The following is a 72,089-nucleotide window of genomic DNA, read 5'->3' on the forward strand; positions in this document are numbered from 1 at the left end:
TAGGGTGGTCAGTAGCAAAGCATTTCCAGTCAATATTGAAGTCACCAAGGTTTATAGTTTCTTGTGGGAAGGTTGATGCTGCCCAATTAAGTATGTCTTCAAGTGTAGATATATTGCTCCCAGGAGGTAGGTAGATGCAAAAGATGTACATGGATTTACTGGAATTAAGTTGTACTTTAGAAATAAGAACTTCTGCATTACTGTCTTTAGGTGTGTTATAAGGTAATGAGGTGACTTGTAATCCATCCTTGAAAATAATTGCTACTCCTCCTCCCTTTCTCTTTAAATGGTCTAGTCGCAGTATATTGTAGCCTAATGGGAGGATTTCATTATCCTGGGTTGCTGGTTTTAGCCATGTCTCTGTCAAACTTAGAATGTCAAAAGAGTGTACATCCAAGACAGCATGTAGATGTGGAACTTTGTTATTAACACTCTGAATGTTGAGATGTGCTATCAGGAGTGCATTATGGTGTTTGTTTGGGGTATGTACTAAATACTCTTGTAGTTGCCACCAGCCCATTTCACACATTCAGGCCACTATTGGGTATAAGGGTCTGCTCCCCGTCCTTAGACAGGGACATCAAGAATGTCTGTACATCTGTAAGCTTCTTCTGTGTTTATGGTTTATGTCTTGTTGTGGACATGTCCTTGGCAATACCCTATGGCTTGTTCTTGGCATGTGTTATCATATTGCTTACCTTTTCCAGGACTTGATGTAGACTCCTATAAAGGCCCCACAACATGGATGTCTTATACCACATCCTGCTATTCCTGCTCCCAAAAAGGATTGCCTGTATTACCTTTGGCCAGGATATGTGTTTTCATATGTATGGTGGGTGGGGCCACCAGTAACATGTCAGTCTCCTGAGTAGTGAACTTTTCTGCTCATTGCCTCTCTCACTGGTCCCTGACAAGATGTGTATGTCTCTAAGTTACATATATTGGGCAGTACATGTTCATGGCTGAGTGGATGTCCATAATGAATGTTTGCTCTTCCCAACCCTATAAGGTTCTCACCTACCTGTGCCTGTTAGGCTGTGGCATACGCACACTGCAGGTTTGAGTCTGATATCATGACACCACTTCCTACATCAGGATATTGAAGCCATTTAATAAATGGCGCATCGCATAGCATGTCCTGCTCTCTGTGAACATTGCTACTTGTGTGCCACTAATTCACAGCCTGACATGACAGTGTCATGACATTGTCATGTGTTCTCAAACCCATATGCAACCATTTCTCTAAGCTCCACTTGCTGCTGCTGTATACCATGTATGTTCAGTACAGCACAGGGTTACATTACCGGGGTCTTGTATTCTATCAGTATGATTATGCCACTTATGTCAAAGTTCAATGCCGTAATGCAGTAAACTCCCGATTCCACAGTTGCTGATATTAGCACAGTCTCATAATATTGTAAACCTACTTTTTATTGAGCAAATTCAGTCCACACAGCACAACAGTTACATTAATGAAGGAAACTATCACCACTGTCTGTGAATTGCTTTCTTACTGTATTGAGTTTTATCATCATAAGCAGCACTGTCCTGCTGGGCTTTGTCCATCATGATTTTGCGTGTTACATGCTCATGCATGCCATCTGTGAAGCTAGCTCATAACATGACATAGTCTTACTGCTCAGTCACAGTCCATGTCACTTGATATCTGAACAGGTGTCTGTGTGAACAGGACTACCATTTTGTTCCTTGAGCAGACCTGCATGAGTGACTGTGACTGAATGAAGCAGGTACCTGAAGGACACCATTTTATTTTTCTTCCTTCACAGGGACTTTCAGTACTTTATACAAGGTTGCACAAGCTTGTTAGGGCAGTGAGTAATGCTACTGCCACATCACTTATTTGGGTGAGCTGTGCAGGAACTGCTATAGTGAATGGCAGTGCTGTCAACATCCCTTCCTTAGGCAGCGGCAGTTAGAGGATAGCGACAGTCACTCAGACTTTTACTGTAAGCATCTTTTTTTCTCTTGACCTTTAAATGTCCACCATTTTACCACTAGCTTCTTTCTATTTTGTTTTACTGTAGATGAGGAGAAAAATGAGAACACAGAAGGTTGCCACAGGAGATAAGAGCACCACTCCCAGATGGAAGCATATCATACCTCTCAACTGTCCAGATTTTCATAGAATGTCCAGATTTTTGGCTCATATTTTTGGTCTGTTAATCATAAAATTTGTGGTTTTCTGGAAAAATCACCGGGATGATCTTAGGACTGAAGTCACTAAATAATGACATGCATTTGAGTTTCAGACTTCAAATCCTTAAGAAAATGTATGCTAAAACAAACCCTGTTACTATAACAACTTTCAAAGTTTATAAAAGCAATATTTAAAATATGTAATAACAAAAGTCCAAGCTGGGAGTAAACAAACACAGCTTTCTCGATATTAAATAAAATATAAAAATTTTATTCAGGTACAAACTAGTGAGTGCTTTCATGCCTCCTGACACTTCTTCAGACAATACAAACACTACAAAAATCTCAATAAAAAGGGGTTGCCTCACCCACATTATTTCACAGTAACCAATCATACATCCTTAGCAAATAAAATTCACCTGCTGGCAATAATCAACAAATGTAATGTGAAGTCAAAGACTTCACATATCAACTAGCTTAGGAAATCCTTACATACAAAATAGACTGTTTGAAATTACACATAAAAAAATAAAATAAAATAAAATAAAAACATTCTCACTTTCACTACTATATAACCATGCAGAGAAGTGACGGCAGTAAACACCAGTCATAAAATGTTTTACTTTCTCACATAGAAAACTACTGACATCAACCTTCTCACAGTTGTAGTACTAGAGTATACCAGAAGATGGCAGTCATATACTCCATACAACAGTGTATTCCAAAATTCCTAAGACAGACACCTAACACTCACATATCAGGCTAAAATTCAAAGAACAGCAAGCATTACATTGCCTATCCTTTAAAACAACTAGGGATACATCTATCAGTAGATAATGTTGGCAATACATCACAAAGAAACTAAAATACTATAAGAGAAAGAGTTGGATACACACTAGTAATAGCATTCTTAATGTTACAATGGCCTCTCAGCTAAGTAAGGTTTCAGGGACACTAATTCATTCAGGCCATATCCTCTATCTGCCTGCAATCTAATTATCCATCTAACGTCACATTTCTCAGTGTAGTTCTTATAATTTCCTAAACTAGCCTCTCTAGTGGTCATTTCAACAGCTATAAACCTAAACTTATGTCTGGTGCCATATTCACATGTATGCCTAGCTAGGGCATTCCCCTCATCTTCTTTATTGATCGCATAAATATGCTCTCTAACCCTTTCTCTGAGTGTCCTATTGGTTTTGCCAATATAAAAACATGGGCACTCTATACATCTGGCTAAGTAGACTAGGTCCCTAGATCTACAATCTGCATAGTGATTAAACAAAAACACCCTCCCAGTTGTTGGATGCATAAACTTATTGTCATTCAACATATGAACAGAAGTCACATCTTTTACATCCAGAAGTACCCTTCCTTAATGATTCTATTCCTTTCTTCTTGTTATTTTCATAACAGAGTAATCTCTTAAGAGATTTGTTATTTTTATAAGAATAACTCGGTTTAGTACCCACTATCTTCTCTATCTTCTCATCAACTAATAGAATATCACAGTTCCTTTTAATAATCTCACCGACTGCTCTATTGTCTGTGGAATGGGGTATAACAACTCAACAGGTATTATCTGCCCTTTTAGAAATATGATCATTATCCTGTCTTCTTTCAATATAGGGTCTACCTTTCTGTTTCCTATCCATAAACATAGCATCATTCAGTTTTACATATTCATTCTTCTTATAACCCCTTTGACATAAATCTCCTTTTAGAGTGCTAAGCGCTTTCTCACAATTAGTGTCCATACTAGTTAATCTAGATACTCGCAACCCCTGTCCTTGTATAATGTTGTTGTAAATATGAGGGGGGTGCATACTAGTGTGGTGTAGAAGATTATTTCTTCTGCGTTCTTTCCTAAAAATGTCAGAATGTAGCCTATTAACTGCCTTGAACACTGTTACATCAAGGAAATCAATCTTATCTCTACTCCATTTACCCACAAACTTAAGAAAGTCAGTGTAATGGTTGGAATATTCTATGAATTTGATCAAACTCTGTTCAGTTCATGTGCATACAAAAAAGACATCATCTACCAATCTTTTGTAAAAGGGAATGGATCGCCTCCTACTTTCTATGTCCAAGATGTAAGTCTTTTCCCACTGCGCCATCACGATGTTAGCGTAAGAGCTGGTGCAGGGGGTACCCATTGCCACTCCCTTTTTTTGTAAACATATCATCAAAGCCCTTCCACTCTCTATTCTTGCTTCATTAAGAAATGACCTCACATATTCAACTCCTTCTCTACTGGGTATAGACGTGAATAGTGAAGCCACATCTTAAGTGACCAGAAAATATTCCTGACCATAACCACCTGATGCAGTAAATTCAGCTAATGTCACCAAAAACTCTTTGGTATCTCTTACTACAGTTGATGTGACATCCACTAGAGGTCTTAAGGCTTCAGGTGGTCAGGGATATTTTCTGGTCACTTTAGATGTGGCTTCACTATTCATGTCCATACCCAATGGAGAAGGTGTTGAATATGTGAGCTTTGATGATATGTTTTTTATTAGAGTTAGTCCTGAACAATAATGTTTTTCTATTTGAATAAAGATATTACCTACAATAAAAGGGAGTGGCAATGGGTACCCCCTGTGCCAACTCTTATGCTAACATCGTGATGGCGCAGTGGGAAAAGACTTACATCTTGGACATAGAAAGTAGGAGGCGATCCATTCCCTTTTACAAAAGATTCATAGATGATGTCTTTTTTGTATGGACAGGAACTGAACAGAGTTTGATCGAATTCATAGAGTATGCCAACCATTCCACTGACTTTCTTAAGTTTATGGGCAAATGGAGTAGAGATAAGATTGATTTCCTTGATGTAACAGTGTTCAAGGCAGGTAACAGGCTACATTCTGACATTTTTAGGAAAGAATGCAGAAGAAATAATTTTCTACACCACACTAGTATGCACCCCCCTGATATTTACAACAACATTATACAAGGACAGGGGTTGCGAGTATCTAGATTAACTAGTATGGACACTAATTGTGAGAAAGCACTTAGCACTCTAAAAGGAGATTTATGTCAAAGGGGTTATAAGAAGAATGAATATATAAAACTGAATGATGCTATGTTTATAGATAGGAAACAGAAAGGTAGACCCTATATTGAAAGAAGACAGGATAATGATCATATTTCTAAAAGGGCAGATAATACCTGTTGAGTTGTTATACCCTATTCCACAGACAATAGAGCAGTCGGTGAGATTATTAAAAGGAACTGTGATATTCTATTAGTTGATGAGAAGATAGAGAAGATAGTGGGTACTAAACCGAGTTATTCTTATAAAAATAACAAATCTCTTAAGAGATTACTCTGTTATAAAAATAACAAGCAGAAAGGAATAGAATCATTAAGGAAGGGTACTTTTGGATGTAAAAGCTGTGACTTCTGTTCATATGTTGAATGACAATAAGTTTATGCATCCAACAACTGGGAGGGTGTTTTTGTTTAATCACTATGCAGATTGTAGATCTAGGGACCTAGTCTACTTAGCCAGATGTATAGAGTGCCCATGTTTTTATATTGGCAAAACCAATAGGACACTCAGAGAAAGGGTTAGAGAGCATATTTATGCGATCAATAAAGAAGATGAAGGGAATGCCCTAGCTAGACATACACGTGAATATGGCACCAGACATAAGTTTAGGTTTATAGCTGTTGAAATGACCACTAGAGTGGCTAGTTTAGGAAATTATAAGAACTACACTGAGAAATGTGACATTAGTTGGATAATTAGATTGCAGGCAGATAGAGGATATGGCCTGAATGAATTAATGTCCCTGAAACCTTACTTAGCTAAGAGGCCAATGAAACATTAAGAATGCTATTTCTAGTGTGTATCCAGCTATTTCTCTTATAGTATTTTAGCTTCTTTGTGATGTATTGCCAATATTATCTACTGATAGATGTATCCCTAGTTGTTTTAAAGAATAGGAAATGTAATGCTTGCTGTTCTTTGAATTTTAGCCTGATGTGTGAGTGTTAGGTGTTTGTCTTAGGAATTTTGGAATACACTGTTGTATGGAGTATATGACTGTCATCTTTTGGTATACTCTAGTACTACAACTGTGAGAAGGTTGATGTCAGTAGTTTTATATGTGAGAAAGTAAAAAGATTTATGACTGGTGTTTACTGCCGTCACTTCTCTGTATGGTTATATAGTTGCTGATAGTAGTGAAAGTGAGACTCAATATTTTTATTTTATTTTATTTTATTTTTTTATGTGTAATTTCAGACCTTCTATTTTGTATGTAACTTTTCCGTTAAAAGGGCAACACTTTCAACTTCAACGTAAACACTCACCGAATTGTAAGAAGAGTATTGCTTCATTTGCTCTGTTAAGCCATAGCACACAAAATATTGTTTGAGGATTGGTCTAAGTAAGCCATCAGCAGACTTATACTTTACTGCCATCACTTTTATTAGCAAAAGTGTTCCTCCTAGTTGTTGTCAGAAAGATGGATGGATGTAACTGCAGTCCCGGACATTTTATTAAACACGTTTGTGGTGTGTGTCATCGTGTTTGTGTGTGTATAAATATAGACTTTAAAAAGTGTCATTGCATTTTATTTAATATTTCAACTTTAATAACTGCATTGTTTACCTCAGAAGAAGTAGGCGGTTGCTACATGTTTCACTGTAGAGTTGAAAGACAGGCAGACATCATGTTTACGTGGGCATTTTAAAAGTCTACGGCCTCAGGATCTGGCTTGTCATTGCTGTTTGACCTGTCGTAAGGGTATTCGTTGTGTAATGGTGCATTTTTTTTTTTTTTTATAACTTCCTAAGTTAGGCTGACAGCTTGGAAACAAACACAAAGCATCATCTGTCAAGCAAGATAGCTGAAACTATGCAGACATTAAAGGTGTTCAGTCTCCTTGACGGCAGGGATTCCCCGCTGTCATTGTTACAGGAACAGATCACTTGATGTTGGCAGTGATCACAGAAAAGTTGCTCTGACATAATGTAAAGAAAATAGGGGTATCAGTACTAATTTCTGTTTTCTAGCCAAACAAAAAAATTGTTGTTTTCCGATGCTGGGCTGATTACAGAAACCACAAAACCGCTCGTTAACAGTGTTGTCCTGATAACGGAAAAGTACCGGATTTCCTAAGCTAGTTGATATTGTGAAGTCTTTGACTTCACATTACGTTTGTTGATTATTGCCAGCAGGTGAATTTTATTTGCTGAGGATGTATGATTGGTTGCTGTGAAATAATGTGGGTGAGGCAACCCCTTTTTATTGAGATTTTTGTAGTGTTTGTATTGTCTGAAGAAGTGCTAGGAGGCACAAAAGCGCTCACTAGTTTGTACCCGAATAAAAGTTTTATCTTTTATTTAATATCGAGAGAGCCATGTTTGTTTACTCCCAGCTTGGACTTTTGTTATTGCATTTTGCTTTTTTGGGAGAGCTTCATCCCCAGCTGCTTTTGGATTTGTGTTTTGTATTTAAAATATGTCCCTATGTTTGGGCCTGTGTCCCACCATTTTGTCTGGCTTTGTCCAGATTTCTTGCTCTAAGTGCTTGAGAGGGATGAAGCTAGGGTTGCCACCTTCCTTCACAGCTAAAACCGGAGTAAGGCCACGCCCCTCATGTCATCAGTAACCCTGCCCACCCCAACCCCCACTCCCGTCTACATACCGCCCATTTTGTGATGTCACGATGGCATCACTCGGCAGGAACACCCTTTTTTTCATTCCCGCCACCTTCTTTTGGTTGATTTACTATGCTTTTCTGTAAAAAAACATAGTAAATCAGCCGATTTACAAACTCCAATAGTCTGTTTCCTTTTTGAAACAGAATACCGGAGTTTGTACAGTGTTTTCTGAACTACCGGAGAATCAGTTTAATTTCCGGATAGTCCGGAAAAAAACGGAGGGGTGGCAAGCCTATTAATACTATGTATAATATGTGTGTGCACTTATAAATTCACTTTTTGTTTTGTCTTCTTTCTGCAATTCTGAGATTACCATACCTTGGAGAAAAGAGAATATTTCAAGAAATGGGATCCCAGACTTGGTATATATAATTCCGATCTTTCAACCATTCAGTCTCCATATTTCAGGACTCACTCTAGCTGGCCTCAACATTTCAAATGGTTACCTTTTACCTACACTGAGGCTGCAGATACAGCAAACCTACTGACTGATACATTTAACTCTAACTTTACCCATCTCTCCTATATCTGAAAATCTGAAACTGGCTCATCTCTTGCTATCATGTAAGACCAAGTCTTAAAAGTGCTATAAAAAGCAAAAAATACTGCATTGATGGGTCCTGACAATATCTTTGAATACATCTTAAATAAGATGAAGCATGATATTGCCATAACCAAATGACAGTGTTCAACCTTAGCCTTCATACAGGTTTTGTACCTAGAGAATGGTAAACAGCTACAGTCATTCCTCAGCATTCGGAACAACCTTTAACAGACCCAGGCAATTATAGTCGCACATGTCTGACCAGCCTCATATGGAAAGCTATGGAAAGACTTATCATGAAACTAAACAGCAAGGACATAGGGAACCTCCAAATGCAGGACCTGTCTCACTTTGGATTTGTCAGGGGCAGATCATGCTTACTCAACCCAGTGGACTTTTCTGAAAGGGGCACCAAAGCAGTGGATGAAGGCAAAAGAGTACACACCTCATACCTCAACCTGGCCAAAGCTTTTGACACAATCCCTCACTCAGACATAATAGAAATGCTAAATAAACTGGGAATAAACCCTTATGCCACCTGCTGAATTGCCAGCTGGCTCGCAGATAAGATGCAGGATATCAAAATAGGGTGAGTTACCTCCACAAAGAGACCAGTCACCAGTGAAGTCCCGCAGCGTTCTGTATTATGACTTCTCACAGTTGGCATTTATTTCTCTGAAGTAAAAGCCAATACAAAGGGCTCTTGCTGACCAAGTTTCCAGATGACTGCAAGCTAGGAGCAGCCATTGAATCCCCAAATGATTTAGCCTTCCTGCAGGAAGGTTTGTCCCAAATGAATAACTGGTGTCAAAAATCATGGACTGAAAATAATGCCAGATAATGCATTACTGTATCCTTTGGGATGTCATCTACCCAGGGAAACTACCACTTTGACAATATATCTCTAAGATCTGATCCAGTTATACAGGATTTGGAAACTTACTTGGACAATGACCTAACTTTTGACCAACACGTGTCTTCTGTTGTAAGAAAGTCCTTCTCTGTTGCACAGCTTTTAAACAAAGGGATTGTGTCAAGATCTAGGGATGTTATTGTCCCCTTTACTCAGCCTTCATTAGGCCACTCATTGAATATAATGCCCCTTTGGAATGTATCTGTCCAGTCACATGCAACAACTGGAATGCCCACAGAGATACCTTATCAAAAGAATAAAAGACCTAAACAACATGTCCTACATGGACCGATTCAGAGCCCAGTCACTATCATCGGTATCCTACAGATTGCTAAGAGATGATCTGTGTCTGGCATACAAGGGAACCTCTCACCTAGTACTGAAGGATTTACTGCATATCAACAAGTCAAATGTCATCAGAACTACTCAATCTAGGGATCTAAACCTTTTCTGCAACATCAGTAGAAGGGTTTGGAGGGACAGGTATATCTCACAGAGGATACTGGTGCTGTGGAACAGACTCCACATTCACATAAAGCAAAGTTCATCCTCATTTATTTTCAAATGCAACTTAGTTCTATGGATGTGAATCAGAAAATTTACCTCAGGACTGCTCTGAACTATTAATGGGCAGAGGCAGCTCATAAATGCTTTATCCCATCCATGCATTCCCTCAAATTATTTATGGTATGATCCAAGTTATTCTCATTAGGGATAATATATAATTATCAACCATGGGATGGGTAAGGCCAATCTATAACAAAATGGGATAGGTTATTTCAAGCACAAAAAAGAAAACTGGCTAGGCTTAAAATGTCCCATAAGAACGGCTAACCTAGCATTTACCTATGAACCTATGAGAATAGAAGAAAGGCTGATGACAGTTCAGATGATTATATTGCAGAAACAAGCACTTATTTTCATAGGTGGGTGAGATGTTGCATCACTACATTTGAAATATTTGGACATGTTGGTGAGATAGCAAGCAGTCAATACTCTGCCTTTGGACATGGGAATCTAGTTGTCAGGCCAGGGTTGTAACACTGCTGAACAGATGGGGAGGATGAGACTGTTGACTAGGTCGTTGGCTGCAACTGCACAAGAAAGGGGTGCTCATCACTACACATGGGTCTAACAGAACCCATGGGGCAACATAAGATATTACAGAGGGCTGTAAAAAGCGAAACAGGAAGACACCAGTTCTAGGACATGCACAGGTCTTAGAGTGACTTTTTTTCAGTGTAACTAAATGGAGCATGAATTGTACAAATGTCCACTTTAAGAATGTGTAGAAGAAATGTCATGGGAAGCAGTAAGCTAAGGTAGTACTATAACAGTGGCTGCTTCTCTAGAGATGACTGCTGTTGCAAACTGCCACAAGAGACTGTGCCCTGTCCTGGTATAAGGGAAAGACACACTTGCCAAGAGAGGCTACAGCATAAGACATAACTCTTTTTAAGCCTGCACTGGTTAGAAAGGAAAACTATTTGCCTGGTCAGCCCACTCCATTAAGGGTATTGAGAGGGAATCTTTATCAGGTATCACAGACCAGAGTTTACTTGGATTGGAGTGAGGGCAAAGAAACAAGCAAGTTACAGTGTTTGATGATATCCCAGAAGTTGTTTTAACAGGGAATTATTTTGACAATGCAATAGCGTGTATGTATGTGGTTATACACAGTTTTGTAGAGGTAAACAAGTGGGGAAATCAGTGAGGGACACACAGCCAGTGGCAAAAGCTTAAACCATTGCTGGTGATTTGGCTGTTTCAGGGATGAACTAGTTAGCAGAAATCACCCTGAACCTGAGCAACAGCTGTTGAACTGTACTGGGGTTCCTGAGAAGGGGCTACTCCAAGGGGAGAGTTATGTGGTAGTAGCAAGTCTGAATTTGAGGCACCACTGTTCAAAGATACCAGATTTCCTTTTGGTGGGGAATCAGAGAGGTTCTCAGGGAGGTCCTCAAAGAATGAATTGAGACAGGCTCAGTTTTGGACCTTACTGTACTATCTTACAGTATCTGAGGGTAGTAGCCCAAGAGGCGTCTGAGCCTCAAGGGTAACTGGAGTCTGTATACTTGGGCAAAAGGTAATTACACAGACAATAGACTCCTGAAGTAGAGCTAGAGTGAGGAGTGATACAGCAGACGGTATTATATAGGGCCTACCCATTCCCACTTCTGGCCATAATTTAAGATATTCCTTTCCTGGTCATGTGGTCATAACAACTACAAAAAGATGAATTACTTTTTTTTACTGGCCAGGTATTGCAGAAGATAAGGTGAGACACTGTAATACATGCGGGCAGTAGCAAAATCTTGGCAAGGAAGGAGGCACAGTTAAAGCTGCTTTGATGCCTGTCGCTCTCCTACTTTGGACACAATAGAAGAGTCTTTGTGGGTTCTGTTAAGCAGCTTTATTCTATACAAACACATTACTTTAGAGGTTTACTGACTTTAACGTAAGTAACTTATATACAAACTAACAACCGCGCTCATGCATTCTCTTACTGTGGCTGCTCTTACAAAATGCCACTATGGAGTTCACGTGTTTGGAATTTATATGTGCACGTAAGGCCTTGACATGCTTCTTAAAGATACAGCCATACCTCTCAACTGTACTGAATTCCTTGGCAAATACCGTTTTTGAGGGCAAAATATTGGGATGTTACGGATTCCTGAGTGGCCCCTTTAATTTCCAAATTCCTGTTTTTTTTTTTTACTCCTGACATCATCATGTGCAAGGTGTACATGATGACATCAGCTTCACCAGATGGACAGCCTGTCAGAATGCCCAGTCAATTTATTGCAGATTGGTGTGCGTTCAGGCAGTGCACAGCACATCTTTTTTTCCCTGGTTTCTCCCCAGGTAAAAAAATGCAAACTTATGTGCTGGCATCAGTGTACTGTGTTTTAGAGAAATGGCATGGCTCCTATATGCTTACCTTGCAGTTTACTTGTGTGTGCAGTTTACTTTTACTTAAAGGCTTTAAGGGCTGCAGGAGAAACAGTTTACTTTTACTTAATGGCTGCAGAAGAAAGTTTGTGTGTGTGTGTGTGTGTGTGTGTGTGTGTGTGTGTGTGTGTGTGTGTGTGTGTGTGTGTGTGTGTGCAGTTTACTTTTACTTAATGGCTGCAGGAGAAATGTGTGTGTGAAAAGTAGGTATAACTACTGGTTAGAGTTACCTTAGCTACAAGGAGTAAAAAGCCTAAATTCTCTACTCATTCCACCACCACTTATGATTTAGAGAGTTAACCATAGTTCTCAACTGCCCAAAGTTTTACAAAATGTCTGGAATGTTTGGCTCATACTTTTGGTCTGTTCCTCTTAAAAGTTGTGGTTTTCTGGCAAATCAGTGAGAATTGAATTCTCTAAATAATGATAGGCATTTAACTTTCAGTCTTCCTATCTTTCAGGAAATGCATGGTAACACAAAACATTTTATTCTAGCAGCTTTTCTAAGATTATACAAGCAATGTTTAAAATGTGTCCCTGATTTTGGGCATTTGTCCTCCCTCCCAATACATTTTGGCTTTTTCCAGATTTCTTGTGCTGCATAGATCTTCAGGGGGAGAGAAATGTATTGCTGCTTATGCCAATTTTTTGTGTTGTTAGTAGCACAACAGGTACAGTACTTACTTTTGATGCAGAAGGCTGTGGGTTCTACTCCCACAGTATGTAAATGGATCGTTGATACTGTACTATGTTGTACTTTTAAAGGGGTGGATGCTGCAGTCCTTAGAATGTCCTCTTTGGCAGATATACCTAGTAACTATGAACCTGTTATCAGTTTGCCATCCATTCCCTATTGCAATATTACTAGCTTTTTTAATGTAACATAGGCAACTTATTCCTCAAGGTGAACAGGCACTTTATTTGTATATGAAACAATAAAATAAAAAGTTGTTTGCTAGCAGCAACCTCTTCATTAGTTATAGATCTATTTAATGTGGAATTATTTAGATGACTTTTACTTCTGCAGAGATTGTACATATTTACTGATACTGGTGGACTGTAGAAGTTTGAGAAGACTTTTATGATGTAAATGTTCTGAATTGGGCATAGGGTTGCCACCTTTCATTGTGACTAAAACCGGAGTAAGGCCACACCCCTCACATCACCAGTAACCCTGCCCACCCCGCCTCTATCGCGTCCATGCGCCACCTATTTATTGACATCACCGTGACATCGCCTGATGGGAACTCCCTCTTTTTTTCCGTTCCTGATGCCTGATTTTGGCTGATTTACTATGCTTTTCCGTAAAAAAGCTGATCTACAAACTCTGATAGTCTGTTTCCTTTTTTGAAACAGAATACTGGAGTTTGTACAGTGTTTTCCAGACTACTGGAGAATCAATTTTATTTCTAGATAATCTGGAAAAACAACAGAGGGGTGGCAACCCTAACTGGGCAGTCTTGTCATTATTTGTTCATACATTTTGTTTAATTGCTTATGGGAAAAATGTTCAAAACAATAAATTTAAAATGCACTCTAACAAGTGTGCTGTATTATACAAAGAATGTAATTTAATACAATCAGGAAGGTATGTCAAAGAACGCATGTATGTTTCATGTGCAAGTGGCCTATGATTTGAAAACAGCCCAAAGGTAATCTTTATCCGCCACTGGCCAGATGCATTTCTTTGAATGTGGGTTTCAATGTTGTTTCAATGAATGTGAGTTTCAATGGCAGAGAAGTTTTAATGCTAAGTCTATTTTCATTGCGAGACTGTATTGCTTTGTTTAACAGATGTCTATTAGTGTTTGTGCTATAAAATGTAAAATAAAAGTTTTAAATGAAACCTAAATAATCATTGTGGAAGTAAAGTAGTATGCACATTACAGTGTTTATGGTAAATAGGGCGAACTAGCCAAGTAATGGGACATTGGAATGGGTGCAGGGGGAGGGCTGTGTATGGGGGCCCCATTTGACCATGACTTTGTGAGGGGGGAAGACTCAAAGACAGCCCCGGGTGGCACTAACTCAAACTACACCACTGATCAGTAGGCCATGGAGAATGACTTTTGGAGGTTCTAGCAAATTATAATATTCTTTTGCTAAGATTAGAATATTGCCTGCCATTAAATGCACCACTTTTACCACAAAACCCACATACTGCAAGTCACCAAAAACAAAATCCTAAGGTTCATCATCTTCTTCCTTCCCAGTGAACATCATTGCTACACATTTCAAAAACGAAATGCTTACCATTTATTACAGGGTTTGAGCTGGGCCATATTTTGGTTGTCTGTTCTCAAGTTTGTGTTTGAAAGTTGGTATCCCACAATTCAATTGGAATGGGTGGGGTTACATGATTATGTATGGAAATTTTATGTTAATCAGCGTACAGATTTGTACCCATTTTTCATGGGCCTCTGTCTAGATTTTTGATGTTTCCAGTTTGAGAGGTATGGATACAGCACACTTCACTTGCAATATGATCTACATCCTCCCTCTTTTAGAATTACATCTTATGACACTATGAGTCTATTTAGCATGCAGAAATCACAGGTAATTCTTTGTCATGCATTGCACAATACTAAATACACACACACACACACACACACATATATATATATATATATATATATATATATATATATATATATATATATATATATATATATTCAATCAAGTCCACATTGCTCCGTATTTCACACTTGGGTTTGATACTCGCCCATATTGTGTGACATAAAACTGGCAATTAGAATTAGCAACTGGAACTGTCTCTGCAAAATGTTTGATCTGTGGAATGTCTGGAGCATTTTGTGGAATGGAATCAGAATTTTGAACATGTTCTGGTATGAAAACAGTGTCTGATTCACTCTTAGATTTGAAGTTTGCATCACAGATACAGTGTTGTGATGGTGATGATGATTCTGATACAGGAAGAAGATGTTTATGGTTCCTCCTATATTCTACACCTTCAGAATCTACCAAGTAGGATCTTGGCACTGCAGAGAAGCCTGTAATCTGTCCACTTTGATCAAAACTTTTTGTTGTCTGGATTCGTACTGTCTCTCTTTTCCTCAATGGACGAAGTAATCTGCTCAATCTGTTGTAACCAGAATTTTGGATATTATGCTTCTTAACCAATTGAGCCTTGATGGTTTTATTATTCTTAGGTTTAGGCTTCAATAAACAGGAAGTAATGGGTAGCATAATTCTAGTTTGCCTGGAATGTTGTCTTTGAGCAAGTGAGCCAAGTATATCATCACGAGGTATGTTTCTGAGATTAAGGAAATTCAAGAACACATCAGTATTGTCACACTTTGACCTTTCAAGTAACTGCTTTGCTCTCTGTACTGCAAGTTCAGCTAGACCATTTGACTAAGGATATTCAGGACTACTGGTGATATGTACAAAGTCCCAGTCTTTTGCAAATTTCTGAAACAACTGGCTAGTAAATTGAGTACCATTGTCAGAAAGAAGTTTGTGTGGACTGCCATGAACTGAGAAATGACGTTTCAGCTTAGTAATAACAGCAGTGGATGTTAGGTTAGGTAGTAGATCAATCTCAGACCAATTCAGATAAGAGTCTACCAAAACTAAGTAGTGTTGATTATTCCACTCAACGATATCAGCTCCAACTGTTGACCACAGTAGTTCAGGAACTGGACTTAGCTGAAGTGGTTCTCTTTGTAAATGTGGTCTAGTACTATTGCATACTGAGCAAGATGAAAGTACTTTTATCAATGTCTTTTGGTAATGAAGGCCGAAATACTAATTCTCTCATTCTTCTCTTAGTGGATGTGGAACCTGGGTGACCATGATGCAAAATCTGGATATATTCTTGTTGTAAGGAAGCAGGAACAACAATTTTAGGATCTTTGAAAATAATGTCATCTTCCATCAACAATTCATCTCTGTAAGGAAAATAGGTTTGCACTTCAGGCGGTACACTAGATTGCTTTGACGGCCATCCAACATTAATGTAGTGAGTGAGCTTCTGCAAAATTGGATCAGTCTGACTGTGTTCTCTCAACTCATCAAGTTGAGTGGTAGAAAAACTATGCACTGACATGACATCAAAGTCAAAATTCTCTCTGTCAAGCTGTTCTGTCATATTTCTGGGTGATCTGGATAAGGTATCAGCCAGACAGAGCAATTTGCCTTTTGTGTAGACCATTTTGAAATTGTATTTTTGCAATTTAAGCATCATTCTTTGCAATCTCACTGGAGCGGAATATATAGGCTTCTTTAGAATAGTAAGTAGAGGTTGATGGTCAGTCTCAATCTGAATAGCTTGACCATAAATATAATCATGAAACTTAGAACATGCAAATACTATTGCCAAAAGCTCCTTCTCAATCTGAGTATACTGCATTTTGGTTTGGGTTAGTGTTCTAGATGCATAGGCTACTTGTCTGCCCTCATGAAGTATAACTGCACCAAGACCAAATTTTGAAGCATCACAGGAAAGAGGAACTGGTTTGTTTACATCATAGTATCTTAATGTAGGCGGGGTGGCAATTTTCTGCTTAAGGTGTTCAAATGCCTTCTGGTGCTGTTCCAACCATGACCATACAACATTTTTGCACATTAGCTCTCTTAAAGCTGCTGTCAACTCACTGAAGTCTGGTATAAACTTGCCTAAATAGTTGACCATGCCTAGGAAATGTTGTAGAGCTTGTACATTATCAGGTGCTGACATCTCAAGAATAGCTCTTTGCTTGGTTAGGTTTGGTCTCAAGCCTGTACTCATGAACAAATGGCCTATGTAGGTTACCTCTGGAAGCCAGAATTTACACTTCAGAGGATTCATCTTCAAGTTTACTTCACATGCTCTATCTAGAACTTTCTTGAGGTTTCTATCATGCTCTGCTTCACCATTGCCTCCAACCAAAACATCTACTATTATGGCACAAGGATAACCAAAAAAATTTTGCTCCATTGCATGCTGAAAGACTTCACTTGCAGAATTTATTCCAAATGACATCCTTAGGAATCTGTATCTGCTAAACGGAGTACCAAAAGTAGTTCGAAATGAAGATTTGCGATCAAGCATCACTTGCTAAAATGAACTCTTTGCATCCAAGACAAAGAAAACAGTGGCATTCGGTATTAAAGCTGCAACCTCTTCAACTGTGCACATTGGATGATACAGTCTCTTTAATGTTTTGTTCAGATCTCTTGGGTCAGTACATATTCTGATTTCGTCTGAGCCTTTTTTGTGAGCTGCTACCATAGACAATACCCATTCAGTCGGTTTTATGACTGAACAAATCACACCTTGTTGCACCTTTTTATCCAACTGAGTTTTAACTTTATCCTGCATAGCTATCAGAACTTTTCATGTTGGTCTGACTATGGGAGTGACTTTTGGGTCTAATTTCATGGAATACACAACTGGAAGTTTGCCTGACTTGTCGAAAACATCAGCATACTCTAAGAAAATGACTTCAGAAAAATTAGGACTCGGAAATGCACTTACAGTACATGATGGACTTCTTTAGCAAAAGAAAGCAGATTCATTCGCAAACTATCTTTGAGACCCAATAAAGATTACACTGGTCTTTGGACTACATAGAATAACAAGTTGTAACAGTTCTCGGCCAAATAACATGAAAGCATCAATGAACCTTCGGTTTGAACTTCTTCATCTCCATAAGCTAGTGGTTACATTGAGTTGTTCGTTAGTTCTCATTTTAGCAAATGTCTCTGATATAACATTACACTTTGAACCAGTGTCTACTTTAAGCTCTGTGGATTTTCCATTAATCCGGACAGTACGAAACACCTCGCTTTCTGTTACTAAATTCACTGCACCACCTCTTTCATCAAGCACTGATACACCATCTACATAGAAAACTGTCTGTTTTGGCTCTACTTGATCAACTTGCTTCTTTTTGTGACTTTTCTTTACTTCTGTGTGAGGCTTACTTGATTTGCAAAACTTTTGAAAATGCTTCTTTTTTACACTTGTAACATTGCTGACCATATTCTAAGCACTTCTCTCTACTAGACTCATGATTTGCATCACAATTGCGACAGTTAACAATAAAGTTGGACTTGGGTTTTGCTGATTCATGCTTGTACTGCATTGAGCTAGAGCATGCTTCTTTCTTAGAACTTGCTGGAAAGCTACGTCTTCTCTGGAAATCTCGTAGCTGCCACGTGCTTTGGCCTGCTTTTGTTTGCCATGTGTTGCATACTATCTGCATTTGCTCTGGAGCTAACTAAACTCATACTCTTGTCAGTTGCAAGCATACTTGTGTTTTTCTATCACCTCATGGATTTGACAAATCTCAATAGCTTTACTCAACTTTAAATCACTGTCATGAAGTAAAATCTTTTTCACAGCAGCACTGTCAATGCCACATACAAGCCTGACCTTTATCAGCTCATCTTTTAAGTCACCAAACCGACACATTTTTTTACTCTGTTTCTCGGGTCAGTTATATAAGCTGCAAATGTTTCCCCTGGTTTTTGATCTCTTGTGTAAAACAAATGCCTCTCAATGTAATATTTGTCTGACGGTTACACATTTCTCTGAATTTGCACTTCAAACACTCGGGGTCTTCCCTTGATTCAGCATGTACAACAATATGACGATTTTCACCTTCTCCTTCATATACTGCAAGTGCATACACAAATGAATACTGTCTTTCTATGGCCTCTGACCCAGCCAGGTTTAGTAAAATGAATGCTCTGGTGCATGCATCTCTATCTGCATAAACTGCTTGTATAAAAATATCATACTCTTGCTCAAATATTCTTCAATTCTCTGCAATATTCTGATCAAACACAAGTGGGAGGTGTTTTTGAAATCCGTTTGCCATATTAACACATACCAGTAATGGATTTTGCAAATAATCATAAACATACACTCATGCACATATGACAGAAACTTATGCCAGTGTTTGTTTCTGAATTTATTTCTTTTGAGCTTTTCAAAATAATGCTAATGAACGAACTCGTAGTACTTCTGAATAAAAGGATTTTGTGAAATAAACTTCACGGGCGGTTTAATACTCTTTTATTATCGTTTGAAAGATTAAATGCTAAAGTCATGTATCACCATTTTGCCAAAGTCATGTATCATCATTTTAAGAAACATCTAAAACAGCTTTACGATGTAAGTGAAATAAACACTCGGGCACTGTAATATTCTTGTAATATTGTTTTGCAAGAAATCACCTCTTATCAGTGTAAGAAACATATCAAATAACTGCACGATGTGAATAAACCAAAACTCAATAACATTTCAAAGTAGTTGCACTTTGCGAATAACTGCATACAGCACACTGAAATGTCCCCAAAATGGCAGTACCTTGCTAGGCAACTCTTTACAGTGCAAGACACACTCTGTAATGGCGGCAGTTTGCTGATAGACACATCCAGCACAAGAAACTTTTCGAAATGGACATACTTTGACTGTATTTCATGAAATAGTTGCATTTCACACAAAATGAACTCTTTGAAACACATGCACAGTAATAAGCACACACTATAAGCAGTTTTACACACTTTGAGATACTTTGAATACCTTTAGTTACGCCCTTGATACAATATGAAGTCATAGTTATGCCAAAACATAGCACTTTGCCAAAACACATGCAGTCCCCCTGTTTTATTTTTGCTTAATGTGCCCTTTTTTGTTTTGCCTTATTATATTTGTTTTGCTCGTTTAAGCCCCTTTCATGCCCAATGTACTTTTCTTGTGCTTGTTTTACTCTAAACATTCTAAGTTTTGCTTTAAACACACTCATTTTGCTTTAAACATGCTTGTTTTGCTTTAAACATGCTTGTTTTGCTTTAAACATACTCGCTTTGCTTTATTGTGAATTATTTCATCAAATGCCTTTATTTTAAACATTATTTTTAACCAACAAACTTTTCGTGTCTTCCGCTTGCTCAATAATGTGGTTTGTGCCCTTGTAATGCCCCATTTTATCTCTTTTATCAAATAAATAGTTTGTGCTACTTCTCAGTACCTTTTCTGGCTCTTTTTGTGCTCGTTTCTCTGGGTTTTACCTTCACTGTCGTCTCTGCACATCATGGCTCTGGATTTCATTGTCTTCAATCCCATTTCTGGCACCATGTCGCTCTCCTACTTTGGATACAATAGAAGAGTCTTTGTGGATTCTGCTCAAGCAGCTTTATTCTATACAAACACATTGCTATAGAGGTTTGCTGACTTTAACTTAAGTAACTTATATACAAACTAACAACTCCGATCATGCATGCTCACACTGTGGCTGCTCTTACAAAATGGTACTAGGGAATGCATGGGTCTGGAATTTATATGTGCATGTACAGCCTTGACATGCTTCTTAAAGATACAGCACACCACTTGCAATCTGATCTACAATGCCTTTGACTATTACTGAAGAACCATTTCAGAGTTAGCTTTGAACATTTTGGGGCCTCATATTATCCCAAGCTCCACAGGTAAGAAGCATATCTTGGTGATGGTGGATTATGCTTCCAGATACCCTATGGCAGTGATTCTGGCCTCTATTGAAAAAGGAAGGTGGCAAATGCTATCTTACGACTTTTCATCACGATAGGATTCCCCATGACAAATACTGACTGATAAATAAATCAAAAAAGAAAAAGCCAGCACTCAGAGGCAATTAAAGTTTTATTCCTTTCCCTTTAGACACCGGTCAGGTTTGTTACCAAAACCGGTCTGAAGGGAAAGGAATAAAACTCTAATTGCCTCTGAGTGCTGGCTTTTTCTTTTTTGATTTATTTAATAGTTTGATTATGCCGTGCACCAGTCATACTTGCTAGGTTTTTTGGAAGAGAAATACTGACTGATAGACATATGACCTTCTGACTTAATTGTGGAAGCACTGAGGGATAAAACATTTCAGTTGACCACCTACCACCAAAACACCAATGGCTTGGTGGAGAGGTATAATGCTATCTTGAAGTGACCATGTTGAGACCATCCATTGTTCAATTCAAGCAGGAGTGACACAAGCACCTGCCCTACCGGCTCTTAGCAGGTGAGAGGTGTCCCAAGAAGCCAAAGACTTTTCACACTTTGAGCTGCTGTATGGTCACATAGTGATGGAGCCACTGAACATAATTTGTGATGACTGAGAGGGTGACTGTGATTCCCACAAGGAATCTGCTATGGAATATGTCCTGATCTTCAACATTAGGCTTATGGTGCTCATGGGGATGGCACAGCAGTACATAACACAAGCACAACAGGTGCAGGAAAAAGCTCTGGAATGACCAGACTACTATGGCCAGGGAATTATCTGTTGGGCAGAAAGCAATGGAATTTTCTTTTTCAACACAGTAAAATGCAGGCAGCATGAGGGGGTATATTTTCATTACTGTGAGAAAGGTGAGTTATGTTAACTACAAGGTAGAGATGTCAGGGAGAAGGCAGAAATACAAACATTACAATATTAGCATAATGAAACCATATCATGATAAAAAAACACTGGTACTCTGTATCTGCAGTGTGTTATTGGAGGACTTGGAGGGGGATCTTGAGGCAGACCATCTCAGTGTGGCTTAGTTCAACACCTCAGTGGATGTGGTAGCCCTTTTGCAGTTGCTATCTCCTACCCTGGTTCAGGAGATCTGGTCAGTGCTGTAAGACTGTGGGAACATGTACACTTGTAAGTCAGGATGTGACCAGCTGGTGGAACAGCGTGTTGACACAGGGACTAAGCAGTCCATTCAATAGGCCCCTAATTCTTAGAGGAATGGCAAGAATTTTTTATCTAGAAGTCCTAAAATCCTTTGGACATTACCACTGGTACCAGTTCTGGTGTGTAATGATGTGAGTACCATTATCTGTGTAGCCCGTAGGAAAAATGAATAGTCACATAAAACCAGATGCAGTAGGGTGGAACTAATCATCTATTATTGACACGAGCAAGAGTTTGGGAAGGTACCTTTGACTCCTACAGCAAGGGAGAGGCCAGAATTTTAGCCAATTTTGGGCTATTTGAGTTCACCAAAATGTCCTTTGAATGAAGAATGCCCCACCTATCCAGAGGAAGGGAGAGCAATTTCTTTCAAAGATGCTTACTTGGATGATGTACTCTACAATGGATCCTGGCAAGGACTTGTTCATCATATTAGGAAAACAGTGGCAGATTAAAAAGGGACAGGGATAAGTATTAAAACCAACAAATGTCTAGTAAGAATTGCAGAAGAATCTTTTCTAGGTCATAACATAAATGGCGGACAGGTGGAGACTAATCATGAGAGGCATAACCCTTTTACCAGGGATGCAAATACAGAAAGCTTTTTAAGACAAGTAACTGGATTGTATACTAAAAGGGTGCCACTCAATTGAAGCTTCATTTTACATGGATTTCTCAGGAAAACTTACTTGAGGTCTAGATGTGGAGAGGTGTAATGTTTGTGAGACTGCAATAATTCATTGACCTACATATAAACATTGTAAAATCTGTAATTGTTTTTCTCATGGGTTAGACAGTTAGGTTGTACAATGCAAACTGTGCATATCTGATTGCAAATATGAATGTATTGTTCTTGTTATTCTGTACAATGCATAGCAAACATAGACACACACACACACACACACATATATATATATATATATATATATATATATATATATATATATATATATATATATATATATATATATATATATATAAGGCTTACAGATGTGTTTTGGGAAGTACAGCAATTATATATAAACTATAAAATAAATACCAGACATAAAAAAATCATTAGGAAAAAAAAGTTATTTTACCCCCCCCATAACTGTAGGGAGTAAGTTAAGAGATTTGTTTCTTTTTTGTGAAAGGACAGCTATGCTGAGTAGGTAGTTGTTTTCTCTGAATTTGTAATTAAACTATTCTTTTTTCAAGTTTCATTTCTCCAAGTATTTTAGGTTTTTAATGCCATGATGTGAATGGACCCCATTCTTAAGTCAAAGTATGATTACAGTTTGTAAAATTAGTCTTCTTTTAGTCTTTGATGTTAGCTAGAACTGCTCTTTGCAGCATCTGCAGTATGTCTGGAATTGACGTCGACTCCTGCAATTCATATGGAAGTACATGTATCAGTAGCATATCTAAGTTGTTGTGTCTTTTGGCTTTTCCCGGTTAGGGGTCGCCACAGTGGAACTCCGGTCCGCTAATGATTGGTAGTTGATTTTTACGTGCCGAGTTACCAGCCCTGATGCACAACCTTCAACGAAGGTACGCCCATTCACACATGTCTCCACACAGAAGACACTCTAGCTGAGACTCGAATCGGACAGCATCTTACTGTGAAGTATGACTGTAAATTATTTTTTAGGAGACCCATTGCTCCTGCTACTGTTGGAAGTGTCTGGGTATTCTTCTTCCACATTTCCCTCATTTCTGCCTGCAAATCCTAGTATTTTATGACTTTGTGTCTCTCTGTACAGAAGACACTTTAATCACTCAGTGTAGCAATTTCACTAATCAATGCAATTTTTGCCTTCTTTTCATGAACTTCTATATCTTGTTTTCTTCCATCTGTTTTTTGAACTGTTGGTAATCCCATGTGATATAAATTTCATAATTCTCTATAATGCTTTGTGACTCATGTTTCCAACACTTCTCAGCTACTTTGGTGTTGCAATATTTGCACAATCCCCCAGTGCAATAGTTTTGCCACATTATTATACCTTTCACTATACAGACACTCTGCTATGAGTTTATCACACCCAGCAACAATATATGCAACTGTTTCCAGTTGTTTTACAGAACTTGCATTTGTCTGTTTCTCGCACATGCTCAATGGACTTTGTAAACCAACATATGTAGTCCACTATCCTGGGCCGCTAATATTAACCTTTCATCTTTAGGTTTAAATTCACTTATCCCTAAGCCATTTCTGTGTCAGATCCTCATCGACATGAGGTTGTACCAGAAGTTTTCTGTACTTGCAACTATATTGATGCCTTTTTTACATTTCTTGCCTTCTCATCTGATTCTTCTTCTTATATTCTTTCTTTTGATTTTTGGCACATTCAGTTGCTGCCTGATTTTTGTCTACTACTAGTTTGCTTTCCATTCCCACATGACACCAATATGCTTCTGCTAAACTAAGCAGGGAAATCATCTTAGACTTATTTTCCTCATGTTCTAAAACTTTCACTATCTGATTATGTCAGCAGATATGCATGCAGTCCTACAACTGCAGAGCTATACATGTAATCCTTTTTCAGGAGGTCCATACCTACTTCAGAATGAGGAATATATACTCTTGGTATACACTAATATTTATATATCATTTCATAAGTGTGAAGCATTTTTCTTGTTTTCCTCTCCAACTAATCCAGTACCTTTTGGGGTCAGTCAGTTACCCCAAAACTGTAAGTTAGAACATGAAGAGCAAATTGGTTTATAGCTTGGACTTTGTTCCTAGATGTCAGGGCTGTTTTCAGTATTAATTTTAGTCTTCTGAAATATTCCTGACAGAGTTGTGTTCACATTTGTTCATGTTTTATTGTCGATCCTTCATCAATTCCCAAATATGTATACATTCCCTCCTGCTCAAGTTCCTTTATATCACAAAGGTTTATAGGTAAGTACTAGGTTAGCTACCCTTGTGGGACATTTTGAATCTAGTCAAGTTCCCTTTCAAGGTGAGAATCAAACCCTGTCCATTGTGACTGAGACATAAGTACATTTACCATTATACCATCACCCAACACCAAAACCTTTTTTGTCCCAGACTGATATTTTCTTTGTGCTGCAACTTTCCTGCTACAACTTAATGGGTTAAGGGCAAGGCAAAAGAGCAACAATGCCAAAGAGTCTCCCTGGTGTATCCCTCTTTGAATTTTTATCCCTGAGATAATAATTTGTCCTCTACCATGGCTTAGCTGCAAAGTGGTTTGCCACTGTTTAATGGTCACTGTAATGTAATTGATAAATGTGGTGTTTCTTATACATCTGTAAGCACTCTATCCATTGGTGTGGAATGCTGTCAAATGCTTTTCTGTAATCTATCCATGCCATACTTAGAGGCTTCCCCTTTTTACAATTCTCCAGCATGATTTTTGTTAACAACAAATGTTCTTTTTTTTCCACATGACATTATTTTGTTACCCTTTTGTTCTATTGCCATGAATGAGTTTTCTTCTAAACAACTATAAACTCTGTCAGCATCACTTCTAGTGTATAGTTTATACATCTTTGGAAGGCAAGATATTGGTCTATACTTAATAGGATAGATTGCAGGTTCACTCTTATGAAAGAGTATAATTTTTCCTGTTGTTAACCAGGTTGGTGTCTGTTCGAGGTGCACATATAAGCAGTTCTTATTCAGGGCTAAATCTTCATGTAAAGATGTTAATACTTTAGCCAGAAGTTAGATACTGCATCTGGGTCTGGGGTTTTCCAGTTAGGAGCCTTTCTTAATTTCTCTGGCCGTTACTTTATTCCATTTTTTATCCTGCACATTTTTAGTGTTTATTCAACTTCTATTCATTTAGCATCTTGTTTCTGTTCCACTTGGTCTTCATTGATATTTCTCCAAAATGTGTCTATTTCTTCTTTTGTTGGTGGTGTTTCTTTTCCTTTGCTTTGTTTCCCATTTCTCTATAAAACTTTATTTGGGTCAACAATGAATTGCTTATTCCGTACCTTTTCTTTATATTTATCTGCATATCTTATAAAGTTGTTTCTGCCTGTGCTGATATCTTTAGTTTATTATTTGTAATAGTGTGTAATAGATCTTGGTCTGTTCTAATACTGCACATTGCTTTTATCACGTCCATCTTTCTAAGTATTTTTGTTGATCTGTTCCCTCTTCTACAGTCTTTTAACAGTGACACTTCTTGTCTTAATTGCTTCATAGTTTTCTCTATCCAATACTTCCATGATGGCATTTGATTTTTTCCCTTCATTTCCCTTATTGCTCTGTATTTTTGTGGTAATACTTTATCTGTTATTAATTTAGCTGCAGAGTAATATATCTAATTTACTTCTGCTATGTAACATGAATTTATGTTAATAGTCTTGAGTACTGTGTTCATTTGTTTTATCAGATTTCTAACATTTTTGGTCTTTTTGACTTTCTGTAATCTATTTTTTCATCAGTTTTAATGTCTATCCATCTCTATTAAATCAAGCAACTCTTCGCTTAGATCATTTTCTTCTAAACTGAGGGCACAGTCTTTATTCCCCGTTTCCTGAGAGCATTCTACAGAAAATTTCAGAACATCTTCCTTTGACATATTTTCTTCAGTTGCATCCTGCATCATCCATTGTTCATTCATATGGGAACTCACTGGCCTATCACTCCACAGCACTGACAGCATCAGAGTTGCCACTGTTTCCTGTTCCTTCCCTTACTGTGCAATTCCAACTGAACTTTTATACTGATTTCTTACTGAAGGCCCAGAGTATCTTTATTTGGCATAGGGTTGCCATCTTTCATTGTGGCTAAAACCAAAGTAAGGCCACACCCCTCACATCACCCATAACCCCACCAATTCCCACCCCTTTCCGTCCACACTTCATCCATTTTGTGATGTCACTATGACGCCATCTGATGGGAATGTCCACTTTTTCCATTCCCTGATGCCTGCTTTCAGCTGATTTACTATGCTGTTCCATAAAAAAGCATAGTAAATCAGCCAATTTAACAAACTCCGATAGTCTGTTTCCTTTTTTGAAACAGAATACCGGAGTTTGTACAGTGTTTTCCAGACTGCTGGAGAATCGATTTGATTTCTGGATAGTCCAGAAAAAAACAGATATGTGGCAACCCTAATTTGGCAACTGATCAGATGCTTCCCATTCCAGCTGTTTCTCCTTAATTTGGGGACTCATTGGTTTATCATGCTGTAAGGTTACCAGAGTTGGATTTTCTACACTAAATCCTTCACTTTGCAGATAATCCATAACTTCACTTTCTTTTTCTTTAACTTTACAGTTACTAATCCTCTTCTACTTTTCCACTTTATTTTCTTATTTTTGTATTGTAAAATTTTCCATGCCTTTACTGTATTTCTCTTCAAATGTCTTTGGGTCTATATTAGGTGATCAAAACTTTAGGTAATTGAATACCTAAAGGTCGACACCTAAACAGCAAAAGATGTAAACATCGAACAGCCACTTCCTCGATTTCTTTCATAGGAAAAACATTTGCTTGGCTGTTATCGGGAGTCTGCCCTTTTCTCCACTGTAGAGCGATCTTGGAGTTGGTATATTTAGTTGGGGTGGGGGGTGGGAGACACATTAGGGTTTGAAAATTTTTTTTTTCTTTGGCCAAGCGAATTCTTTCCCTATGAAAGAATTCGAGGAAGTGGCCATTTGATGTTTACAGCTTTCGCTGTTTTGGTGTCGAGCTTTAGGTATTCGATTACCTAAAGTTTTGACTATATAATATAGACCCAAATAATTTTGCTTTCCCTTTTGCATAAATTTTGCACCATATTAAATTTCTCATGTATATATTTCTCCTTCAGATGTCTCCTGCTCTACCTGTTTCTCCTTACTTTGTGGACTAATTGTTCCATCATGCTATGATATAACCTGCATTAGACTTTCCACACTAAATCCTTCACTTCACAGGTTTTCTGTAACTTTGGCTTTTTTTTCCTGTATGGGGTTTGTTATCCAGAAGGAGAAACAAAAACCATTCACTAAAACAGGATACATTTGGTTTCTCCAAGCCATTATTTCATGGAACATTTCCAGAAATATGTCCCTCTCTCTCTCCAAAGACTGTTGAACTGGCAGCCATCATTTTACTTGTTTCAGGAAGAGTGGTGCCTGTGACTCAATATGGACTTGCTTGCTATCTATACCAGTTTGTTTATTTCTGTGTTTGTGTGTCTACCTGTTATGTCTTAAAAATTCAAATAGTGAAGATAAGGCTAGTAATTCTTCCAGTCAGATATAGCTAGGATAGAATTAGCTGGTTAGCCAGATTCTTCTTTTATGTATCCTATCTTCTCAAATTTGTTATTTATCTGTTTTTCCCTGTGCAATTATATACATCTCTGAATATTTAACTTTTCACTGTACTAGCTAACTTCCCGTTAAGTAAAATGGTTTATTTGTTCACTTGTAAAGATTTAAATTTAAAACCAGGAAAAGTAGGAGACCAAACAACAATCCAAGACACTTGCGGAAGAAGGTAAGTTCACTCCAAGTACTGTAGTTCCTTTTCTTTAATATAGCATGAGCAAAAATAACTGACTTCTTCAGGTAAAGGCATTCACTCTTAAAGGAAGTAATTACTTATTGAATGGGCCCTCATAGCATCATCAGTGTGTTGGGAATAGCCCGCACCCATTGGCTGACTAACAACATGCTTGCACCATGGACTGTATTTAAATACACTGGTTTTAGTGAATGCCTTTACCTGAAGAAGTCTCACCACCAGGTGGGACGAAAAGCGCTTTGTGTTCACAGTTGTTTTATTATTTACTTCAATATATACTCTGTATTTTTTATTATTTTTGCTTGTGCTATATTAAAGAAAAGGAACTACAGTACTTGGAGTGGACTTACCTTCTTCCGCAAGTGTCTAAGATTTAAATTTATTTTAATTACTTAATAATTGCTGAAAGAATGCTTATTGTAAATGGTCACCAGCTGCTGGTACCTACTTCTGATTAGTCAGATTGCTCTACTACACAGTATCATTCTTGTTTATAGTTTCTTGGCTTGTTTCTCAAGAATGGAATAATAACTGTAGTTCTTCAGTCATTTGGGAGTGGTTGCGAAGATGTGGTTTGGACCAGGACAAAATTGTGAAGTATTACCAGCCGTGTGTGTGTGTGTGTGTGTGTGTGCGTGTGTGCGTGTGTGTGTGTGTGTGTGTGTGTGTGTGTGTGTGTGTGTGTGTGTGTGTGTGTGTGTGTGCATCTGTGTCATTTGTGTGTACATGTAAGGTGGGTACATGTTTATTAGTGAGAATGTTATAGTTTATTCAAAGCACTGCTACTGTGGAAAAAGGGACACTAGAAGTTACTGAATGAAGAGAGAAATGGGAAAAGTGACTGAGAAGCTAGACATGCAACCCTTCAACAGTCGGTGTTTAGTGAGAAGCCTAGTCATGTGTATGGTGTAGTGCCAGAGACTAGGTCAGCAGTTCTTATTTCCTGCGCACTCTTGAGACCAAGCTTAACTTAGTGAGCAGCTTAGTGACTCATTTGTGTTTACATTTTATATTTTAATCTGCTTAGTGCCAGTGATGTGAATCAGGAGATCATTCTCCTTGAGGCCATCAGATTATTGTGGACAATAATGCAAAACCAAGGTTTGCAGCCCCTGTCCTTGGACACAAAGAAGATATACAAGTTTATTAATCTGACCTTACTCGGTATAGTCATCAGTATTTATTACAGTATCCTTTCATTGACAGAAGTTTTGTCCATTCTTTTTTCATATTTTCAAGTTGAGTGAGACAATAGAATTGTAACCATGGATGGCTGAAAATATCCAATGTGGCCTGCCAATCAAGATTTAGGTCACCCATAGTAATGAACTGTTAATTGTATTTGATGTGAGCCATTGAAGGAACTCCTTTGCAACTGATTCACATGCTTCTGGAAGAATATATACACAAGCTCCTGAGAGGATCTGTAGACTATTAATCTTAATTTGAACAGTAAAGGTTTCTCTTTGTGGGTTATGTGGGATCTGTTTTTTTTTTTTTTTTTTTTTGTCTGGTAATAAACAGACGAGGCTGACATGATACAGTATATGATAATGTGAGGTATTGCCAGCTATGCCAGGAGAAGTAGGGAAGTAGATGTGTAACATATGCCAGCATAGCTAACTGGAGTTTGTAAAGAATTATATGTCATTTGTATATCAAACTGATTTGTACAGACGCTTGTGTTGAAAAATGTATTTGTATTTGTAAAGCTGCTTGTGTTAAAAATGTACCAACAGTGTGTCCTGCTGGACAGAAAAGAAATATACATGTATGTCAGACTGTTCTGTTGTAACTGATTAAATGTATATATTGTAACAGAGGATACTGGAAGAGAAGAGGTTAAGCTCAGCCCCAGCTAACTTTTAGAAAAATATCCTGAAATTAAATTACCTGGTTTAGGCCATAAAGATTGTATCTTACAGTTCTGACTGTAGCCAGAGACAAAATGTCTGTGAAAACAAGGACTAGGAATCCTGCTGTATTGTCCTTAGCAGTGAACTAATTGGTAACCTGGAAGGGTAGAAGTGTTAAATGGTTTTATGGCTTCCAGATGCTATAACACATCTTAGCAAAGCTTTGTCTGTGTGTATGGTAACACATATGTGCAAGATTCTGGTTCAGTTTCTAGTAAGGGGGGGGGGTAGTATGGAAATATAATCAGATAACCAGATGTATGTGATGTTATTCTGTAATCCAGCACTAAAATTATGTTTTAATACTAGTTTTACATATCGATTATTCATAATTAATGATTTCACGTAGCATCATAGCATGCGTTGCTTTGAAACTAAAATTTCTAGTATGTAGTACATCCCCTCCCCCAACTTTACCTTGGCTAAGGTGGCTAGCTGCTGTCATCCATTTTGTAAGTACAGATATCTTCTGGAAATCATCAAAATATATTACCAAAATGTGCATACATATCATTATGACTAAACGGAAAAGTCTGGAAAGTTTTTTTAGCATACACACTAGACTAATGCATTTAAGGTAATGCTGTGAAACTTTGGCAGGTATGCCTTTTACTTACCATTAACAGTAGAAAGCACTGTATTCATAAAATAAAGGTACACACACAATTATATGGCAAAAACCATGCACATTAAGAAAACCTTGACAGAAAATATACTACATTTTTACATAAATATGTATATGCATGCATGTGTATATGTATATGCATATATGGTTACCCTTCACAATCCAGAATTACTGAATGCTCGAAATTCAGTAACTCAAGACTGTAAAGTCGAAAATGCAGAAGCACGAATCTGCATAAGCGCAAATTCAAATATCTCATGGGATATGGGACGGGAAGTGAGTGAGTTGGGATGTTTTATGGAAGTAAAGGTAAGTGAGTGTATGTGCGTGTTTTGTAAGTTGTGTGTGTGGGTTAGGGTAGGGAGGTGGGAGTATGAGTGTGAGTGTTGGCTGTGTCTATGTATGTGTGATGTGTTTGTGTGTGTGCGAGGCAGTTTAAAATGCCTGTGTGGTGTTTTTTTTTTGTGTGTGTATTAGTGCGATCTTGGAGTTAGAATATATAAGTGGGGGGGTGTGGGGGGTGCAGGGGGCTTGCCCTCCTGCTTTCATGTAGTGTAGGGCTTATAGTTTATGTTATGTGGGTTGTATGGTGTGCGCGTAGTGTGGTGTATGTGTTCTGTATGTTCGGGTTTTTTTGTTTTCGTGCTTGTGGGTTTCGGGATTTTTGTTAGTTCGACTTTATAATTTCGAGCATTCAGTAATTCGATATTATGAAGGGGAACCACATATATGTATATGTATATATGTATGTATGTGTGTGTGCATATATATATAATATACACACACACACACACACACACACATGCATAGATTTACTTTTGGTATAAAAAAATAAAAAAATATTACTTACTATAAAACTCTAGCCTTCTTTCCTGGGTCTCTGACATCTATCTGTTCAGCTGGACCCTCCTCCACCTCTGCAGGTCATTGTGCCTGCATTGTTGCCCTGAGCAGGGAATCCCTGCCTGAGTAATAGGTGATGTTCATCATTTTTTTATTTTTATTTTATTTATTTTACATTTGTTGACCAGGATAGTCCGACTGGATGCATGTCCATTTTCAGCGGAGGCCCGGGGAGAAAAGCTCCAAGGGTAAGCAGATACAGCATTAGATATTACAAACAGACTATTTACAGAGATTACATAAGTAAGCAAGTTAAACAAGTTCCACAGGTTACAGTTAATCCTGAGCACAAGTCAGGATTAAATTAAATTACACAGTAAACTGGTTAACAGATTTTTACACATTCTAGAGAGAGTTAACCAGGCTTGATACATTGACATAGGCAGTTAAGCGACAAATGTTGTTTGAGTCTAGTTTTAAATTGACCTAAGGTGGAAAGTAAGGTAATATCAGCTGGAAGAGAGTTCCAGGATCTACTTACAGAGTTTGCAAAGAGAATCACCGGCTGTGTTATTAATTTTGCTAGTCTGAATTAGTAGTTTGTTAGAGGATCGAAGCGGTCTAGGATTGTTATAGGGGGTGATAATATTTTTAAGTGCAGGAGTATTGTCCGGATTACAGAGGATTTTATAGGCCATAATCAGTTGGTTATACTGGATTAGGCTGGGTAGTTCAAGCCACCCAAGCTGATTTAGATTGATGCAATGATGTGTCCTAAAAGGCAGCCCAGCGGCAAACCTGGCAATGTGGTTGATCACTTTTGCAACAGCCTTAACTACATGGGTTATATCTTGCTAAGGATATAACAGCCAACCAGCTTCCAAAGCTTCAGGGCACCTTCCATGTATCCAAACTCTCAGGCAGCTCAAGCTAGGCTGACTAAAAGACAAGTTTGGGCATGAGGCCTTCAGAACTTTACTACTGCTGAAGAGTACACTCTTCTGAAGCAATTGAGGATCGATGGTTGGCTTGTGCTTTCCTTTGCTGGACAGATAAGTACCTTTTTGGGGGGAAAAACTTCAATTTTTTAACTCATTTCTTAACTCATTCTGTCTAATGGAGCGCTGAATGTTTGTGCTGTAACTTCCAGTGGGCAGAGCTTAAGCTTTTTGAATTATGTTCCCACATTTCAAGCAAATGTTCATATCTCTAGAACCATAGGGGTTACTAAAGAAGTGTAAATGACAAACTCTTAAACACTCAGAAAGATCAAATGGTACAGTGGTTAAGGTGTATGCCTTTCAACCGCAAGGTGCAAGGTTTGAGTCTCACCATTGGAAACAGCTTTGGGTGGGAGGTTGGCATAATGGTTAAGGTGTTTACCTTACAAGCATAAGGTGCAGGGTTTGATTCTTACATGGGGTAATTGGCTTGGCTGAAAATGGCTCACAAGGGCAGTTAGCCTACTACTAACCTATGAACAAGCTATGTTTTATAATGGTAGTATTCTTGAGGTTCTAGGTCTTAAACTGGGTTTTATAAGTCACAGGAAACACAGTACCTATTAAGTTTGTAATATTTTGTAAACAGCTTATAATATCTCAGTAACCACTCACATTACACACACACACACACACACACACACGCACATGCACACGCCCACGCACACGCACACACACACAAAATGTCAGCAGCATTTTGTTCATACAGCTGAGAACTTTCATATGAGACTAAGCAGTTCTGTTGGTGCTACTTTGTTTAGAAAACATTACATTTATGTCAATATAAATAAATATTAGATCAAATATCAACACAAATATGAACAAGCAATATTTGGGGTCTAGAGACCTAAGACGTAACTGCAGAAACACCTGGAGGTGTCACTGATGTAATGATGTAGATGTTTTATTACTTTCCTCTTCAGAAAAGTTATTTTAAAGCTAGGTATGTTGTTATGGGCTGTCTGAAGACTGCAACATACTTTTAAATGGAGGGCTGTTTTTTTTCTGTCAGATTAAAAGTGTTGAAAGTAACTAAAAACATTTTTTCTGTGGATACATTGTGTTTATTTTACTTTTTTGGGGGCTTGCATAGTGTTTTAAAGTGCTTTTTATTGTGTTTTTTTTCTGTCAAAAGAGTAACTTTTGTGGACTGGTATTGTTTACTGACAATTGTTGCTTGTCTTCCCTGGGAAAGAGGCACCATTTTCATCTTGGCCATGGAACAGACTACTGGTCCCATGGTTGGTCCTTCTTCCAGCCACAAAAAGAAAAAAATTAAACAAAAAGCCTTTTCCACCACAGTAGGCTAGCAATTTGCCTCAGCAGCAGATTGGGTGACTCTGCTGTGGCCATTTGTTGTACCTCAGACCACTCATTTTTTTACCTTGGATCCCTCTGGTGTAGCACCTACAGCTGCTATGGACCAGGGGTTAGCCACGTCCTGTGCAGTTATTGAGGTCCTATCAGTGGGCAAGACAGAGCCACTCTTGTCAGTCATGGTAGAGGGAACAGGGAAGATTTCCTTGTTGTGTCAGAATGCTGTACCCATCCCTGGAAAAGCAGCTGCTGCAATTGGTAACATGGTTGGCCCTCAGTCTTCCTGTCAAAAAGATAGAGAAAACCAAGCATATGTCTATTCTTCCTCAATTTTCTTTGGATAGGAGTAGTTTACTGGGCCTGGCTTGTGGTTTATTTTATACTGTTGACTCTTTTGTAAAGTTGTTCCTGGTAAAAGAAAGAGGGATTCCTCTTTTCCTGAAGAGATTCAAGATTATGAATCTGAACAGGAAGATATAGGAACAGATACAGCTTTTCCCTTCAGAGTTCTGATTCAGACTCAGAGTCAAGTTCAGTTTCTGATTCTCCCTGTGGGGGTTTCTCTTTCTCTGAGACTATTGCTAGAATGTGCCAGTGTTTTTAGTGGAAGAACCCTGATGTTTCTCAGTCCCTCAGAAAATACTATGAGTTGTTGCAGAAGGAATTTCCAGAACCTACACCCATAAGACCCATAAGCCTGACTAGCCTGATCTGTAAGGCCATGGAAAGAATCATTATGGACCTTATCAACAAGGACATAGGCAATGTCCATACTCTGGACACAACCCAGTTAGGATTCGTTAGGAGTAGATCATGTCTCTTAAACCTGTATGATGTCTTCAAGAAGGTCACCAAAGTCATGGATGAGGAAAGACTGTGTATACCACCTGCCTTGACATGGTCAAGGCATTTGACACAATTTGCCACTCAGGTATTATAGAGAAACTCTCTCAACTTTGCATAAACTCCTGTGTCACCAGGTGGGTAGCCAAATGGCTCACTGACAAGACGCATACTGTCAAAGTGGGTGAATGCACCTCTAGCAAGAGGTCAGTCACTAATGGCGTACCACAGGGCTCTGTGCTATGCTCTCTCCTGTTCAGAATTTATTTCTCAGAACTCAAGGCAACCATAGAATTGGCTGACCATGTTCATGAATGACTGCAAACGGGGAAATCAATGAATACCTGAATGATACTGATATACTGCAGAAAGGATTAATGCAGTCAAATGACTGGTGACAGAGTCATTGATTGAAACTAAATGCAAAAAATGCATAATTATTCTCTTTGGGAAAGCAAATACCCCAACTAATTACAATATAGACAGCACCCCCCTAGGAGTAGACCCAGAGGTATGTGATCTGGGTAATCAGGTTGATAGTAATCTGAACTTCAACCCCATGTGTCCACAGTGGTTTGTAAGTCCTATGTGACACAACTCATAATTGAGGGCATGGCATCTAGATCAAAGGATGTTATAATTTAATTGTACTCGGCCCTCATCAGAGCAATAATTGAGTCCAATGGACTCTTTTGCATGTACATCACCAGATATCTGCAACAGCTGAAGTGACCCCAGAGTTTTCTCACTGGGAAGATATATGATATAGAAAGACAAGTCCTATGCAGAAATATTGAAAGCCATATCACTGTATTCTGTCTCTTACAGACTATTAAGTGGCAATCTGTGTCTAGGCTATAGAGCAGTCCCTAATCTGGCCCTGATGGAAATACTACACATTCGTAAATCAAACTGCACAAAGGTCATTTGTTCCAGAAATCTTAACCTAGCCTCTGACATGAATAAATCATGTTGGAGAGATAGATACATTTCTTAGAGACTACACTTTCTCTGGAGCAAGCTTCCCATTCACTTGAAGCAAAGCCCTTCCCTGACCCTCTTAAAGCGCAACCTAGATCAATGGATGGATAATCATAAACTTACTCCAGGGGTGGCACCCATGTCCCTCATGGACAGAGGCAGTCGGTATTAGATACCATATCACATGCTCATACCTGTGTGAACTTTGTTCACTGAGCTATTGAAAATTGGGAAACTTGGGTTAAATATGGATAGGTTTATAAGGGCCCTTGGATCATTAGCCTAGAAATCGCCTATAAAGCTATGAACCTCCTATTCTGTCTGCTTTATTAGGATGTTTGTATTATTACCTGCAATTGTTCTGATAGTTAGCCAACTGACCCTAAAAAGACAGATAGTATGTTTAAAGTTCTTAGTCCTTTAAATTTGTATTCATTATTCCCAAACCTGACCCAGTAGCTATAACTTTTGCTGATCCCACTGCTGCTAAGCACTTATTTAATTCCAATCCTGTTCTTTCTGATAAGAATGGGAAAATTATTTATAGCTATGGGAAAAAGTGTATAATTTTGCAACTCTGATTTTCAGAATTTTCAGTTGTCAGGCTCATACGATGCAGTTTGTTCTGACAAATTTTGAAAGTATAAGGAATGTTTTATCCTCAGTTTCTTCTTATGAGAAAAAAAAATGTTTTAAATAATAATGTTTCTTCTATTGCACAGGTCACTACCCATTCTGTGGGATTCACAAACTTTTTTTTCCATGCAGGAGCAGTGTAGCCGCTCCTACACGGAATATGGCCGCCGAGAGAGCCAGGAATGTGCAGTTCTGATGTGCACGAGTGAGCCAACATGGTTCCTGAACAGAAACTCATGCAGGATGCTAATTACCTTATTTGCTGGTGAAAACCATGTAAATGAGGTGAATTAATGATCCAGGAAGCAGGCAGGTAACTGCGCAGAAACAATGTAAGGTGCAGAAATGTATTCGGCTACTAGCCGAATACATTTCTGCAAAAATGAAAACGGAGCCATGACAGCTCCAGTAAAAGCATGTACCCTAATCTGTAGGCATGCCAATGGCCAAATATATAGCCATTGGCATGGAAAACTGTTTAATCTGCATAAAAATAAAAGTTTATTTTTTTTATTGCTGATCTCGTCCGTTGAAGCATAGGGCAGCGCTGCACAAACGGGATCACGGGGAAAACAAAAAAAAAAAAAAGTGAAAAGTAAATTTTAAGGGAAACCTGCATTTTGCCATTATGCTATATGGCAAGCAGAATCAAAACAATAGCAGAGACCAGTGGTTGCTAAGGGGGAAGGCTCTTGTGTAGTGCAGTAACTACCGATTAAGGCAGTGGGGTATGTTAATGAGGGGACTTATAGTGAATCACAAAATTCTTCTAAGTGTCACACTGCACCTAACCATGTAGGTGCTCTAACACCATCCTGTAGGCAGGAGGAGCAACTAATATGAAAAGGGGGTGTGTCATGCTTGTTGTAAGCACATTGGAGCTCCATTGCTCAGGTCTGTGCTTAGCTAAGCTCAACTAAACGAGGGTGTGTGTCCCAGATAGCTTAGCTGTGCTTAGCAAAGTACAGAAACAGTAAACGTGTTCGCATCCAGGGGAGCACCTTTTCTTCTTAGCATTGTTTACACTAGCTAAATGGGTTTGCATGGCATGCCCGGGGGTTTAAACAGGAAGAATATAGGGAAACAAATGAAATAGCAGAACAAGGGAAATGCAGTACAAATCAGTAATATGGGATTCTGCAACTCACAATGGGCCAGTGAAAGCACTCAATAATGCAGCTGGCAGGTGGCTGCATAGCTGAAAATGGGAGGAGATGTAACCAAAAAAAAAAAAAAAAGAAATAAAGTGCAACAGCACAATAAATGAGAAATGTAGTAGAAATCACTAATATGGGACTCTTGCAACTCACAATGGGCCATGCAAAGCACTCAATAATACAGCTGGCAGGTGGCTGCATAGCTGAAAATGGAAGGAGATGTAAGTAAAAAATAATTAATAAAAGGCAACAGCAGAATAAAGGCAATCATGCACAATTCCTCTAACACTCACAGTGGCCAAATCAAAGCCATGAGTAATATAGCTGTCAGCTGGAATGTATCATAGTCAGCCAATCATACAGGCAGCATCTGCAGCACAACAGTATAAATATGGAAACACCTTACAGTCTGGTTTTTCCCACAAACTCTGCACCATTGGTGTATACATGCAGGGAAATTTTAACTGGAAAAATGTTAGGGGCTGCCATCACTTTGATCCATCAGTATGTGCTAGAGGCTGACGGCAGAGAGGAGGATAATGCTGACAGCCACCACATACCAAGGATGAGGAGAAGAGTGTTCAGACTCAGGGTAACTTACCAGGGGCTACATGATCTGGAGATAGTAGAGTGCTACAGGGTGGACAGAGACATATTTCAGCAAATCACCGAGCTGTGCCGGCCTCAACTCAGAGATAGAACCAACAGAGGGGAACCCATCCCAGTAGATACCAAGGTATATGTAGCCTTAAGAATTCTAGCTACAGGTACTTTCCAAAGACCTACTGGGGACATCATGGGGGGTCCCACAGGCATCTACATCCAGGGTACTCTACCAGTTCCTGGATGCCATGCTACCACATGCCGGTGAACACATTTACTTCCCCAACACCCATGAGGAGACGACCAGCAATATGTGTCTCTTCCACCATGTAGCAGAATACCCAGAGGTACTAGGTGACATAGACTGCACGTGCATACACATCAAAGCACCTCCTGGTGAACAGGGTAGGGTCTACATAAACCACAAGGGCTTCTCCTCCATCAACTGCCAGGTTGTGTGCAATGCCCAGGGAATTATCATGAATGTGTGTGCTGGCAGCCCTGGAAGCTATCATGACTCCCATATCTGTCACTTGTCACAGCCATACCAGGCATTTGCCAGTGGGGGCATCCCCTATGGCCATCTGGTGGGGGATGCTGGCTATGCACTGGAGCTGTGGATGATGACACCCATCAGAAATGCACACACATCCACAAAAGAACGCCATAATAAAACACACACACAAACCAGGATCATTATAGAACATGTGTTTGGGTTGCTCAAGTCACGGTTCCACTGCTTTGACATCTCTGGTGGAGCCATGCAGTACTCCCCAGCTACATGAGCACACATGTTCATAGTATGTGCCATGCTACACAATATGATCCTGTGGAAACAGCTGCAGCAGGAACAGCACGGGGAAGGGCCACACAGCCCACCACCATTGCCAAGGTCCCCACAGGCACAGAGAGACTCACAGGAGGAGGCCCCAGAGCCTGCTTCCTTAGGCAGATGGAGATGTGCCCAGTATGGTCACGCCTTGGCAAAGAGGCAACACATAGCACTCACACTCACACTGTAGGGACCCCAGGGACTGACACCTCTCTCTGACTTGCACACACACAGTAAAATGGATGACACACACATCACATTACCTGTAACTTACCATATATAGGCAGTGTACTGTGTGCATCTAACATAGGTGACCCTCAAGCACTGTCCTCACAACTGCCACAAGCACAAGGTAAGTCAGTCTTCTTTACAATAAATGAATGGAATAGTATGTTCTGCTAGCATATCTATGGTAATGTTGCATGCATGCAAGGGAATGGGATGGTCTACTGGGATAGCAGCACACAACTGACATCTATATGGGACACCAAGAAATGTCTGGTCAAAACTGGCCTCCACACACTATGCAGTAGTACCCATTGTGGCAAATCCCACTTCAGTATATGTGTGGGGACAACTAACTGTGGGGTCATAGTTCACAGGCATGGATGTCAGGGTGGGGGGGTCCCATAACCACCCCTCACACCCACACAGCAAGTCAGCTGTAGAAACCACAGAGAAATGTCTGGTAAAGGCACACACATTGTGGCAATGTTGAATTAACCTCCTACAGACTCACACAGTGATAGCACAGCAGGACCCTCAGTTGCAGTAAGGCTATGAAGGGTAAGAAGTCCGAAACTCAAATGTACAATCTGACCTGGAGCCTTTACTGATATGCCTGTAGTCCCCAAGACAGGGCACACTAGTATGGTAAACAGAACCAAAATGTAAAGCAAAAATCAGCACAGTCTGTGCAAATGTGTACAATTGACAGGTGTGCCCCCCCCATACACACACACACAAATGCAGTAACATATATGTTTGCAGGGAAATAGCAGCATAGCCCACATTGACAGGGCTGTACCAATACACATGAAAACATGTTTCCTGTCCACAATATGAAGGGGTCAATGAGCTATGTGTATGTGTGGTTAATACTGTCTGGATCTGGCCAGCATGTTCCCCTGGCAGTCATCTTGTACTACCCTAGATACAGTGCTGTCTTTGACAGGGCCATGTGTAGATAACTGCAGTGCCAACTGTTATGCATGTTAGTGACACCCACTGCTGTGCCACTGACATACCTGGAAGTCACAGTCCTATGTGGAATATACTACACATATTAGTGACATCTTGAAGGATGTGTAGCAGAGGAGCCAAGGCTTTTGTGAATATAAGTGCTTTGTGGTACTGCTGCCAGTGGTCATTCTCAATAATCCTTTTTTCTTATGTTTGCTTTTACAAATAATGGACATGCCTACACAGATGAATGCACTCTGTACCCACACCCATAACTCCCAACCTCTGACAGTAAGATGTCTGGACAAGGACAGAAATAAAAGTGGAACAAAGGCACAATGATAGGCATGTGTTGTAAATATCACCCTTAAAAACTGAAAAAGCTGGTAGGGTGAGGGGTTTGCAGTAATGGGAATTGTCTGAAGATTATGTATTCTGAAACAATGATGTCTGTACTATTTTGTAACATCACATTTCAATTATATGTAACTAACTTGCCATAGAAACACAAGTTTACGTAGAAAGTATGAAACCTCTAGCCAAACACCTGGACACCCTGCCAAAAAATGTACAGGTCAGAGGTATCCACACACAAGAATATGACATCTTAGGTTAGCTATATACCGCACAAGCAGGAAATCCCCAGCCAGTATATCACCGGGTTGCTGGACTGTTTACACAGCTGTGAGTCATTACTACACTGGCTGTAGCCACATCTCACAAATGGCCTAATTGGGCAAGAATTTACATAGCTGCCCTCATAATATTGGTCTATGCGTCATACAACTAGTATTCCTCTGGTAAAGCACTGTGATGATCTGAAGATGTCTGGCACTATGTAATGGCACAATGCATTGCAGTTTCAGACTACAGATATGTCAGAAAATGTCTGCTAAACAAAACAAGTACCCTGAGGAAAGTCATGTGTACTCCTGAGAGGTATGGCTGTAGCACACAAAACCCTGGACTGGAGTACACTATCTCTGGAATGGATTCCCACCCTAACTATAGAAGGTCACACTGGGCATGCTCCTACACTTAGAGAATCACAGGACATGTTGGAACCCACATTGGAATACATGCCTGTATTGTGTATATATGTCAGTGCATACAGGCAGCTATGTACATCTCAACTGCCCCCCACATACACATCAGGCAGGATTACCCTCAGCTAGCTGTAGGTGGCCCATATGTGATATATATCTACATCTGTTGCATGAGATGCATATATATATATATATATATATATATATATATATATATATATATATGGGCAACATATAACATATGTCAAGCATACACACACATAGATGTGGGGAACTGAGAGACAGACAGTGATACAGAGAGAGAGACACAGGGGGACACAAACAGACTGAGTCACACAAATGGATACCCTGAATAGCATACAATGATGTCCTGCTGTGGACAGTGGCATACCAGTTGTAAACAGCTGCACATGTCAGCATAAAAGGTGAGCCCCATTGTGTAACAGTATTGAGGTTGAGTTTATAATATCATATCACCTGTGTGTGTCTGTGTGTGTGTATGTGTGTGTGTGTGTGTGTGTGTGTGTGTGTGTGTGTGTGTGTGTGTGTGTGTGTGTGTGTGTGTGTGTGTGTGTGTGTGTGTGTGTGTGTGTGTGTGTGTGTGTGTCCAGAGGTCCAAGTATTAGGAGACTCTTCCCACTTAGTACACTTCACATTGCCCTACTTCACAAGATCTACTGCTTTCATTCAACTTAGAAGTACCATTGGACACTAGTCACCCCATAAGCTCTGTAACATGTGCGATAACTGCATAACACTATAGTAGAAATAACTAGATAGGTAGGGGGTTCTAATCTCAATACTGCAACTATGTGTGCATGTGTGTGTGAAACAGTTGTGAGAGTGAGGGAATGTGTATTTGTTTGTAGGTGAAACAGTTTTAGGCCATTCCCACCCACAACACTTCCCAGTGCCCCAATTTATCAGTCCTGCTGATGTCATTCCCCTTATTGTCACCTTTGGCCAGTTGTCAGCCCCATAAGCTCCGTAGTGTGTGTGATAACTGTGTAACACTATAGTAGAAATCACTAGCTAGACAGGGGTTTTAATCTTAGATCTGTGTGTGTGTGTGTGTGTGTGTGTGTGTGTGTGTGTGTGTGTGTGTGTGTGTGTGTGTGTGTGTGTATGTTTGTAAGAATAAGTATTTTGATAAGTCTCTCACCCACTGCCCTACTTTATCACTCCTACTAATGTCATTCTCATTATCAACAGCTTTGGCCAGTTGTTAGCCCAGTAAGCTCTGTAGCACATGTGATAACTGTGTAACACTATAGTACAAATAACTAGATAGACAGGGGTTCTACTCTCAGATCTGGCAAATGTGTGTGTGGGTATATAAGTTTGTATGTTTGTAGAAGTATTTTGATAAGTTTCCTACCCACTGGCATACTTTATCAGTCATGCTGATGTCATTCCCCTTATCAGTACCTTTGGCCAGCTGCCAGTCCAGTAAGCTCTGTAGCATGTGTGATAAGTGTGTAACACTATAGTACAAATAACTAGATAGGTAGGGATTCAACTCTCATATCTGGCAAATGTGAGTGTGTGAAAGTGTGTATGTTTGTAGTTAGAAATATTTTGATAAGTTTCCCACCAACTGCTCTACATATTCACTCCTGCTGATGTAATTTCCCTAATCACCACCTTTGGCCAGTTATCAGCCCATTACGCTCTGTAGCACATATGATAACTGTGTAACACTATAGTACAAATAATTAGATAGGCAGGGGTTCTACTCTCAGATCTGGCAAATGTGTGTGGGTGTATAAGTGTGTGTGTGTAAGTGTGTATGTTTGTGGGAAGAAGTATTTTGATAAGTTACTCACCCACTGGCCTACTTTATCAGTCTTTCCGATGTCACTCCTCTTATAGATTCATAGGTGTGCAGTAGGCTAATGGCCCTGGAGCCGTTACAAGCCTAATCCATAGAAGTGCCCTGCCATTGTGCCACCTGACATTAGTTCCCAGGGCCTCCATCAAGTAGAGCCACTGGATTGATCCTTGGAGTGAACTTTCTATTACCAGTCCACTCATCAAGATCTTTCTGGAACAGGGTCATATAGGTGCCTTGCTTGACATGTATGGAAAGTCTATTCCAGGGCATGTACAGTCTCTGGGTGAGGAATCTGTCCCTCGAGCATGTTGTTGATTGTGGTAATGAGGTTGAGGTCCCTGCAGTGTGTCATGCAGAGAGATTGGGATGTCTTTAGATGTAGCATTTGTAAAAGAGCTGGATCAGACATGGCTTTGCAAATCAAGCAGAGATCGCCTCTAAGTAGGTGATATGAGACAGAGAATAGCTGGAGTCTTTTGAGTCTGTCTGTATAGGACATGTGTTTAATGCCTAGGATCCTCATTGTGAGGTACTTCTGTGGCCTCTCCAGCTGTTGCAGGTGTCTAGTGAGGTACATGCCAACTGGACCATTATACTTGATGATTGGTCTAATGAGGGAAGAGTACACAGAGATGACCTCTTTCTTTCTGGATGCAAAACCCTTGGTAATGAGATGTGCCACACAGAAGGATTTCCTGACCACAGTGGCAATGTGGTGGTTAAAGGAGAGGTTACTGTCAACCTGTGTCCCCAGATCTCTTATAATGCCTACAGTGCTCAGTGGGCTCCCATCAATGTGGTACTTAGTGGGAACTGAGATTTTACCAAAGGGGCTGATGCTGCATTTTGTGGTGTTAAGCTTCAGGCCATGGTTTCCACACCAGTCAGTGGTCTCAGTGATGCCTTTCTGTAGAATGTCTGCATCATTTGTGGAGTCAATGATGACTCCCAGCTTGCAGTTGTCTGTGGAGTTGGACAGCCAGAGTTCCTTTGTGTTGGCCTGGACTCCTAAGAAGTAGATGCTGAAAAGGAGAGTACCTAGGACTGATTCCTCTGGGACTCCACTCATGACTGGCTGGCAGTCTGACTTGGAGCTTACTACTTTCACACTGTGTGTAATATCTGTGAGACAATTTGCAACCCCCCTAGTGATATAGGGGTTGATGCCTAGTTTGGTGGGTTCATCCATAATTCCTGACTGAGGAATGGTATCAAGACCCTTGGCCAGATTGATGTAGATTGTATGCAGTGCCTTACTGTCATCCACAGCCCTGGTGACTGACTCAAAGAAGTCAACCAGGTTGAGCAGGCATGATCTCCCTTTCACAAAGTCAAACTGTGTGGGGTTCAGAGTTAGGAGATTACCTATTCATTTGTCGATCAGGTCCCTGATGTTGCACTCTATAGCTGTACATATCAGACTTGTCAGGTTAATGGGCTGATAATTTCCAGGGTCTGTAGTTGCCACACCTTTATGGAGAGGGATGACTGTAGCTGTGCACCATTTGAGAGGGACAAAGCCTGAGGTGAGGCTGTGACTGAACAGGGAACACAGATGTGGTGCCAGGTATCTTTGTAGTTCATGTAGAAAACAGCCAGGAATAATTTTGGGTTCCATGGAAGCTGTATTCTTGCCTGTGGACAATGCAGGTGTAACTTGGGTGGCAGTAATCCTGGGTGCCTGGCATTCTTCTGTCATTCTGATTGTTCCCCTGGGGGGAGAGAGGGGTAAAGCTGGCACTGAATGTGTTGGCAAGAATGTTGGCAATATCTGTTGGCTCAGTATAGGAGGTAGCATTGTGCAGTAACTCAGAGCACTTCTGGGTATTGGCGTAGAGGTTCTTGATATAACTATCAAATGATTTGTGATTGTTGTCAGTGTTTGATGTAATTCTGCCATCATAGCTGGCTTTAGATGATTTCATGAGGGATCTCAAGTTGTTGTTGAGGCTAATAAGGGAGTTTTACCACTCTTGGGACTCCACTTTTTTCTGCAACAATTTCTTCCTTCTGTTGTACAGGTTATTAATGACAGGGGACCACCAGATTGGCCTCCAGTGTTTGGAGGAGAGTGTCATGGTTCTGTTGGGTATGGCTAGTTCCATGCATTGATGTACATATTTGTACAGTGCATTTGTGTATGATTTGGCAGTCATGCAGGTATTTTCCATTGGCATGGGTGCTGTGAAGTTAACCACCTCTGTTTTTATGAGTCCAAAGTCAGCTTTGGAGATGTTTTTCAAGGTGGTTACCTTTGCGGGGTGTGTAGGTGAGATGGGAATTTCCATGGTGATTAATCTATGTTGGATCTAACCAGGTAGGGATTGACTACTGTTGTCAAGCAACGGTCCCATATCTTAGTAATCAACACAGGTCAAGGATGTTGCTTCCGCTACTGGGTGTCAGAATGAGCTGGTCGAGGGCATTGGAACTGATGAATTCCAGGAAGCATTGGGCCAGTGTATTGGTGCTTGAGTATTTTTCCCAGTTGATGGAGGGGTAGTTGAACTCTCCTAGTATGAGAGTGTTGGGTTGGACCTTGATAGATTCCAGGGTGTTGAGAAACGTGGATTGAGAGTCTAGGGACATGGATGTGGGCCTATAGCAGGCTATGACCTGGATTGCACTATTACCCAATGTCAGTTGTACCTGAAGTATCTCAAATGCATTATGCTGGATACTACTCTGGATGTGTGCATATCCATTATTAATATGGCAACACTACTGCCTTTGGAGCTGTGGTCCATGTTTTGGGGCTGACAGGTGTGGAATGAGTTATAGGCTGGTAGTGCAGGGGTGCTCTCTGCTGATGTAAACCAGGTCTCCGACACAGCACAAATGTCAATGTTCTCCAGTTTGAGGAGTGCTTTGAGTGGCTGTATCTTGAGATGTATATGTTTAGTGTTGAGCAGCATAACTCTCAGATTGCATATATATATAGCTGTTATGATGGTAATTTGATTTGGAACACTGCCTAAGAAAAGCACTATAGGGGTGGCAAGACACTTAGCCAGTACCTGGAAACCCAGGGGTGACAGATGCAGGCCATCTCTGGCAAGCCATCACAGTCTGTCAATCATGTCATCCCAAGCAGACAGATACTGGATCCCATGAGAGTAACACCAGACACTTAAGCCAATTGTTGAAGTCAATCATTTGTTGTTTGTACTGCGGTATCATTCTGGGTGACAGTAGTATACTGCTCAGGGCTACTGTCATACCTGCCTGACCCACATAATCTGAGAGCTCCACCATGTCTCTTTTCATGTAGTCCAGGCAGGTGCATGTCAGGCCATTCACACACACATGGACAATGACAGAGTGATACTTGTAGTTGTTGTGGAGTGACCTGACTGGGTGTGTTATGTGTTGGAGTCTGGTACCTGATAGACAACTGACTGTTACCTCTTCCATGTTCATCCTAGTGAGTGGGACATTTGTATGCCTCACTATTGAGTCATTGATGATTACTGTATCAGGCAAGGTGGTTAGCCTTAGGGGCTTAGGTTGAGGGGCACACTGTGCAGGTGAGATATGTGTCCTGTAGTTTGTGCTGTATTGTGGTCGAGTGGGTGTCTGTCTTGCTGGTCTCCACTGTTTGGGTAAATGTCTATTGAGTGCCTTTGTGAAGGTGAGTGTGTGGTTTTTGTTTGCATGTCAGAGCTGTGATAGTGGGTGTTCTGTAGGGGTATATGTTCCATGTGGTGTGTTGCAGGTGTTGACCCTTCTCTTCTTGGCCAGCTAATCCAGTCTTCACTGAAGAGTGCAAATCTTCCAATTCAGTGATATAGGGGTATCTCTCACAAGTCTGAGTGTTGGGAATTTAGAGGCAAGGGTTGTCTGTGTACATTAGGCAGTTGCAACAGTGCCTCAGAATGCCCAAATGCACCAGCTTAATGGGCAAAAGCACAGAGAACTGCACTTTAATCATGCCAGGAGGGGTGGTCGTAACTACTAAGTATTGGAGCTAATTCCATGAGGAACAACTACTGCTGATGGCTCTCAGGTGTGTAGAATAACTGATAAAAAAACCTGTGGAAGTCCAAAGCTATTAAGCTATTTGAAGTGTAGGAGAGAAAGAGCTAGCAAGATCTAAGGGAAAAACTGAAGGCAGACTTTCTGGCACCTGCAATAATTTATCTCAGCTGTGCAGTTATCAGCACCTTTGGTCATTTGTCAGCCCAGTAAACTCTGTAGCGTGTGTGATAACTGTGTAACACTATAGTACAAATAACTAGCTAGGGAGGGGTTCTAATCTCAATACTGGCAAGTGTGTGCTTGTGTGGAAATCATATACTGTGTGGGTTATACCATTCTGAGTTGTGTACCACCCTGTAAACTTCCCATCACCCTATTTTACTAGGCCTGCTGATGTCATTCATTTTAGAAGTACGTTGGGAGTAGGGGAAATCATGTTAACTCTGTGGCATGTTTGATAACTGTGTAACACTATAGTAGAAATGACTAGATAGGTATGGGTTCTAATCTCAGTACCGGCAACTGTTTGTGTAAGAACCATATGCTGTGTGGGTTATACCATTTTGAGTTGTGTACCACCCTGTAAACTTCCCATCACCCTACTTTACTAGGCCTGCTGATGTCATTCACCTTAGAAGTATGTTGGGACTAGGAGAAATCATGTAAGCTCTGTGGCACATCTGATAACTGTGTAACACTATAGTAAAATAAATAAATAGGTAGGGATTTTAATCTCAGTACTGGTAACTGTGTGTGTGTGTGTGTCTGTGTGACAACCATATATTGTGTTGGTTATACCATTTTGAGTTGTGTACCACTCTGTAAACTTCCCATCACCCTACTTTACTAGGCCTGCTGATGTCATTCACCTTAGTGAATAGGAGTAGGTGAAAATCATGGGAGTAGGTGAAATCATGTAAGCTCCGTGGCATGTCTGATAGCTGCTTAACACTATAGTCAAAATAACTAGATAGATAGGGGTTCTATACTGACAACTGGGTCTGGTGACTCCTGCTGTGGCACTTGCGACAGCAGCTTGATGAGTAGCTGTCTTCCTGTGAGCACCCCTGTACATCCGCCTGTGTGGGACCTTGCCTGCACTCTGGCTATGGTCAGTGTCGACACTCACATCTGCCATAGTCACTATACTAGCTTGCTCAATGCCATCACCTGCCAACTGTCCATCATCTGTGGCTACTGGTAATGGGGCAAGTGTGGGCATTGTCACTGTGTGCGGGAATGGAGTGGACAAGAGTGGGATGCCAACCAATGGCACCGATTCAGCCCCTGACAATCCCACCTGTACCTCACTATTCCTATCATCATTGTCAGAGTCTGCAGAGATAATGACATCAGTTTCCAAGCAGGAAGGACCCTGAACCCCATCGCCACCTGTGAGGGGAAGACAACATATGTACATTAATACCTGCACTTTGATGTTGGCTGGTACACACATGCACACATGTACACAAACACACACACACACACACACACACACACACACACACACACACACACACACACACACACACACATGAGCACGCACGCACACTTACAGGTGGGGTGGCACAAATCTGCTACACAGACTGCACATTACCCAAATGGTGACATGCATGACACACGGCCCTCAACATCATGCATTGCAGCCAGTTTTACTACATGTAACTAACAATATAGAGCTCTTGGATACATGATTAGGGTTAGTAGGTGATGGCCCTTCCCCAGCACAGACTGCACCCATGTACACATCATTGCTGTTCACCTGTATAGCACAGTGGCAAGTACTACAGAACATACCTCACAACTGTGGGGATGTTGGTCTTCAGGTTAAGAGAGGTGTTAATTGTGCACCACACATACCTTTTGCTATTGTGGCTGTGAGGTCAATCCATAGTCAATCCATAGTCTTATTACACCATAACACATTTTCACACATGCCTTTGGGAAACTTGATGTGCTGTATTGCAAACTGTATCCACCTCTGGATGTTTTTTGGTGTGGGGAAATGCTTCCATCTTCTGACCCTACCCCATAGGCCAGACGTATGCAGAATATGAGAGTGTTCTCACATGTAGTACACAATACCAGTACTTTTCTAGAGATTCCTGCAACTTCCACAGTGTTGCTGTATGTCTTCTGGCAGCCTCCTTGGCCAGGTTTTGACATGTCTTGTCATCATTTTTGGAGGGATGCCAGGTTCTTTTCAACAGCACTGTTGTCCCATATTCAATCCACCTTTTGACAACTGTCTCCGCTGTGTTCCATGGTGTATGCAATGTTGTGGTAATGTTGTTGTACCCTACTCCTGACTGATACCTTTCGAATATGAGATCCCTTTGCTGCTCTGTAAGCTGTCTTCAAGCCATGGCTGTTGCTGTTTCAGGCAACTTAGCAAATGTCATGAATATTCTACTTGGACAGCAGACTGTTATTTGGTGTTACTCAGAGTGCCTTAATTTGATGGCAGGCATGTACCCAAGCAGACTGAATGCTGTCAGTAAATTTTATTTTATTTTTTATTTTTGTTTTACATTTGTTGACTGGGCTAGTCCAACTGGATACATGTCCATTTTCAGTAGAGGCCCGGAGAGATAAGCTCCACATTAAACTAATAAAACAGGACAGCAAAAAGCCAAAAATATCTCAATACATTATTCATGTAGATTTTCATCAAAGAACTTAATTATACAGAAAGTGACTATGGAGTTTAGCAAAGCAATACAGTACTATTTACATGGTAAAGGGTTTGACATTCACCATAAAGTATATTAGGTAGGAAAGTACAGTTTGAAATGAAGTATACAGGTTGTCTTAAAAAATATAACTCTAAAAAACAAGAAAGTTTGGATATATACACTTAAACAAATATTACACTCATAGTAAAAAGATAGTTGGTCTATATACAAGGTGGAAGACGTGCTCACAGCAGAATGAATATTACAATGATAGTTCCCTGGGAGTAGGATACTAAAATGGGAGTAAGGGAAGAAAATTACTAATCCCACATTGTGGGTATTGAGGGAGAGGTATACAATAATGTTGTACTAGGGACTGTTAGTTAGGGTTAGTACATGGGCATAGCCATTGTGTTTTTAGGAGGATTTTTAGTTGCTTTTTGAAGAGTGGTAATGATGACAGAGATACAAGTTTAATGGGAAGCTTGTTCCAAATCTTCCCCACAGAATTGGAGAAAAGAGAATCACCTGCTTTGTTGTGGGATTTCTGGATGGTAACCAGTAGTTTATTTGCTGAGCAAAGGGTAGTAAGATTTATGTAGGGGGAGATGAGGCTACTGAGAATAGAAGTATTACTAGACTGGTACAGAATCTTATGGGTAATGGCGAGTTGTTGAAATTCTAGCTGGTTTTGCAGTTCTAGCCATCCTAGATGTTTGAGATTTAGACAGTGGTGAGTTCTAAATGGGGAGCCGGTAGCAAATATGGCAATATTGTTATAAGAAGTAGTCAGATTATTTAGGTTGCTTTTGGAAAGATTAGTATAAATGGGGGAGGCATAGAGGAGGGTAGAGATCAGATGGGTATGAGCAATGGTAGTTCTGGCTTCAGGGGTGAGAAAAGGTTTTATCCTATACAAGGATCCAAGTTTTCTGTTTACTGTTTTAATAGTAGTGTTAATATGTGAGTCGAAGTTAAGGTTGTGGTCAATTATTACACCTAACAGTTTGGTAGTCAGGTCAGGAGCTATGATTGTACCATTGTTGGATGTAATAGAGAAATCTATTGGGGAGGATTTAAGAGTTGGAGTAAATAGCAATAGTTTTTGTTTTTTTGGCATTTAGGAGGAGGCAACATTGTTGGAACCAGTTTTCAACTAGGTTAAATACTGTTTGGGTGATGGATTGGAGTTCAGATGAAGAGGAGGCTTTACAAATCAATGTGGAATCGTCTGAATATTGTATGCAGGTAGCTAGAGGTAAATTTATACAAAGGTCATTAATGAATATGGAGAAGAGTAGAGATCCCAGGATAGAGCCTTGAGGGACACCAAGGGTAATAGGGAGATGTTTGGATAGGTTATTATCCCTAAGGACAGCCTGCTGTCTATTATGTAAGTAGGACTTGAACCATTGTAATGGCTGTGTGTCAAGTGCGAATGATTTGAGTATGTTAATACGTATTTGATGGTTAACCATATCAAAAGCTTTAGATAGGTTAATGAAGAATGCAGAGGAGAGCATGTTATTATTACAATGTTTATTAATGCAGTCAGTAAAGGATAGGAGAGCAATGGTGGTACTGTGGAAAGGTCTAAAACCATGCTGACAGTCAGCTAGAAGGTTATTTTGGAGAAGGTGGTCAAGAAGTTGTTGATAGATGCATTTTCCATGATTTTGGCTATAGGCTGAAAGTTAGAGAGTTCAGTTGAGTTACCACTCTTGTAAAGTGTGAGTATGTGAGAGATTTTCCAGAGAGAAGGAATGTAGCCTTCAGTGATGGTTCTATTAATTAGGATAGAAATGGGATAGGCAAGAGCTTTTGCAGCAATTTTATGGTATTCAGCTGATAGGAGATTAGCTGTGGGAGTACATGGTTTAAGTTTATGAAGTAAAGTATAGATGAGGGATGTAGGAATAGGTTTTAAATGGAAGATAGATGATATGGTTGCTAGGGAGGATGAGAGGGTAGAACTAACAGATGGTAAGTTGTTTGCTAGAGATTGGACAGTTTCAGTAAAAAAAATACATTAAAAGCATCAGCAATCTGGTTGGGAGTGTTAGGAGAGAGAGCTGATGGGGTTGGTGTTTTGGAGTGGCCTGGTTGTAAAAGTCTATTAATGTCTGACCAGAAGGTTTGTGGTTGTTTTTGGTGCTTTTTATGGAATTTAAAGTAATAGTTTTTTTTATCAAGAAGTATTGATTTTTTTGGTGGCATTTCTTAGCTGTTTAAAGTATTGCCGATCAATTGGGTCTTTAGTGGTTCTCCATTTGGACCAGATTTTATTTCTTAGTAGGATTTGTTGTCTAGTCTCTTTAGTGAGCCTTAGGGCAGCTTTGCTCCTAGTTCTGATAGAGCATGAGGGGGTATGGAATTTGAGGATTTGTGAGAATATGGAGTTAAATAGGATACTGCTTCATCAAGTGGGAGGTGTCTTAAGGGTGACCAGTCACAGGCTTGAAGCTGTGCTTGAAAGTTTGCTGGATTAAAATCTTTTTTGTTGCGCGTAATTTTAAAGGTAGTTTGGTTTGGGATAAAGGATTTTTGTCTAGATATATAGGTAAGTGAATGGTCACTAATATCATCAGGAAGAATACCTACTTTATAAGAGAGAGGGTGGCTATTAGTTAAAATCCATTCTAAGGTAGTTTCTTTGCTACTGGGTTTATGGATTCTGGTAGGGGTGGTAATTGTTTGGGAAAAGCCATAGAGATTTATATGGATTGTGGGTTTATGTGAGGTACAGGTGTTCCAGTCTATATTAAAGTCACCGAGTACAATGGTTTCCTGTGGGAAGGATGTAGAAAGCCAGCAGAGGATACTTTCTAGGATGCTGATGATATTGTCTGGGGGTAGGTAGGAGCATATTATGTATATAGATTTACTAGCATTGACCTGGAGCTTGGAGATAAGAATTTCTACATTAGTATCTAGAGGTGGTCGTACTACTAGAGAAGTGACCTGTAAATGAGATTTGTACAGAATTGCTACCCCACCACCCTCTTTGGTAGTTCAGTCTACTCTCAAGATATTATAACCAGGTGGGAGTATTTCATTGTCTTTTGTTACAGGTTAGAGCCAGGTTTCTGTTAAACATAAGATATCAAATGAGTGTGTATCTAGTAGAGCATGTAGATGGCTAACTATATTGTTTATGCTGCTTATATATTGAGATGGGCTATGAGTAGAGAATTTGGGGTTATATTGGGAGTGAAAGGGGAAGATGGATGAATTTGGAGGGGGTTTATAGGGGTGTTGCTATTTGGTCCTGGGTTGGGATGAATGTCTTCATGAAGGAGAGGATGTCTATAAGGACTATATGGATGCTTCAGTAGTTTACAGCAATTAATTTGTGATTTCCTATATTGTAAGAATGTAAAATGGGCTACCCTATGATATTTTGGCAATAGATAGGTTGAGGTGGATGTTATGTTTGAATGGCTTTGGAAGGCTAGCTCACTTAATAGTAATGTTTGTTTTAGGGGTTGGTGAGATGTGGTATACTGTAGGTTTTCATAAAAGGTAAGGATATAGGGTATAGAAAGAATAGATAGTAATGCAAGTAACAAATGTAGATTTATAAATCTGAGTCTGAGTTAAGGGCTTGGTGCAGGAGATTATATAATGTAGTCAGAAATTAAGAGGTAGGTAGAGAGAGAGAGAGTGTGGAGTATAGCAATATCTAAGGGGTAGCAGAATTAGTCTCAGTATGGGAGTGGGTGTGTAGCTGGTAGCTCTGTAATGAGTACTAGACAGCTATTGGATAGGAAGGAATGAGGTGTGGCACTGGAAGTATATGTGTAGGAAGACCGGGGTGGGTGGGAATTGGGGGTAGGGTAGGGAAGCAGAGTGAGCCCGCAGGGCGAACGGCATGGGTTAGAGCAGGTAAAGGGAGATTCTACAGAGACAATCTGAGAGCAGCAGATTCCCGAGGCATTCTAATTATTTACAGTAAGTAGAGTGTGGTAAAGCAGGTGTGAGGTAGAGAAGGATAGTGGAGTGGAAGGAAGAAAAATAAAATATGGCTAGATGGTGGGGAGAGAAAAAGGTAACAGCAGCGTGATACAGCAGGGAGATTAGCAACTAGTCAAGGGATGAAAGCTGAAAAAGGTATTCTGAGAAGATATTTGGGTAGGTGCAGTAAGAGTTATAGCCCAAGGCTGGATTAGGGTGCCACCTAGTGGGAAGAGAGTAGAATACAACAAAGGCATCTGTAATAAAGATAGATGGAAGAGGTAGTTCAGATAAAAGATTCCAAGGGGAGACATTAGCAGTTGCTATTGGGGTAGAGAGGAGTATGGTTGCTGGTTTCCCAACTCGGTAGGTTAATTACTCTCAATACTAGGTAAAGTACAAATAAATAAGTCAGCTTAATAGGTAGGCACAGGGTGGAACATACTTTCTTAATCCCTTTGGTAGCTGGGAAAATGTGCTGGGGCAGCAGGTTTCTTTGGCCAGACGTTGGGATGGTTGAAAAATAAAACAAAGGGGTCCTTAAAGACCAAGCAGGTCTCTTAGTACAGGATAGGAGGTAGAGAGTTTCTTAATCCCTTTGGTAGCTGGGAAAATGTGCTGGGGCAGCAGGTTTCTTTGGCCAGATGTTGGAATGGTTGAAAAATAAAAGAAAGGGGTCCTTAAAGACCAGGCAGGTACAAATTTGTAGGATAGGAGGTAGAACGTCTCTTAATCCCTTTGGTAGCTGGGAAAATGTGCTGGGGCAGCAGGTTTTTTTGGCCAGACGTTGGGTTGAAAAATAGAAGAAAAGGGTCCTTAAAGACCAAGCAGGTCCCTTAGTGCAGGATAGGAGGTAGAAAGTTTCTTAATTTGGTAGCTGGGAAAATGTGCTGGGGCAGCAGGTTTCTTTGGCCAGGCATTGGGATGGTTGGAAAATATAAGAAAGGGGTCCTTAAATACCCCTAAATCACAAGCTGCTGCAATAAAAAATGATTTGAAGGGTGTGCACACATAATCATCCAGCTTATTGTAAGGTTTGTATACTCCATATTTGGTGGCCAACAGATTGATTGGTTTTACAAGTGAATTGTTCATGTCATAGGTCACATTACAGGTTGGAAAAGGTGTGGACTGACGTATTGTGGTCTCAGTTTGTATATATATCACAGACACCTGGCATATTAACAGGGGTGTATACACTGTTTATATCCACTGTATGAGAGTAATGTTTCACACATGTCCCTACTTTAGGCCGTTTGTCCGCCCATTTTATTGGTCTCTGTCCAGAAGTCTTGCACTGACAGGTTGTGAGATATGCTACAGGAATGTTACATTCTCTTCAGATAGGCCCATGTGGTGACCACTGTGATGCAATGCAGTTAACCCCACCACAAGTGAACATGCACATAAAGCAATATGGTTATGAGTGACGGTTGTGTGCATGGTGCATTGCATAGCCTTCACATGCCTGGGATATTGGCAAACCACAACAGAACAATTCCATACTCACCAGCTTCAGGCTTCTGTCTCACATGCATACCAAAGGGACCTAGGTAGTTGTGGGAGAGAAGTATTGTCAGCAGACTCACATGTGGCATTGGTACAGGATGGATGCAGCATGCCTGCACATTTGCAGTACAACCCCCAATACTACACAATTTGCTATCCTTCACCATAGATGTGCACTTCTGTGCATTAGAAAACCCCATCCACAACTGCACTCTGACCTGACATATGCACATAGATACTCTACAAATACAAGTATGTCTGCTATACTAGTCTAGTAATCTCCTCTGGAGCCTTACTAGCATGCTTCTCATCCATTGTCTGGGTGCCACCCACCTCCAGCATGTGGGGGGTCTGCACCCTGATGTTGTACTGGGATGGGTGCCCCAAGGTTGCCAATGAGCTCCTCTGTGGGTGTCAGTGGGGGCTGCATAGCTGGGCCTCCACCTGTGGCTGTACGGTCCCTGGACACTGCAGCAGCCCTTTGCCGAGCATGGCATATGAGGTCATGTGCACGATGCCAGATCTGCTTGTATGTACGTGCATGCAGGTCAACATCGTTTGCCTTGGGGACAAGGTCATCCCACAGGCTGGTCCTCTCCCACAGATGTTGCTGACTCTGGCGAAACATTATGGCATGGTTCTATAGTATGGTTTCTATGATTATATTTGTCTCAGCCGACGAGGAAGTTGACCTTTGATGATGCGACATTGCACCTGGAAGACATAAAAAGGGAAACATTACAGGATCGCATACATTTGGGAATAGTATGTACAGAACCTGCACATCTACATTGAATACCAATAGCTACCACGCACAACCACACCATACCCTTGTAATCTATCAGCACTGTATCAGCTTGCATTGCACTCCTAGTCCTGATGTGTCATATTCCCCCCAATGAGGGCTAGTTAATTTCATAATCCTCTATTCCACATTCATGTCTATGTGGAGGGATGACATTGGCCATCTTCCATGCAGATGGGGTGTGGATGGTGCTGAGGCTTGGTGTGGCTACAGTGTGTAATGGAGCTGGGAGCACATGCCTGAGTTCATGTAGGATGTGGACAGGGATATTATCAGGTCCCATGGACACTTACGTTTGTTGCCTTTCAGTAGGCAATATGTACCTTCTCACTGGTGATGAGGGGGGGTGTGGGTGCTGTGCATATCCACCTATAGTGATGCTGAGCCAGGGGGTGATGTTTGCCCTAAACCCATCTGCAGCAGGTTGGCTATAGCTATGTTGTGTGTGTATGTGGTCTGATTGATCACCATTGCAGAGTGGGTTGGTTTGTTGCCTCTGATTTTTCAGACATATGTGAAGATGGCCTTGTGATTGGCCTTGGTGGATGTGTCCAATTTGCACTCATAGTTAGCCTTACAGTACTTCACCTGTGACCTTATATGCTTGATCAGACAAAGGCTGACATGATGCCAAGTTGGTGCCTGCTCCTAATTTGCCCTGTGCAGCCAATATAGGGACCAAGTCCGTCGTTTGTGTATTGTTGTTGTCCAACAAAGGGGATTACTCTACTTTGGTGAAGGCAGGTTTTACAAGTAAGGTATTACTGAGTCCATACAGCTATGTTGATGTTCATATAGAAGTTTGTAGTAGGCATGGACACACAGTCATAACACAGTTGGACACCCCTCCCATTTCAAATAGTTAATCATGCTTATTGTAGTACCCATGGCTGTGTCAGGGCAATGCAACAACCAGTAGCTGTAGAAATGTCACTCTGTTGGATGCACAATAACTAAGAGTACACATGTGTACAACATGTACAGCTTATTTAACTGACATTTTGCATCCCATGTCTGTTGCTATGAGGCAGCCAGATACACCTACTCATACTGACATATGCACAGGTAATACCTGATATAGATTTTTGTTTTATGTCAGTATGGCACACTGTATTCACACTCTTGCTGCCCAGTCATCCCTCTCAACCCGTTAGAGCAGGACATCTGTAGGACACCACACATACATGGGGGCAATGGGAAAAATTAGTGACACTGTCTTAATATTGCTGTAATACACTTGAGTCATTCAATAGCACAGTAGCCTTTGCATTGGAAGACATACCCTGTAGGATCTCCAACACTCATAGGGCAGGAAAAGAGGAGAAAGGCTACAAGTGTGGTAGTGAGGGTAAGAAATTTTAATGTTAGCAGTATGACTGGTATAGGGACACAGCTAGCTGATATGATGGCCAGAGGAAGGTGGATATATTGTGTGTGCAAGAGACCAAATGGAAGGGGAGTATGGCTAGGTGTATCGGAGGCAGGTCACAATTGTGCTATCAGGGTGTGGATAAGAGGGGAAAGGGGGTAGGGGTTATCCTGAAGGAACAGTATGCCAAGAGTGTTTTTGGAGGATGACATGAGTGTCTGATAGAGTGATGTTTATGAATCTGGAAATTGATTTTGTAATGATGAATGTTGTTAGTGCATATGCTACACAAGTTGCTTGTGCGATGGATGAGAAAGAGAAATGTGAAGTCAGTTGGGTGGCATGGTGATGACTATACCCAACGGTGAGAGAGTGGTGATTGCAGCAGATTTCAATGGCCATGTTAGTGAAGGAAACAGGGGATGAGGAAGGGATGGGTATGTATGATGTTAAGCAAAGGAATGCAGACAGTGAAATGGTAGTGGATTTTGCAAAAAGAATGGACATGGCTGTGTTGAATACATACTATAACAAAAGGGAGGAGCATAGGTTGACATACAAGAGTGGATGGAGGTGCACACAGGTGGAATATATCCAATGTAGGGGGGCCAGTTTGAAGGAGATTGGAGACTGTAAATTGGTGACAGGAGAAGGTGTAGTTAGCAGCAGATACTGTTGGTCTGTAAGATGATGTTGATGATCAAGAAGAGGAGAAGTGTGAGGGCAGCACCAAGGATCACATGGGAACTGGAAAAGGGTGATTGTGAGGTGGAGTTCAGGGAAGAGGTAAGACAGGCACTGAGTCGCAGAGATGATTTACCAAATATCTGGGTACGTACAGCAGAGCTAGTAAGGGAAATGGCTAGAAAGGTGCTTGGTGTGACATATGGATGGGGGAAGGAGTACAAGGACACCTGGTGGTGGACTGAGGAAGTACAGGACAGTATACAGAGAAAGAGGTTGGGGATGAAGGAGTGGGATTGTCAGAGAGATTAGGAAATTAGACAGGAGTATAAGGAGATGAGGTGCATGGCAAGAGAGGTGGCAAAGGCTAAGCATGATGCATATGAAGACTTATATGACAGGTTGGACACTAAAGAGGGATGAAAGGACTTGTACCAGTTGGCTAGACAGAGGGACTGAGCTAGAAAAGATATGCAGCAGATAAGGGTGATAAAGGATAATGAGGGAAACAAACGCACAAGCGAGGAGAGTGTGTTGAACAGATGGACAGAGTACTTTGAGAGGCTGATGAATGAAGAGAATGAGAGAGAGAGGGTTGGATGATGTGGGTATGGTGAATCAGGAAGTGCAACGGCTTACCAAGGAGGAAGTAAGGATAGCTATGAAGAGGATGAATACTGGAACGTCTGTTGGTCCACATGACAAACCTGTAGTAGCATGGAGGTGTTTAGGGGAAATGGCAGTGGTGTTTTTAACCAGATTGTTTAATGATATCTTGGAAAGTGAGAGGTTGCAGTTAGAGTGGAGAGAAAGTGTTTGTGTACCATTTTAAGAATAAGGTTGATGTGCAGAGCTGTAGTAACTACAGCGGGATAACATTAATCATTCACAGCATGAAGTCATAGGAAAGAGTAGTGGAAGCTGGGTTAAGCAGAGAGGTGATGAATAGTGGTCAGCAGTATGTTTTCATGTCAGGTAAGAACACTACAGATGCGATGTTTGCTCTGAGAGTGTTGATGAAGTAGTACAGAGAAGGTCAGGAGTTGCTTTGTGTCTTTCTGGATGTAGAGAAAGCATATGACAGGGTGCCTAGAGAGGAGTTGTGGTACTGTATGAGGAAGTCAGGAGTGGCAGAGATATATGTAAGACTTGTACAGGATATGTACAAGGGTGGTGTGACAGCGGTGAGGTCTGTGGTGGGAGTGACGAATGCATTTAAGGTGGAGATGGGATGATATCAGGGATCAGCTGTGAGCCCTTCCTTATTTGCAATGGTGATGGACAGGTTGACAGACAAGATCATACAGGAGTCCCTGTTGACTATGATATTTGCAGATGACATTGTGATCTGTACTGAGAGGAGGGTACAGATGTAGAAGACCCTGTATAGGTGGAGATATGCTCTAGAGAGGAGAGGAATGAAGGTCAGCAGGACTAAGACAGAATATCTGTATATGAATGAGAGAGAGTGTAGCGGAATGTTGAGAATGCAGGGAGTAGAGTTGGCAAAGGTGGATGAATTTAAATGATTGGGATCAACATTTCAGAGTAATGATGACTATGGAGGACAGGTGAAGAAGAGAGAACAGGCAAGCTAGAGAGGGTGGAGAAGAGTGTCAGTACTGATTTGTGACAGATGAGTACCAGTAAAAGTGAAAGGGAAGGTCTACAGCAGGGTAGTGAGTCCAGCTATGTCATATGGGTTGGAGACAGTGTCATTGACCAAAAGGCAGGAGTCAGAGCTGGACATGGCAGAGCTACAGATGTTAGGATTTGCACTGGTTGTGATGAGGGTGGACAGGATTAGCAATGTGTATATGACAGGGTCAGCCCATGTTGGACGGTTTAGAGACAAAGCTGAGAGGCAAGATTACATTGGTTTGGACATGTGCTGCAGAGAGTTGCTGAGTATATTGGGAAAAAGATGTTAAGGATGAAGCTGCCAGGTAAGAGGAAAAGAGGAAGGCCTCAGATAAGGTTTGTGAATGTGTTGAGAGAAGACATGCAAGTGGTTGCTGTAACAGAGCAGAATCTAGAAGACAGGCAGAAATGGCAACAGATGATCCACTGTGATGACCCCTAATGGGAACAGCCAGAAGAAAAAGAAGATGTTGTAATGTCAGTCTCCACAGATTTGGCAATGATTTTCCAGACATAACACAACTGCATGAGTAAATGACTACAAATATGAGGCACACATATGGTCAGTGTGCATAACACTGGACAATTTAATGGTATGAGCTTAGTATATCACATGCAGTTCAACACACACGTGTGCAACAGTACTTTACTATGCAAATACCATGTATAGGTCTCTCACATTTCTGAAACAACCAAGTATATCGTAGTTGTATTCACAAGTAAGACATGGATATGTATGACATCCCAGTAGCTGGCCTAGCATTGTCACAGTTAGTATTGTTCAACAGACACTGCAGTAGTAGTCATATGTAAGCCATCTTTTCCTGGGGTGATGCAGGGGCCTGACTTATGATCTATGTCGCTGCAGACAGACCCAGATGCTATGGACACAGGTTCTGATCAGCAATATATCAGTACAGCAAGTCTTGTAGAGACATATATGTTACAGTTCCTATTTCCAATTCTCACATACCCCCCTACTGCAGTCCATTACATGCTTACTAGTTTGGCATACCTGTATGTTTTATTCAAGTGTAGATGGTTATGTCCTGCTTTGTTTTTCTTTTTCTTTTTGCTGTTTCTCTCTCTCTCTCTCTCTCTAAAGAATGTAGAGTGTACATCTGTTTTGCATAGGCAGCAGCTTTCCTTTTGTAGGTAATGCTCATGAACAGCTGATGGCCTGTGCACCAGTTGGTATCCCCACTCGATAATTGCATGGAGGACAGCTGTGTTGTTATTCATATGGCCAATGGCATGGCAACACACTCCTATTACATCATATTATCATATTACATCATCCTAGTACATCATGTGAGCACTTGCCCTTTTCCTTGCCAGTGAGGAGGACTTCATGGAGGTGTGTGAACAACAGCATTACAGAGGGCATTTGTAAATACCTCTTACAACCAAAACTGTGGCAACAAGCCAACAAAATGGGGAGAATGTCTCAGACATAGGGAAGTATTGCTGTTATATGTTTGGATTAATGCTAGTCTAACAGGGTTTGTGTGGACATGAAGTTTCTGCATGATTTTAACTCTGACAGTGTTATGTGTTTGACATAACTCTCACCTGTAGGGCTATCTGCAGAATGGCCAGAATTTGGACTCTTGTGTTTGGTGTGTTCCTCACACATTTTTTGTCTTTGGAAAGTCAGTAGCATACTCTGGGGATTGCAGTCAGTAACTGCTAACATCCATTTTTGTTTCTGACCTCATATCCTTCAGAAAAGATATGTTACAACTAACCATGTTACAACAGCAACATTCTCAGTTTATAACAGCAATATTTCAAATATGCCCCTGTTTTTGGGCCTCTGTCCCACAATTATGTAGGCTTTGTCCAGATGTCATGCAGTAAGAGGTTGATAGATATGGTATATGATTATTTAGTGCCTACATTCCTGAAATTATCCCAGTGGTGTATCAGACTGACAGACATGTTATGTGGAAGAGGTCTTACATATGAGAGGAAAGCCTGGACATTCTTTGGGACTCTGTACAGTTGAGAGGTCTGTGTATTTCTGGCAATTGTTGACAGACTGTCAGGATTGTGTAGTAGTGTATTGTGTCAATGTTATTCGGCCTGTGTAGGGAGGGGCATGAATGTATGTGTTATGACTCCTTTTCTATCTGCCTGTGCATGCTGCTCCTGTTTCCGGTGGTCTATCGGCTGTATATGTTTGTAGGGGCAGACTGAGACATGTCTCATACCATGGCCAGGCATCATATTACACTATGAATTGGACCAGTATATCTGGGGGTAGTGTGTGAGTGGCAAACATGTTGAGAAGTTTTTGTTCACACAGTCATTATACTGTACTGTTCCTTTGGCTTACTGCTATGTCACTGTGACTGTGGTTGAATTGGTTGTGGGTATTCACTTTCACACTGGTGTCTGTTTTTCAGTGCTGTGACATACCTATAGTGCCTGATATATTTGCCAATACATGTGCAATTCCCCCTAGCAGATTTGGGTTAGTGTTATCAGTCTGACTGTAGTTTGGACAGTGCTTGGTGACATGCTTAGCAGCTGAGTGTATTTTCCCTAATGTGATTTTATGTCCAGATATTTGTAGGATGTAGTGTTGTCTTCTCTGACACATCAGTGGCTGATGTGAGGATTTCATTCACTAACTAGTGGGAAGTAATTGAGTGTTGGACTTGTGCTATTTAAGTCAATATATGTTAGGGCAGACATGAGGGTGTTACTGCAGTAACTGTGTCAGCTTATCTACTCCAGTAGTTCAGATATGTCCCTATTTCAATGGTTTTCCCGCCCAAGTTTGTCAGGCCTGCCCCATGTTTGTTGCACTAGGGGGCTCTGAGCCTACCTCTGGACTGTATTGTTGCAGTATGTCCAGGTATATTGCTCATATTTCTGGTCTGTTCCACAGATGCATTATTTTCATATCCCTGGTAAATCACTGTGATGATCTGAGGATTTCTGACAGTAAATGATGACATACATTTCAGTTTCAGAACTTACATCTTTCAGAACATGTATGGTGAAACAAACCCTGTCACTCTGGCAACATTCTACATTTAGAAGAGCGATATTTAAAATATGTCCCTAGTTTTGTCCGGTTGTCCCCCCCATTTGGACAGCTTTGGGCCAGATTTCTTGCAGTAAGAGGTTGGTAGGTATGTTTCTGAGGTATGACTCCACTACATGTTGTGAGCATATCTATATCTATCTATCTATCTATCTATCTATCTATCTATCTATCTATCTATCTATATGTGTGTGTACATTTTATATGTATATCACTATTTATATTATGTGTATATTTGTTCATATATATGCATCTCCATATATACATACATGACAAAGTTTGCAGATGATTGCAAGTTGGGAGCTATTATTAACTCGTAATCACAAAAAAAGCACCAGAATCCAGGAAAAGTGACACGAACAGTTTCGAACACTACACTAGGGTATCTATCAATGAAATAAACGTGGCATACAATAAAATACATATGATGGTGAATGATTTACTAACAGAAGGACTAATAGATTTAGAGACACACAAATTTTTATATGTTGAAAAACCGAAGGTTCCTTCTATTTTTGGTATACCGAAAGTACACAAAGATATAGATGACCCACCTTTGAGACCAATAGTTTCTGCAGAAGGTTCTATCACAGCCCCTCTAGGTGAATTAAACTGTTCGTGTCACTTTTCCTGGATTCTGGTGCTTTTTTTGTGATTACTAGTGAACGTTGGGGCACCTGCCTTCTTCTGTGGTTATTTGTTGCTTTTTTCGAAGGATTTCCAGGCTTTGTGGCTATGGACAGCAACAACAAGAGCAGCGAGATTGGAGAGCTTCGTAAGCTCATTGGCCAACTGACACAGTTGGTAGGACTGCTTACACCAGTAAGCCAATCCATGGTTACACTTTTGTCGACACTTTCTGTGCCTGGGAACCAGGAAGCAGCAGGGCGCTCTGCTTCGCATGAAGGAGCGCAAACTAGTAATGGCAATGAGGTTTGTGATAGAGAAACAGTAGATGGTGGTATGAGAGACAGTCTCGATGGATTCCCACACATTACGGTTGGGGCTGACAGTGCAAATCGAGTTTCAGAGGGTTCGCGTAATCAGCGAAATGAGAATATTTTCCCGGACTGTGGAACTAATGCTAGAGAGCATACAGGTACTTTTCACCAGTTGAGAGACATTCTCAATGCTAAATATGACTTTGGCAAGAAAGCTTTTATACAGACTGCCAGTAAAACTTACTCTCAAATGTTAGATGAATTGGATTTTTCTTTACATAAATACAAAATGCTAGAAATGGACAACGCATACTTAAAACATTGTTTAGAACTTAAAATTGTACCAAAGGGTCTTAGAGTTTGTAAATACCCGAATAATGTATTTGATGGTACTGCTTTTCACCAGCAATTGATTACAGCATTTGACAACTGTGGTTTTAAGATTATGAGGGCTATAATATCTAATAATGAATGTGAAAAAGAGAAAAGGTTTAGCCATGTTGAGCGTCTTAACAAAGATATTACGCATGATTTACTTTTTACTGTGGAAGAACATAAGAATAAATATTACAAATTGCTTAAGGATATAGAAAGTAAATGTTTGGATGTGCAAAATAGAAAACTAAGGAAAATAGAAAGGGATGTGAATGAGTATAAAAACAAAACACATTACCCTAAGCCCAGACAGTTTGGAAAGAGGGTGTTTACCTATAGTGTTGGTGAAAATGATACAGTTGTATTTGATGACAATGAAGGAGAGCCTTTAGATTTTCCTCCGCTCAGAAGGTCTGAGAGACTGATGTACAAAGAACCTATTGATTATAGCTCAAAAAACTACCAAGTGAGGGAATGGGGGCAATGAGCGAGGAATCACATGGGGTGGAAGAATTAAATATTTGCAATGATGGGCATAAATGGACATTCAATGATTTTAACATTTTTAACTATTCTAGCACCACTGTGAATAAAACCTTTTTTGACTTGTTTTCTAAAGGCTTTGGTTTCATACCCAAACAGAGAACCAATATTTTTAAGCTTTTAATTGACATTAAGTTATTTATTAGAAAGAAAAACCTAGAAATACTTTTTAATGGTAACAAAAAAAACTTAGTGAGGGTAAACTAGTTCATAAAAGTATGTTTAACCCGCCATTGCACCCACAACTAAAGAATTTTGAAGTAGTATTAGAAAACGAACTAAGGAAGTCACTCAAGACATATAATATGCAATCCAACTTAACTCAGGTTGAGCACAAAACCCTTAAATTAATTAGCAACAACAAAAATTTAAGGGTTATGAAACCTGACAAAGGTGGGGGGGTGGTACTTATGGACCACATTATATATGAAGGTAAAATGCAGGAGATTTTAAGTGACTCTACTAAATGCACTAGGGTATCTAACAATGAAATAAACGTGGCATACAATAAAATACATATGATGGTGAATGATTTACTAACAGAAGGACTAATAGATTTAGAGACACACAAATTCTTATATGTTGAAAAACCGAAGGTTCCTTCTATTTTTGGTATACCGAAAGTACACAAAGATATAGATGACCCACCTTTGAGACCAATAGTTTCTGCAGAAGGTTCTATCACAGCCCCTCTAGGTGAATTAAACTGTTCGTGTCACTTTTCCTGGATTCTGGTGCTTTTTTTGTGATTACTAGTGAACGTTGGGGCACCTGCCTTCTTCGGTGGTTATTAGCTATTATTAACTCCCCAAGTGATGTTGACATCCTACAGAAAGGCCTCAATGAGACCAACGACTGGTGTCAGAACCATGACATTAAGCTCAATGCTAAAAAAATGTGTCTTCATCCCCTTTGGGAAAAACCCGGTTCCCTTGAATTACCACATTGATGGTAGTCCACTGAACACAGAAGGCATTATAAGAGATCTGGGAACACAGTTGACAGGAACCTCTCTTTTGACCACCACGTTGCCACTGTGGTCAGAAACTCCTTGTATGTGGCACATCTCATTACTAAGGGTTTTGCATCCAGGAAGAAAGATGTCATTGCCTCCCTCTACTCTTCCCTCATTAGGCCAATCATTGAGTACAATGCCCCATTTGGCATGTACCTCACTAGACACCTGCAACAACTGGAGAGGCCACAAAAGTACCTCACTAAGAAGATCCTAGGCCTTAAACACTTGTCCTATATGGACAGAATCAGAAACCTCCAGCTATTATCTGTCTCATATTGTCTACTTAGAGGCGATCTCTGCTTGACTTACAAAGCCATGTCTGTCCCAGCTCTGTTAGAAATGCTACATCTAAAGAAATCCCAATCCCTCCCCCACCACATGCTCCAGAGACCTAAACCTCATTGCCACAATCAACAAAACATGCTGGAGGGACATGTTCATAACCCAGAGACTGCCCATGCTATGGAATAGACTTCCCATACATGTCAAGCAGAGCACCTCACAGATAATTCTTGATGAGTGGATGGGAAATAGAAAATTCACCCTGGGGGATCACTCCAGTGGATCTACTTGATAGAGGCACTAGAAACTAAGGTTGGGTAGCACAATGCCAGGGTAATCCTATGGGCTAGGCTTGTAAAGGCTCCAGGGCCATTAGCTTAGTACACACCTATGAACCTATGTGTATATGTATAAATACAAAACCTGACTGATTCTATGGAATCTTTTCCCTACTGTTGAATGAGCATATTTTGGAAAAAGCATCAGCAGTCCCTACAAATAAAATGGTGTAGTGGTACATTGCTCTGACTATGGTGTACAGGGCCCTGAGTTCAAGACCTGGCAAGGCTGATAATTTTGTTGCTGTTACTCCCGCTTACAACCACTTATTCATGCTTACACCAGCACTAATTATTTAAAAGAAAGGAAAAAGGGGTGATAAGAAGGCAGTGAAAAAGGGGCACGCAGAGGGAAGAACAACATGAAAGATAGTTACGGATGTGCAGGATGGGTGTATGGAAGGTCCATAGTTGTCCATTTCTTATACAGCAACAGCTGTGCATTTGTACACAATTTGGAGGTGAATTTGGACACTCAAAGAAATGTGTTGTTAAACACAGCTAAGCATTGCTAAGCATTGCACACAGTTCATTCTCATAATATACCACACTAATGACTTCATTTAGTAAGTGTATATGATTTCCATTACATGACATGGGTGTATGTGCTTTCATTACAGTAGCAAGGGGTGTAACTAAGGGGTGTATGGGCAACTGTATACATGGGTGTTTTCACATGTTATATGCACATACACTTCCATTTTACACCAGCTACACTACTCTGGGTGACAAAAATAACTTACCACATATTTTAATATGAACATAGTACTTTTAACACTGCTCTCCCATGTAAAATTGGATTGTTTGTTGTAGTACTCAAACCGTGTACAGCTGCATCCAAAGCTGGGAGTCTGACCACTACACTATCTTGGTATAGGAATTTGAGCTCTATGTTTTTATTTATCGCCTATTGGATATTAATATTATATTACTATATTTAATGGAGAGTATTGAGGTTTTTGGCCATGTCATTGAGGACTGCTGTCATGACATAATGGCATACATTTCAGTTTCAAACTTGTACCCTTCTGAACATGAATGCTAATGGATAACCTATTTTCTATCAACTTCCTGTCTGTCCTCTGTGTAGATGGGATGACACTGGTACTCAGGCTGTGGTTGACTACACTGCAGATTGGGTCTGAGAGCCCATGCCTATGTTCATTTTGGATGCAACCAGCAATGGTATCAGGCCTATGGAGACCTTTATGTGTTACCTTTGAGAGGGCATTACAAACCTGCTTACTGATCATGAGGGGAGGGGGTCAAGTGCTGTACATGCACATGTGTACCTATGGGGGGACAAGGGGGTGATGGTTACACTTCACCTGTCTTGCAGCCAGTTGCCTATATCCATGACATAGGTGTATGTGGTGTTACTGACCACCACTACAGAGCAGATATGTGTGTTGGTTCCGGAATTGTAGGCACATGTCTGGGAGGCCTAGTGATTGCCCTTGGTGGATGTCTCCAGTTTTAACTCAAAGGCAGCCTTAGGGTACATCACATGTGACCTTATTTGCTTGTGTAGAACAAGGTGACATGGCTTCCAGTGAGGCACGTCTTCCTTCTTGACCCATCCTGTGATTATTTCCATCTATGATGATAGCTGTGTATTGCTGCTGTCCACCACATGCATTCAGCTGACCTTGAGGGCATTGATGTTGCCCTGTCAGGTATTACTGAGGCCATAAAGTTATGTAGGTGCCCACATAGTATTGTGGTGTGGGCCTGAACACTGTGGCTAGTTCCAACATATGTGACACCCTTCATGTGGGCCTTCCCCATTTACCTTGACTGTGCAGGGGACATTACAGAGGTGTGGGGGCTACAGCTTCACATACAGTAGGTGGAAATACCTCACAGGACAGGACATGTGGAGACAGCCCAACAACATGGGGGCCAAAGCTCCAGAATTGGGTACAGATTGTACGTCATTAGTGCGGTTATTCACATGTAGGGTTGCTAGATTGACAGGGTTCATCTGGACATGCATTTACTGGGTGACTTGACATCTGACAGTGATATGCCTCTGACATACCTCTCAACTGGCATGTTGTCCACAGACTGGGCAGATGTTTGCCTTTTATGTTTGATCTGTTCCTCAAACAACATCTGTTTTTGTGGGGTTGGTAGGATAATGTGAGGATTGTAGTCAGTAACTGTCAACATCCATTGGTGTTCCAGACATCATATCCTTCAGGGATGTTATGCTACAAAAACATGGGTAACACAAGCTACTGTTTCAGTTTGTAACACCATTATGTGTGATATGTCCCTCTTTCCAGCCTCCTGTCCCACAAGTACATCATGCGTTGTCCAGATGTGCTGCACTACAAGGTGCAGAGGTATGGTATATTGTTAATTACCAACTGCACTCCAGTTATCATCCCAATGACCTGGCAGACTCCTGGCCATGGTATGCAGCAGTGGCCAGGATTACGGTTCCACACCCTGATAATTCTATGGAAATTTGTACATATGACAGTTATGTATGTCTGGCCATTGTGAACAGACTGCCAAGATTGTGTAGCAGTGTTGTGTGTAGATACTTGTTGGGCTGGGTAGGGAGAGTAGCAGATGTGAGTGCCATACATCTTTTACCTATCTGACTCTGCATGCTGCTACTGCTGCTGGGTGTCTATCAGGTCTGTATGCTTGTAGAGGCTGACTGTGAAATGTCCTGTAACACCTCAGGATTCCTAGTACACTGTGAATTGAGCCAGTAAATGTTGGTGTAGTGTGTGACTGGCAATCAGGATGTTTGTTCAGTTGTTCTACTCTAGAGTTCATTTTGGGTACTGGTATGTTGCTGTGGTGCATATGTTTTTGGGTGGACATTTTTGCACCGCTCTCTGCTTTTCACTACAGTTCCAACCCTGTAGTGCATGCTATATTTGAATATACATGGGTAATTGCCCAGAGGTGATGTGGGGGACTGACATGTTAGTCTTACTGCACTTCATAAGGTGCTGGGTGACATGTTTGGCAGCTGTCAGGGGATTTCCATTCTGTTACATCACTGTGGTCATACCTCTACACTGTCCAGAGGTCTTGACACTGTCCAGATGCATGGCTTATATGATTGGTCTGATCCCCAGACAGTTGTTGTCCTTGGCTAATCAGTAGGATACTCTGGGGAATGCAGTCAGTAAATGCTAACATCCATTGGTGTTACTGACTTCATATCCCTCAGAAAAGATATGTTACAACAAAGCTGGTAACACCAGCAACTGTCTATTTTTATAACAATATACCCCTGTGTTTGGGCCTCTGTCCCCCAATTATGTCAGGCTTTGCCCAGATGTCATGCACTAAGAGGTTTAGAGGTATGTAGTATCATTAGTTATTGCATTCATTTCTGCTACCATCCCAGTGATGTCCTAAACCCCCAGACATGTAGCAAGGAAGCGGCCATAGATATGGGTCCTGTGCCTATACATTTTGTGGGAAACTGTACATTTGAAAGGTCTGTGTATGCCTGCCCATTGTTAGAAGACTGTCAGGACTGTGTAGCAGTGTAGTGTGTACATGTTATTTGGGCTGTGTAAGGAGGGGGTACATGTGAGTGCCATGGGCCCTTTCTATCTGACTTTGCATGCTGCTCCAGTTTCTGGTTACCTATCACCTGTATATGTTTGTACATGCAGACCGTGACATGTATGGTAACACCTCAAGTTTCCCACTACTCTGTGTCTTGGGGCACTATATGTAGGGATAATGTGTGAGTGGCAAATGGGATATTGTTGTTCACACAGTCATTATACTGTAGTGTTCAGTTTGCTTACTGGTATGTTGCTGTAACTGTGGTGCAACTGGTTGGGAATATGCACTTTCACATCAGTGTCTGTTTTCCAATATTGTTATATCCCTATAGTGTCTGTTATATTTGCTAATGCATGTGTACAGCCCCATAGCTGGACTTGTGTAGTGTTATGTCAGTCTGATTGTAGTTTGGACATTACTCGGTAGCTCAGTGTAGTTTCCCTAATGTGTTATGTCCACATATTCGTAGGATGTCCAGTTGTCTGGCTGATATCTTTGGTCTGGTCCCCATAACTGTTGTGTATTCCTGACACATCAGTGGGATAATGTGGGGATTGAGGTCTCTAACTAATGAGAAGTAATTGAGTCCTGAAATTGTGATATTTCAGTCGATATATGTTAGGACATACAGTGTTACTGCATCAACTTTCTCAGCTTATCTACTCACGTATTTTGGATATGTCCCTATTTTCAGGCCTCCCCCCCCCCCACTTGGTCAAGCTTGGTCTAGATTCATTGCACTAACAGATTCTGAGCATACCTCTCCAGTGCCAGGATTTTCACAGAATGTCCAGATGTTTGGCCCATACTTTTGTTCAGTTCCACAATTTATTTGTATGTGTCTGGTAAATCACGATGAGGATCCAAGGATTTATGTCAGTAAAAACGACATAACAGTTAAGTTTCCATCCTCATATCCTTCAGTAATTGTCTGCTGAAATGCACCCTGTTGCTGTAGCAATGCCTTTATTTGTAACAGCAATATTTGAAATATGTCCCTATATGTGGCCCATCCCCTCCTTTACAGTCTTTATACAGGTTTCTTGCACTAACAGGTTGAGAGGGATGGTTCTCAGGTATAACTGCACTGCATGTTATATACATACACACACACACACACACACACACATATATATATATATATATATATATATATATATATATATATATATATATATATATATATATATGTATATTTTTTCCTTTATATTTTTATATATGTATATCTATACTATGACTCCATTTTTATACATATATATATATATATATATATATATATATATATATATATATATATATATGTTTCAACAGACATATATATATATATGTATATATATATATATGTGTGTGTGTGTGTGTGTGTCTGTATGTCTATATACAACACATTAATGATTCTACAAAGCTTTCTCCCTAATGTTGTATGCCTCTATTGCATGATATGTTTGAAAAAGCAACATTAATTTTTACAGCTCAGATGGTGTACTGGTACATTCCTATGATTATAGTGTTCACGGTCAAGGGGCCGACACTTGGGCTGCTGTTTTTTTTTTTTCATTAATGTTGAATGACCAGAATGCATTACATGTTTGTTAAAGCATTTCAGATTTTCACAGCTCAGATGGTGTAGTGGCATTTTGCTGTGACTGTAGAGGACAGCATCCCAGGTTAGAGACTTGGTAGGGCTGACTATTTTGTTGCTGGACAGAGCAAGGTCTGATGGATACAGAGTGATTAGGGCACATTTAAGCATATTATACTTATAATTTTATATTATAAAATAATATTTATATACACATTTAATTTTACTTTTACCTTCCATGACATCCCCCTATGTGCTTTCATTATATTATATTCTTGTGTGACTATACTGAATGGGGCACTTGTGTTTATATGGGGGTTTCACATCTTTTCTACACTGACATCTCACTTTTGGAACTGCTACGCAACGCTGATTGATAAAAAACAGTTGCTACATAATTTATGTTTACTAAAATAATTTTAACACTACTTTCACATAGGAAAATAAATTGCCTATCTTGGTACTTGAACAATGAATACCAACATGTAAAACCACAACTCTAACCACTACACTATCTCAGCTTGGAAACCTTGCCTGTATATTTGCATTTAGCTCCTATGGGATGTTTAAGCTATGCTAAGCAGAGAG

The sequence above is a fragment of the Protopterus annectens genome, chromosome 10.part0, assembly GCF_019279795.1.
Source record: "Protopterus annectens isolate FY-2018-M chromosome 10.part0, PAN1.0, whole genome shotgun sequence".
NCBI classification, from domain to species: domain Eukaryota; kingdom Metazoa; phylum Chordata; order Ceratodontiformes; family Protopteridae; genus Protopterus; species Protopterus annectens.